This window comes from Ursus americanus, chromosome 25, assembly GCF_024610735.1.
Source record: "Ursus americanus isolate L20-20 chromosome 25, mUrsAme1.1.p, whole genome shotgun sequence".
NCBI classification, from domain to species: domain Eukaryota; kingdom Metazoa; phylum Chordata; class Mammalia; order Carnivora; family Ursidae; genus Ursus; species Ursus americanus.
In genome coordinates this window covers 12,173,243-12,244,122 of record NC_142151.1, presented here as the reverse complement: position 1 = coordinate 12,244,122, position 70,880 = coordinate 12,173,243, and the positions used below count along the sequence as shown (strand labels likewise).

General features: G+C 43.0%; 3 protein-coding genes and 3 pseudogenes across 5 annotated transcripts; all 6 read right to left on the bottom strand.

Annotated features, from left to right (window-relative positions):
• Positions 1-8,418: 8,418 nt before the first annotated feature.
• LOC123781619 (uncharacterized) lies at positions 8,419-13,067 on the bottom strand (annotated as a pseudogene).
• Positions 13,068-13,449: 382 nt separating this feature from the next.
• On the bottom strand, positions 13,450-18,954 carry LOC123778266 (uncharacterized). Its single transcript, XM_087855921.1, has 3 exons — positions 18,867-18,954; positions 14,349-15,714; positions 13,450-13,694 (listed from the first exon to the last, which is right to left on the bottom strand). Exons 1-3 carry the CDS (start codon positions 18,867-18,869, stop codon positions 13,450-13,452), a joined length of 1,614 nt encoding a protein of 537 aa, XP_087712047.1. The 5' UTR covers positions 18,870-18,954.
• A 9,864-nt stretch (positions 18,955-28,818) lies between these two features.
• Positions 28,819-33,467, bottom strand: LOC148107774 (uncharacterized; annotated as a pseudogene).
• Positions 33,468-33,849: 382 nt separating this feature from the next.
• On the bottom strand, positions 33,850-39,432 carry LOC148107773 (uncharacterized). The gene is made up of 3 exons (XM_087855920.1): positions 39,345-39,432; positions 34,720-36,193; positions 33,850-34,094 (listed from the first exon to the last, which is right to left on the bottom strand). Exons 1-3 carry the CDS (start codon positions 39,345-39,347, stop codon positions 33,850-33,852), a joined length of 1,722 nt encoding a protein of 573 aa, XP_087712046.1. The 5' UTR covers positions 39,348-39,432.
• Positions 39,433-50,044: 10,612 nt separating this feature from the next.
• Positions 50,045-51,176, bottom strand: LOC148107772 (ATP synthase F(0) complex subunit C2, mitochondrial pseudogene; annotated as a pseudogene).
• Positions 51,177-54,425: 3,249 nt separating this feature from the next.
• LOC123781669 (uncharacterized) lies at positions 54,426-60,355 on the bottom strand. 3 transcript variants are annotated; one of them, XM_087855630.1, is made up of 4 exons: positions 60,316-60,355; positions 59,777-59,904; positions 55,176-56,640; positions 54,446-54,515 (listed from the first exon to the last, which is right to left on the bottom strand). In XM_087855630.1, the coding sequence occupies exons 2-3, from the start codon at positions 59,853-59,855 to the stop codon at positions 55,217-55,219; spliced, it is 1,503 nt and encodes a 500-aa protein (XP_087711756.1). In that variant the 5' UTR covers positions 59,856-59,904; positions 60,316-60,355; the 3' UTR covers positions 54,446-54,515; positions 55,176-55,216. The 3 variants fall into 3 exon arrangements, with proteins under 3 accessions (XP_087711754.1, XP_087711756.1, XP_087711755.1); XM_087855629.1 differs by lacking the exon at positions 60,316-60,355 and adding an exon at positions 60,121-60,258; XM_087855628.1 differs by lacking the exon at positions 60,316-60,355 and having other exon boundaries at positions 54,426-54,515; positions 59,777-59,864.
• Between the last annotated feature and the right edge of the window lie 10,525 nt (positions 60,356-70,880).

The following is a 70,880-nucleotide window of genomic DNA, read 5'->3' as shown; positions in this document are numbered from 1 at the left end:
TGCTTCTCCCTCTCCCTCACCCCGACCCTACTCATGCTCCCTCCCTCTCTCTTTCTCTCTCTCAAATACATGAATACAATCTTAAAATAAAAAAGAATGACAGAGAGACAGTGTAGTTGCTAAAATATCTGCTCATTAGAACTTTACCATGCCTGTTATCCTACCAGACTTACCAATCTTGATCTTATGCCTTTTGCTGGGCTTTGCTCAAAGCCAGCAGGATAGCGTAAGGAAGAGGAGGAGGAAGAAGAAGAGGAGGAGGATGAAGAAGAGGAGGAGGATGAAGATGAGGAGGAGGAGGAGGAGGAGGAGAAGGTGGTAAAGGGGGAGCGGGAGAGTGAAGGGGAGGGGAAGAGGAGGAGTTGTTACTTACCTTTAAATTAGATTGAAGGTACTTACCTTTAAATTACAGTTACCCTCCTCTTTCTTCTGGAGAGATGTGGAGTTTCTCACTTATATAGTTCCTAAAGAACAATAAGAGTCTTGCTGCTACATAGGAAGAACCTCCAGGCTTCTGTTGCGTTGCTTCAAGCAGAACATTTCCTCTATAGGAGTTATCACTAGTCTCCTTGTATTCTATATTATTAAATTGTCAAATGATAACACGTCTTCCACTGTCTTCCTTAACTGGGATGTGAATGACAATTAATGAAAGGTTAAGAAAATGCAACTGTAATTGCTTGATGACACAGGAACTACTTTGGGCGGAGGATTTAGGAAGAACGTTTCGATTTGTCAGGAGAGCCAAAGGAATCACTAAGTAGTGCCAGGGCAAGAGTCGACAAGGGAGAGAACCACATAATGTAGTATACCTCATTTAGAATTAATTTAGCTCACAGAGAATTCATAAGTGAAGATAATGTATGACATCAAATTCCCTTTGCAAAAATGTTGGAAGTGGGGAGCTGGACCTTGTAAAGAGGGTCCAGTGAATCATTTGGTGGGGGATGGCACTATCCCCAGCACCTTGGAAGGCAGTTTAAGACAAACTCACTTCCATGGAAGGGAAGTAGGGAAGTAAGAAATAAACAAATAAAAGCTGGCTTTCTTGCACAAACGTGAAAGGTCAGCTCCAGTGATTTCTCTGAACTTAGGACTTGGCTCCTCCATTTATTGTCTCTTTGAACTTGACCATGACAACCTAAACAGTTGATGAGATGGAATGAGAAACAAATGTCAACATAACAATCCCAATTAAAAATGTTCTGAAAAATCTTTTTTTAAAAAAACCCAAAGAACCTAAAGAGCTGAAGAAAATGTTCTCTGAAGATATGCTTCTGGCACATGCTAGGAGTCTGCACAGAGGTTCGAGGATAGAAACTGCTATTTTATCAATTGTCAATGGAAAAATAAAACCAAAAAGTGAGAAACAAAAAGCAAAAACCGCGAAACCCAACCTGTTTTGTAGTACTAGGAAAATGCTTGACTGGAAGAATATACCTAAAAAAGGAAACTCCTAAAAAAAAAAAAAAAAAAAAAAGGAAACTCCTTTGGCTCTAAGGAGCAGAATACAGGGGCTAAATTTGTGCTCTGGTCAGATGTGCTTTCAAAATCTGTCTTCCTCACTTACTAGTTGTGCAATCTGGGCAAAATGGTTAACGTCTCAATTAACCATGTAAATCAGGTTAGCCTGATTCTTTCTGTCAAAAAAGAGAAACAGGAGAAATTCGCTTACAATGTTTTTGTGAGAATTGAGGGAGATGACACATAGAAAGTGCTCCTCCTGGCATACCAGAAATGTCCAATAAACATTAGTGATGAGGAAGATGCTGATAATGACATGGTATTTCTTAGAACGCACAAATTCTTTCCTTTGGTGTTAACAGCTGGATGAAAGAGAGGTTGACCTCCCATCTACTGAGCCTCTAGTACTATCGGAGGGATGTGTGCAGTGGGGATGGGTGGCAGGGAGTTGAGGTGGTAAGAGAGTCAAGGAGAAAGTGGAAACAAAGATGTGAGCCAAGGCAATAAAGACAGTGTGTTGAGGGTGGTAGTGGTATTGGCCGAGCAGAATCAGAGCTCTCTCCTCAAGGAGGGAACATTGCAGCTGCGGGGGAGGAACAGTTTCCTCTGCACTTCAACATCCTTCTAGCTGAACTAAGACTCGAACTGACATTGTCACCGAAGCCCAAGGGTGCAAGAGCACCCGCCTCCAGGAGTTCCAACGCATCAGGTTAGGACACTTGTCACTGATTAAATCCAAAGGCAGGGAATCGAGCAGTGACAAAGCAAGAAAGGAATCCATTTCAGTGACGCTGACACTGGGAAGACACATACTCAAATCTCAAAGACGGCCTCCAAAGTGCTCAAACGACTTCTTGGTTTATGAGGCCAATGTGGGACAAAGATCAGTGAATGTGCATGTGGGCAGCATGGTCAGGTCAACCATTGTCTTGGAGTCAATCCTGCAGGGTCTTGATGGCATCAAGCAGTCCTTATCACTTGAGGGTTAGTTTCTGTTCTCATCACAGGATGCTTTGCCTGAAGGGTCCTTTGCCTGAATTAAAAGATAAGCTGTAGAGAAGAATTTAACCAGAAAGTACAGATTAAGGTCAAAATTGAGGTAAAGTCTTCTATCGACATGCGACAGATTAACAGGAGAAAATAAAGTTTTATTTTCTACACATGGGGACCCTACACAGGCATGAGAATTGCGAAGACACACAAAATGACATATATATGTCATTCAGAGCTAAGAAGAAGGGAGTAGGCGTCTGAAACTTCAAAGGGAGAGAATTCAATTTACAGGAAGATGAGAAAGAGGAGCCGTTTGATAAACAAATCTTGGCTCATTCAGAAACAATGGGACAGGGAGGACTCGGATGCAACAGGACTTGTTAGCTTCTTCTGCGTCTTCCATACTTAGTTATGTCGTTATCTTTGATTCTCTTCCTGGAGAAATACAATTTCTCTTTACCGTTGAGGGAGAGGTGAAGAGCTATCCGTGAACCGGCTGGATTTTGGTTGCTTTCTAACTCAAAAATCATCTTCATGCTAAGGATTTTCACCTTGGGGTGGCCTGTCCTTGGTCCCTACACAGCTACCTGTCCTTTTATTTCTGTCTTTTATACAAGGTAAGGGCAGAAATTATTAAACAGGATAGTCAGTGTCAAGGCGTGTCAGTACTGGCTGAGGTGGGCTGCTGGTGGTAGGATAGTGGGGTAACTGCAGGGGTGACCCAAGTAGCTTTCGAGATCAGTGACCGTATGCACTTTACGGTATCTTTAAAGTCTCACAAAAGTAGGCCCAGCAGGTAGCTGAGCAACAGTGATGATCAACACGGACCAATTCCACATTGTGCTTTCACTACTGCCCTTTGTTAAATTCTGCATTTTTATATTGATGGGCCCTTTAGGTGAATTCCTATGGCTGTCTTACAGCTTAATACAAATATCTATTTCAACCTTTTCATTTTCTTTGCTGTTTCAAATAGCAACAGGTATTAAGCATTTACGTGGGGCGTACACGGTGCAAAGGACTGTATAAGCTTATCTCATTCAATCCCTACCAAAATGTCATATGTACTATTATTGTTCTCATTTTCAAATAAGAACAGTAAGACCTGTCCAAGGTCACACAGCAAAGGATTAGTGGGACTCAGGCGGTCCAATTTCAAAACCCTAAGCATCTAGCTCTTACTCTGGTTGTAAAGGGTACCTGAATTACTTAACAATGAATATAAGATAAGTTGGAAAATAGTAAAGAAAAGAAAACTAGCTTATATTAAGCAGCTACTATGTGCAAGGCCCTGCTCTCTCCTTAAGGCCTTGTAAAAACCACAAAAGCTCCGTGAAATGTTCCCCATTTAATGGGGTAAGGAGATTGAAGCTCAGAATTGTCCAACGACACATGGTGATCAACTATAGTAAAAAAAGAAAAAAGAAAAAAAGACAAGCGATTTGTGGTTTGTTAAACTTCCTACTCTTCCTATACAAATCCCCACAGCTTTCCGAACAGGTATTTCAGACTATCTACCTCCCCTTTTTTGTTTAAGTTCCGTCATTCATTTGTTTATTTATTCATTTATTTCTTCCTTTATTTAAGTAATCCCTGTACCCAATGTGGGGCTCAAACTCACACCCCAGATCAAGAGTCACACGCTCTTTGGACTGAGGCAGCCAGGCACCCTCCGCCTCATGTGTCTGAAGAAAAGTTTCAAAAACGGAGCTGTGGTTCTCTCCCTGAATCTGACACGATTTGGATAAAGAGATTTTTGGAGTTTTATTGTAGAAAGTTTTAAGGGCTGTTTAGTTCACAACCCAGCACTATAAACGGAATAGATAAAACCAGGAATAGAAGAAGGGGGAAATCAGTAGCCTGGCTTAACACCCTGTGTCTCTAAGACCGATCCTAAAGAACACATAAGAATAAGAAAAAACGTGTTGGGGCCTTAGGAATGGGAACCTTGGTGAGGATGGGACTCTTCCATTTCAAACCTGAATCCTCAAAGTTCCCTCTCCTGAAATGCACCTCCTCCAAGGGCACCATGTGGTGTGCATATTTGAGAAAGAACAGCACACTTTATCCACGTGGATAATCAAACGTATTTTCTAAACGGATTTCTACCGCTTGTGTGGTGTTCATAAAACAATATTGTTTCTGATATATGTCAATAAATGTACCTATGACAAAATAAACCTAGTTTTCTCCAACAAGATGTAATTCTTTTGTTTTCTCCTTTAAACCATAAATCTCTAAATCAACTTTGTCACTCTACATTTTATCATAAAACAATGAAGTTAAAACTAATGTTAGAGAACAATTTTTCTAGAATTTTTAATCTCAATATGAAGAACTAGAAGTAAAGCCCAGTGTGTTTTAATGATTCTTCCACGTTCAGATTACTCCCTAGGGAAGAACAATGAGAAGGAAAGTTGGGTCTTAACGCCCAAGAATGCTTTCTTTCTACGTGCCATATATATTTAGGACAATTTGCAGTAAGCAGCACTATCGATGATTTGGGGGTCTTTGGCCCTATCTGTGTGCTTCCTTGAATAGAAAGGCTGATTAACTGTGCTGTGTCTCTCATTTCAAAACGGCTAAGTGACCATTACAGCCTTTTGGGAATTGTATACACATTTTGGTTACTGTATACAGACAAAAATTGTGAAATGTTACCTAGAAGTCATAAAACATCAATTGACAGGGCCATAAGCCCTAACCATAAAACAAAAAGTAAAGATATTTGCTATGCAAGTCTTTTAGGAGCGCTTGTATCCAGAGGTTAGAGAAAACGCCTTCAAATCAGTAAGAAAAATGAAAATACCCATATAGTAACAGGTAAAGGATTTGAGCAGACGCTTCACAAAAAAGCAAATACAAATGCCCAGAACATAAGAAAGGATTCTCATCTTCATTAACCAACACGGAAATGGAATTAAAATAATTAAGTTAAATATCCTTGAGAAAAGAAAAATAGAGGCATATCTGGAAAAAAAAAAGAAAAGGAAAGGAAAGGAAAGGAATGGAAAGAAAAGAAAAGAAAAGAAAAGAAAAGAAAAGAAAAGAAAGAAGAAAAAAGAAAAGAAAAGAAAACAAAAACAAAAACACTAGAAACCTAGTCTACTTCTTAGGGATAGGAATTGAAACAGAAATAGTTTTTGCTGCTCCTGAGGTGGTACAATTTACTCAAGCCTGAGAAAGTGAGAAGCTAGAAGAAAACGTCGTAGGGGAAAGGAGAGAGCTTACAGAAAGGGATCTACTGTTTCTCACCTAGACCTGGGGACACTGGCTTTCCTCCAAACTACCAAGAGCTTAATTCAAGATTCAAGGGACAAGTCCTTTAGCTTCACTGGGGATGTAGTTAAACAACCATATTCGTATGTAAAATTTTATCAAACTTTACAATGAAGATCTATAGTCTATACTGTATACAAAATAGTCCTCAAAAAAAAAAAAGTTAAAAGCATAAGATAAGGGTAATTCTCCAGCTGTGGTAAACTTGGGGGCAAGAAAGAAGCCTCCTCTAGGGGACAGGATTCATGGGCCTAAAGAATTGCACTTCTAGGAAGTAACAGTGACAGACATGGTCATAGAGGGTTAACAGGTTTGGGGCTCCTGTTGGGGATGAAGACATACAACTTTCAAAGCAGAAGATTTGAATGAAGTCTAAGGTTGCTAAGACTTCCCTATTACAAATAAGAGAGTTCTGCTTGCAGAAAAATGCTGTGGGAGTGCCTGGGGGGCTCAGTGGTTAAGACTATGACTCTTGATTTCGGATCAGGTCGTGGTCTCAGGGTCATGGGATCAAGCCACCTTGTGGGGCTGTGGGCTCAGCTGGGAGCCTGCTTGAGATTCTCTCCCTCTTTCTCTCCCTCAGCAGCTCCCACTTGCTAACGTGCTCTCTCTCTCTCTGTCTCTGTCTAAAATAAAGAAATAAATCTTAAAGAAACATAGCGTGGAAGGACCCAGACCCCATTGAATATTGTGATGCTAGCAGCACAAGATTCATAAAGGAACTGGAAATTCAGTAGTTTCTCAGAAACTAATAGAAAGAGGAATTTCTTTAGCCAACTCTAGACAATGTTTGCAAAGTGTTAAAAGACAAGAGTTTTGCATTCCACTCTCTGAGAGAGAATACAGAGAAAGCACAAGATCCCTGCTAACTTCTTAAGGAAAAGATTTTTCTGATTGATTGATATATAGATTTAAGTTTACTTTGGTTATAAGAAGAATGGACACAGTATTTGTTGGAATGGGGAGGAGCTCAATGAAGTGTCCAGCTAATAAGTTATGGTGTAGTAAGCGGTCCTGAAGAGAAATCATAGTGGCTCACTTTAGGATGGTGGTAATAGAGTTAGGGCATCTTTCAATGGGTGAATTCCACATATTGTCTAGGTAAAGCTGATAGGTCCTATTACTCTATTAGATACCGGGAAGGAGTGGAAGGAGAAGCAGATTCAAAAACCTTTGGGAATCTTCGTACTGTAGCCAATGAGCGCACACTGCTACTTACGATTGAGTGGCAAATGTTGATGAGGGACGGGAGAACAAGAATCAAAACTCCTTTGGTTTTTATTAACATATTATGTTTAGGAGATCTATGAAACAACCAAGTGGAAATGCTTAATCGGTAGCTGAGTAGATGAATCTTTCGCTAAGGATGGAAATAACAAGTACACATTTGGAAGTCATCAACATATAAATGGGATGGTCTAAAAAAGTTCTAGAGAAGTGACAGCAGATCTGAAACCTAAGATATTCAAATCCTTAGAGGGTAAATACAAAGAAGTCCCAGGAGAAGAAAACAAGCAGGAGCTCTAAGGAAGGTAAAAAAAAAAAAAAAAAAGGCAAGGAAATGTCTAGCGGAATGGAAATAAGAGATGTCATTGTGTTAGGTGGACAGGGAGATCAGCTTTCCAATGCAGCTGAGGAAAAGAGTAAAACTGATATAACAACATAACCATTGAAACTGGAAACGTGGATGTAATAGATGACCCCACTAGAGCAATGTTAGTGAGGTGTAGGGGCAGAAGTCAGGTTCGGTGGGAGAGGTTAAGGAGGGAATGGATTAAGAGAAAGCAGAGACATGGGGAATGTACCATTTTTTCGTGAGTTTTGTTATTAAGGAGAGTAGAGAATGGAGCATGGGAGCAAGGCAGAATTTTAGTGCTATCGTTGGTTTTGTGTTTAAGTGGAATGATACAGTGGGTGCATGCAAACTGAAACAATTCAGTGGAGAGGAGCATAATAATATCGGAGAGGCGTAGTACCAGCTGGAGCAATGATGTCACAAACTTTATCTCTGACATTACAAGGTGGAACCCTCAAACCTGAGAGAGGCATATGTAGGTGGGTGAACATGAAACTATGAAACCTCCAGATTCCCTGGAACCTACAGGGCCACCAAGAGCAAACCCCTACAACCTACAAGGGCAGGCTCTGAGAGCCTCCCCACTCCTGAAATTGTTCAATTAATTTGAGGGAAGGTGACATTGCTTCTCCACAAGAAATGCCCTACCACTCCTCATTACTTCAGGACGAAGTTTCAACACAGCCCACTAAGGTAGATGAAAGGTCCATTCTAAAAAACAAAACAAAACAAAACAATACAGGCTAATACGGACACATATTGCTAACAGATGGTGGAAATGGGTCTTGAGGGTGATGGATCAAAAGGTTCTCTATATTCAGTCTGGGTGTGGAGAAGTTATCAAGCTGAGGGCCCTAAATAATGACTTAGGGCTCATATTCTGGCAAGGGCACATAAATCCTGCCTTAATATTCCACTGGGAGAGCTCCACGAAAGTTGGACACAATGCTGGCCTCATATATAAAGTAGACTTCCTGCAAGTCCCTTGACATAGCAATAGAAAGGATCAGAAAGTTCGGGGAGAGGGTAATGCCAGAAAGGATTACGACATAAGACCCAAGAGACCACCATCTATGTTCCACAGGAGATCCCTGAAGATATCTTGTTCACGGAGGCAACAAGGAATGCTCTGGTAGGGGGAACGCTCGCAACACTGAGAACTCCATGACGGGAAGTCCTCTGTTGGCCGCAACTGGCTGATGGGAGAGGCTGCCAGCAACCCGGGCTCCTTTTATTCGTGAGTACATTGGAATGCTCTGTTGTAGCACTGAACTCTCATCAGCATATGGAGCAGCAAAGCCAGCCAGAGTGCTATTCATCGTGTACTGATCTGCAGGAATCTGCAGTCAGCAATAAGAAAAATGGTAATCCTAGGATTCTGAGAGAGAGTGACACATAAGTTAGGTGCTTCTCGGAGTAGGTAAGAAAAAAAAATTCTAAGAAGCAATTCTAAGAGTAAAACACTATTACTTCTCAAGCTGCCAACACTTAGCCACATCCCTTCATTGACAGAAGAGGAGGCTGGGTCCCTTTGAAGATTGACTTTGTCAGGTTTCCATGGTACACGTTTCCCCAAATTCAGTCCTCCCCAAAGTGAATTCACTCAGTTGACAGATTAATGGTGAGCTGGGGAAAGAGAGAGCATTTGTTATTTTGAGTTTGTCAATAGTATGTAGGAAGGGACGGTAATACCAGAGCAACAACAATGCCACCGTGATCTTCCAGGGAGAGTGGACATGTAGGTGGGACAAACCCTTCAGTGACTCCAGAGGGCCCACACACACCCCTGTGGTTACCTACCTCCTTCTAAGGATAAAATTGCGATAGATGTGCTTAGCCTCTGTCAGAATGCAGTGCTGACATTTCTTAAGATTTGGGTCACTAGAAACTGTCATCTAATGGACATCGGCCAGGTTTGATTTTCTTAATACCGTATTTATTTGTCTGCCCTCTGTGAAATCCTGAGCCAACCACTTTCCTCAAGCTGCCGGGGGAGGTATAGGAAAAGTAATGTACGGGGCAGAGGAGACTCGGAAGAAAGGCCCACGGGAGGTAGAGACCAATCCTCCCCATGGCACAGAGGATGAGAGAAGCCATCAGAGAGAAGGCAAAAGAGCCCCTTGGCCTCTGAAAGCGTAAAGTCCATAACAGTGTAGGAGAAGAGGCTTTGCTTCAGAGGCAGGTTCCAGGCATAACCAGTGGTGAGGCTCCCAAACACAGCCCCAAGCGTAGACCGAGAGCCAGCCACCCCCACCATGGCACTGAACTAGGCCCACCAAACTCGGATGCTATGTCAATGTCCCTTGAAATGGCCATGGTTCAGCAGCTGGGATTGGGACTCAGTGAGGTCAGGGGACATGGGGCTGCCAAGCTGCTGAGGCTCTCATCTCTCGTGTCTCTGGAGGGGTTAGCACCACTGCAGAAATCAATTGCCCCAGAGCTGAGAGGTGCTCCTGACCAAGAGGGGCGTACAGACCAACTTTGCACAGGCCAACAGGTCCAGGGGATGCGGGGTAGGAGAGCAGCTCCGAGTGCAGAGAAGACGGAGCTGCAAACTTTTGTCTTCAGCCTCTCAAAGACAGGTACTAACTGGGTGCCAACGAGGTTGAAATACACATAGGTTTCGCTTCTGCTAAAAACAGTTCTTGCCTAGTGAGGTGTACATGGTCCAGTTTGGGGTCAGTCTTCTTCTTGGCTCCATGGGAAGACACTAGTGAACACCGTAGTCTCTCTGCCTCCTTTGGGACCAACCATCTAACTTTGTTTCAGAAGACAAACTATGTACAGGTAACCCATCGTGATTCTCATTCAGGCCCATCATCACTGTGTGTGAGGGACGTTCTCCTCCACATCGAATCAGGGTTTCTAAGTTTCTAAGGATCTAGGAAAGCATAAGATGATTTGGTATTTAACTTTGGTATGGTAAAATTTGGAACACGTGATTAAAAGTTGCGTGCAAATACCCACTTCTATCCTTCAAATCTGCCTGGGTAGCAGAATCCTCTCTGTGACTTGCATTGAAGTGGACTGGGAAAAAAAGGCTCTTCTCAAAATGCTAGAAAGGTGTTGCCTGGTATGGCAGAAGAATTTCATCTTTAGGGACCATTTCTCTGTTCAGGTAGAATCATATAATTAAGCCCCCAAAGTCAACAGTATGCAAAACAACAACGTTGCCGTTGTCTTTTCCACTGTCCTTAAATAGCACTATTCTTGGCACTGAGGACGGTGAAACCTTGTTCCTGTCCTTATGGAATGTAAGATCTAATGGAAGATTTAGTTTTGTCATAATGATGAGCACTACCAGAAAAGTGTCAAAAGAAGGAATTACGGAAGTGCAGAGCACGGGAGAGAAGGAGGGCGTCCTACAGGAGGTGCCATGGGATCTGGACTCTACAGAGCAGTGAGGAAGAAAGCAGAGTGGAAGGCATGGCTCATTCTATTCATGTAGCATTGTATTTTCAACAGTCTAGGAACAGGAATGATGCAGTGAGATTGAAGAGAAGATCGGAAGATAAAGCTGGAGTTGTGGGCTAGTTCCAGATTATGAAGAACATTGTGAATGTCAAAGTGAATCTGTGATCAATAATGTGGGCAACCAAGAAATTTTTGGAGAGTGGGAGTCCCATGATCCTTTCTTTGGAAATACCTCAGACCGGGGTATAACTTTTAACATAACGTTTGGTTTTAGGTGGGGGACTACCTCCTCGATTTATTGTCATGTGAGCAAACTGGAAGTTCCTTCTGCTGGGCTGGGAAACAGTTCTTCTGAAGGATATTAGGGGTGAAGAATTGGGGAGTAGTGCTCTCAACTGAAGATAATACTGCTAGGCATGCAACTTTTAACTAGGAAAGCCAAGTTTGGGGATCTCCTTCTGAAAACAAAGCATGACACTAAATGGGACACTTGTAAATGTCCCTGCCTATTCACTAGTCTTGTATTATGCAATAGGGTATTGATTTGCATACAACACTGTGAGCTTTGCAGCCCAGTATTTGGATTGAAATGAGAGCAACCCATCATCTAGTAAGTTATTGTCAATTATCTTTAGTACCTTGTGTTATTAGGAGGCCGGCTGGTGTTTGTCTTTTACATTTCTTTTTCCCCTGTGCTTTCAGTATAGGATGGAAAATGGGAAAAGATCACAGCTGGGCCTCCTCCCCTGCTTGATGGTAAACAGAAAGGTGCTACTTCTTTCCTGAGTCCTCACCCAAGTCACTTTCAAATATTTCCAGCCTCGGGTTTATACGTCTTAAAACATTTTGCATTGTGAAATGTACCCAACTCCATCTATAGGATAGTCACGCCCCTTCAGAAATTGTATACCAAGTCTAAGAGGGTCCTGAAATGCCAGCAACCAGAGGTGAATTTGGCTTCTGAAGAGAACGTCAGCTCTAGGTCGGATTTCAGAACTGAACCTGGCAGGGTGTGTGAGAATAAACAGAATTGTACATGTTTCCATGGTGTCTGTTCTCCTGACCTGTAAATTACTTATTCACGCTAATGCTAAGAGCAAACTTCTTATATTCTTGATACACATGTCCACTAGAACCTTCTTCTTTATCCTCACCTAGTGCTCTAGTCAGCCTCTTGGGGCCGCCTGCCTCTACATGCATGAGTGTCCACAGGTATTATCTACTTTGGACTCTCAGAGAAACAAGAACGTCGAGGTGAAGCACAGTGCCTAGGTCCATCGACTGAGGGCGCTCCCCTGTACAACCCCCGTCTGGTGTTCTCCACTCAGAAGCTTCCGAGGTGTTTGGAACAGGTGCGTTGTCATTAGTCCAAGTATCCCCCCTTCGCTGAAAAATTCTGGTAAGTAGATTTTCTCACTGGGTTACTTGGATAGGGTCGCTGTAACAAAGTACTACAAAGCAAGTGGCCTAAAGGACAGAAGTGTATGTCCTCCCAGCCCTGGAGACCAGAAGTCTAAGGACAAGGTGTTGGTGCTGTTTAGGGCTCTCGGGAAGAATCGCTTCCAGGTCTTTCACCCAGCTTCTCCTGGCTTGCTGGCAATCTTTGGTGTTCCTTAGCTTCTGCCACATCACCCCAGTCTCTGCCCCGATGGTCACTTGGCATTCTCCCTTTGTACCTTCGTGTGTCCTAATTTTCCCTATTCATTTTTATTTATTTTCTGGTTAATTTTCTCTTTTGAAAAATATTGAGGCTCAGTTGACATACAATATTTAGGAGCTTCAGGTATACAACGGAGTGATTCAATATTTATACACATTTTGAAGTATCACCTGGAAAAGCCAGCTACCATCTATCGATAGAACGTTGCTAGATATTACTACCTGCATTCCTGTGTTCCTTGAGTGTAGGTAGTATCCCCATACTTTATTGATTCTATAAAGGTATGTTTGTACCTTTTCACCTGCGTTTTCCTCTCATTTTGCACATCCTCCCACCCCCTGCCTTCCGACACCACTGGATAATTAGTTTTCTGTATCTATGACTCTGTGTCTGTTTTGCATTGTTGGCTCATTTCTTTTGGCTTTTAGCTCCCACAGGTGATTCAAATCACATGGTATTTGTCTTTCTCGGACTGACTTCTTTCCCTTAACACTATACTCTCTAGATCCATCTGTGTTGTCACACAGGGCAAGATTTCCTTCCTTTTCATCACCAAGTAATATTCCATTGTGTCTACACACCACATCTGAAGACCACGTTGGTCTTTAGCCATTCATGATTCCATTCATACTTAAGCTGCCTCCACATCTTGGCTATGGTAAAGAATGCTGCAGTGACCATGACGGGTGCATATAACTTTTCAAAATACCGTTTTCCTTTTCTTTGGGGAAATACCCAGAAGTAGACTTGTTGCACTGTATTGTCACTCTAGTGTTCAGTCTTTGAGGAACGTCCATACTCTTGCTTGCTTCCAGTGGCCACACCAGTTTGCATTCCCACCAACAGCACACAGTGTTCCCTTTTCCACACACCCTCACCTCACAATATAACACACATGCATTGAATGACTCCCAGAAATCAAAGGAGTTCACAAGGTAATGTTCTCTGTGTTTAAGCTAAGAAGAGGGTGTGCATGTTGGTGATCAGAACTTGGACAACTCCCTTACTGGTCTCAAGAATACAAATTTCTTTTGCTTGGGAATATTGGTGGCAGTTAAGTCCCTCACAAAATAATGAAAATCTGAGCTATGTAAAGCCGCACAATGCACAATATTTGGAGTCCACTCAGGGCTTTGGAACTCCCAACCTCTCCTTCCTGTCCCCCGACTAGGAACCATGGCCCTAGAAGGAAAACAAGAGCCAGGGCTTTAATGCTGATGACTTTATTGATGATTTGAAGTCGGAGAAAGAAAAGCCAAGTTTCCACCACTGAAAACTCCATGGTCACCACTTGATCTCTATGCATTTCTAAAAAAGAGAAGAATTTCAGACAGAAATATTAATTGGGCTTGGTCATGATCTATATCTGTATTTCTACTAGTAGATAGTAGAAGACATTATAAAACATCATGTTAAGAGAGAGAGAAGAAACAGCAGATGTGAGAAGGAGGCTAGGAGAGAATAGAGAGAAGGGAAGAGAGGAGAGGAGAGGAAAGGCATGGGGATGTACAAATTGGGAAGGCTGTAGGCTAATATAAGAATGAGGGAGTCATTCTTAAAAAATTATATAAGAAAGACAGAAAGGAAAAGAAAGGAAAGGAAAGGAAAGGAAAGGAAAGGACAGGAAAGGAAAGGAAAGAAAAGGAAAGGAAAGAAAAGAAAGGAAAGGAAAGGAAAGGAAAGGAAAGGAAAGGAAAGGAAAGGAAAGGAAAGGAAAGGAAAGGAAAGAAAAGAAAGGAAAGGAAAGGAAAAGATCAGGGTGGAAGGAACACTGGCTCTGATAATAGAGGAGACTTTTCTATGGGTATGGCTGATGCAAGGAGAATCACCACACGGACAAGAAGTTTAGGAGTGATTAAAGCCAAGGCTTAAATGAGACCAGAGAACAGAAACAAGAAGAGAGCATGAGGACACTGAAAAGGAGAAATTCACTAGATCAGGGAATAAGAATACACTTAATACCTAGAGAATCAGCGGAGGTCCTCTTTAGTTGGTTTTCCTTGTCACTGGCCACCAGGCTGACCACGCTGCTCATCTCTTCCCTGTTGGTCTCTCTGGGCACCGGGGCCACCAGGGCCACCAGGACGACCTTGGCCACCTGGTCCTTGTTGTCCAGCTGGTCCTTGTTGGCCAGCTGGTTCTTGTTGGCCAGCTGGTCCTTGTGGACCTCCTGGACCACCTTGGCCCCCGGGTCCTTGTTGTCCAGCCGGTCCTTGTGGGCCACCTGGTCCTTGTTGGCCAGCTGGTTCTTGTTGGCCAGCTGGTCCTTGTGGGCCACCTGGACCACCTTGGCCCCCGGGTCCTTGTTGGCCAGCTGGTCCTTGTGGGCCACCTGGTCCTTGTTGGCCAGCTGGTTCTTGTTGGCCAGCTGGTCCTTGTTGGCCTCCTGGACCACCTTGGCCCCCGGCTCCTTGTTGGCCAGCTGGTCCTTGTGGACCACCAGGACCACCTTGGCCACCGGGTCCTTGTTGGCTACTGGGTCCTTGTGGGCCACCTGGACGACCTTGGCCACCTGGTCCCTGTTGGCCAGCTGGTCCTTGTGGGCCACCTGGACGACCTTGGCCACCTGGTCCTCCTTGGCTACCGGGTCCTTGTTGGCCACCTGGACGACCTTGTCCACCTGGTCCTTGTTGCCTACCTGGTCCCTGTTGGCCAGCTGGTCCTTGTGGGCCACCTGGACGACCTTGACCACCTGGTCCTTGTTGGCTACCTGGTCCTTGTTGGCCAGCTGGGCCTTGGGGGCCACCTGGATGACGCTGGCCGCCTGGACGACCTTGGCCACCTGGTCCTTGTGGGCCACCTGGTCCTTTTTGGCTACCTGGTCCTTGAGGGCCACCTGGGCCACCTGGTCCTTGTTGGCCTCCTGGACCACCTTGGCCCCTGGGTCCTTGTTGGCCGGCTGGTCCTTGTGGGCCACCTGGACCACCTTGGCCACCGGGTCCTTGTTGGCCACCTCGACGACCTTGGCCACCTGGTCCCTGTTGGCCAGCTGGTCCTTGTGGGCCACCTGGACGACCTTGACCACCTGGTCCTTGTTGGCTACCTGGTCCTTGTTGGCCAGCTGGGCCTTGGGGGCCACCTGGATGACGCTGGCCGCCTGGACGACCTTGGCCACCTGGTCCTTGTGGGCCACCTGGTCCTTTTTGGCTACCTGGTCCTTGAGGGCCACCTGGGCCACCTGGGCCTTTGGGGCCTCCCTGGACACCCTGGTTATGAGGCTTCTTTGGTGGACCATGGCCTTTGTCCCCAGGTTTGCCTCTTGGATCTCCATTTTCTTCTTGAGGTTGGACTTGTAATTCCTCTGGGTTGTCTTCCAATAATTCATCATCTACTTAGGCAAGACAACACAGAATCAGAAAGGAACAGAAAAAAACATAGGTTAGCCACAAACTGAAAGGAGGCAAGCCTGGGATGTACGATAGCGTCAGTGTAGTTAGAGGAAATACACTGCTGGTTTCTGAGGTGTTAGGTAGTGACCAGGGCCTAGAATCAAATCCCAGAGGAGAAGGGGCACAGAGACCCTGGCCTCGTGACAGTGCATGTACTTAGCTTAGCGGGTCTTGTTTGCCCACTCTGCCTTTTGGGGTGCTTCTGCTGATTCTGTATTGACATATATTCCGAACGTGCTGTGATATACACCAATTCATCTATAATCACCAGATATCTCATGATATCTGGGAAAAACCACCAGACAGGTTCACTGTGTCTACTCTTCACAGTGGTACAGCAAATCATAGAACACCCACCTGCCCTTTCTTCCATCCCCTTCTACAAGTTGTGAGGTCTGTCGCAAACAGAAGCTGTAAAGAAAGCCTACCTTCTATTGTTTCCCTTTGCAAATTTCTGGTAGCTATACTTGAGTACCAGCCCTCACCAACTCTCTTTCTGGTTTGAAGATTTTGTTTTTAAGGAATTTCTACACCCGTCGTGGGGCTCAAACTCACAGCCTGAGATCAAGAGTCCCGTGCTCTACCAACTGATCAGCCAGCCCCTCCCCCCTTTGCAAAGATTTTAAGTAATCCCTCACCATGTCTTGCATCCACTCTCAATCATTTCTTCATCATCTCCTGGCTGTCTCTCTTAGAATCCTTCTCTTCCGGTTTTGTCGTATATTTTATGCAATGCCCATATACTAAATTGCACCTTTTGTCAGATGCGAAGATGCCGAGCTTAACAGACACAGTCTGTGCTCTCAGGCTCCTTACTCCTCATTGTTGTCAGACCGACAGCGAAATCGGTGTGTCACTTGCTTTTTCAAAACTCTCTCTGTTGCCCACGGAATAAATTACAAATTCACTTTGCCGTTTATAACATCCTGCACAATATGAAATGAACCCACATCTCCAGCTCTATGTTCCTAGATTCACTTCATCCTTACTGATTATTCAGCATTCCTAGATTAGTGAAAACTGTATATGGATAGATTTAGCTTTGCATTTCACTCTGCTGTTGCCCATGCCTCCACGCTGCGGGGTCCAGATCACATGGCATCTCCTGTATGAGGCTTCCTCTTTTCTCCCCTGTTTGGAGCTTCTGTAATCCCTTATTTTGCCAGCTTTTGGGCAGTGATCATTGTTATGTCCAAGTCAAATCTTCCATTAGATCCTGTGTTCCTTAAAGGTAGGAACAAAGTTTCATTTACTTTTGAAGCCTTGATACCAAGTACAGGATCCTGCCATGGTTTCTGTGAAGTATAGGATTTTATTGCATCAGTGATGGGGTTGAGCAGGTGGATAATCAAACCACCCTTTGAGGAATCCTCTGATATGCCTGCCCTTACAAAGACAACCAAGGCCAGGTAACTGAAGCAGGGAAAATTCAGAAGGAAAGCGGTGACCGCACTGTCTAGATCTGAGACAACTCTTAAATCCAAACAATGCATTCCCTCCTGCTCAACTTCTTTCCCCCCTTTTGGTCTTTGTGCTCCTCCTGTGATGGGGAACTAATAGGGATAAACTATACAGAGTATCATGGTTGAGAAAGGAAATTTTAAAGCTTACGCGTGATTTAAAAGTAAAAAAAAAAAAGCATCGAAATTCTGGGTTATTTCTGTGACCCACTGATTCCTTGAATCCATTTAGAAAAAGTCTAAATAAGTTGATTGAGTTAGAAATAACTCACCTAATAATTAGGGTGTCTGCTCTTCCTCTTAAGAGGCTTCAGCAAAGAAAGAGCCAAAAAAGTGACATACGAAATACTTCATAACCCAAATTGCAGGGTCCTTGACAAGCTAGGAGCTGGGGAAATTCATTAAACTTATAAAGGTGTTCCGTAAGCCACAAAATTTTCGGTTGACCTTTGCTCAATTTTGCCACTTCTTCGGTGGTGTGACTCACAATTCGTTAGCTCCCCCACGGACTCTGGTCTTTCTTCATCCTCCCTTCTATGCACATTCCCACCCACATCATTAAAACTGACTTCAGTGTTTCTCATTTGAAGATTGTCCAACTAATCCTGGCTTCACATTTCACCTGCTCTGAGAAAACTTGCCCTTTCCAAGGTATCAAGGCTTTACTACCAAGGGCGTTAAGCATTAATGCTGAAAATGAGTAAGGTGCAATGGTAAGCTTACCCATTGAACAACTATAGTAGTTGAGTTACATTACATAGTATCTTTATGCTTCCAATTAGTTGAATGTCAATAGAGATAACTCCCTTACAAATGCGAGGATTTGTGTCAGCCAAATCATTAGCCATTGGTTGTAGAAGGTATTAGAGAAAAACACTTACAAATGAGTGGGGTGTCTAAGAGAAGCCAGAATCCTAAGAGGTTTGGATACAATGGAGCAACATTGCCCAAACTACAACCCTAGTCCTGACCAGTGGTGCTGAAGCAGAGGTGACAGACTCATACAGTTTTACCACTTCTGCATCAGCTATACGGAAATGAAGAGCTGCAATGACTGTAGATAGAAGAGAGATTAAGTGACTTCTTGCAACAGAGAAAGTTGGAGACCTGAAACCACATAGCTTACTAGCTAGATTAACGTGACTTCACTATTCCACAAAGCTCTTGCCCAGAAAGACAAAAGTTTCAAATATTTACGATTTATTTCAGGAACTTGCCCCAAACTCCCTGAAACAAACATCAATCTGTTCATGTCTCTACTGGCATCAAGTGGTGACTCTCCAAGACTCTCCCCAGCACCTCAGTACACTTGCCTCCTAAACTCTTAAATCATCAACTCATTCCTAATAAAGCCCTCCTACAACCAGACCCTAAAAGCTTACTTTTAGAGGTCCCAACTTTCCCCTTTCCAGAGTCATGGTTCATGTGTAAACTCTGAGTAATAAGCACTACTGTAAGTTGTTGCCATGAATAATTAATGATATCAAACATAAAAAGTAATGTTTTCTCCTCTTTTGTTCACCTAGTTTCTGAAGAGAAAGTACTCAGTTTCTGAGAAAGCTCAATTCAACCTTCCCCTTTTCCATGAATCATAACCTCAGGCTTGTGTGATCCCCCATCTCCCAGCTTACCATCACTGATGCCCTGAGCAGAGCACAGGGCGACCAAAGCCATGGACAGCAAGAGCAGCAGCATCTTGGTAGAAGTCATGGTGTCTCTGTCTCCCTCTCCTGATGCTGCAGGAAACTCAGACACACTCCTGTATAAATACCCAAGAGAACGATATCACCTTTCAAACCCATGCATAGACACCTCTCACCGATATCTGATTTGCCACTTGGGCCTCCCTCGACCTGTTGGGTTCAAGGTCTGCTCAAGCTCTTCATTAGAAAACCATAAGTCAGTCGGGTTGATTAAAACAGTTGTTCATCCTCCTCAACTATTAGTTATAAGTATTCCGTTTTGTAATACTCACTTGAGAACTATGGTTCTGTTTCACTAGCCTATTCAACATTGGTTACGCTGCCCAAACCTCAAGTACTTCAGGCCTCTTTCCTACAGAATGAGCCAAGAGATTCATCATGACAGAAAAGGCAAAATTAACAGAAATACCATCCATGCAATGGAAGAACAACAAAGGGTCAAGACAGGCTAATAGAAGTTCTCTCGCTTGAAAAATGCTTGAAAAAGGAAAGCAGCCCTCAGGAAGAGGCTCAAAGCAGCTTCAGACTCAGGAAACTATGGTTACTCAGAATCCATGTGAGTTCCTGAGTTCACTGGAGTGTGACATTGAAACATGCCCAGAATAATGAGTGGGTTAGAAACAATACCAAGCAAGGGATCATTGAGTGAATTAAGGGTGTTCGGCTTGGAAAGACTGGAATGTGACTAAGGGTGATAACTGCATTTACCTATAGAGAACAAGAGGAGTCCTCTGTGTTTAGTTCTAGAAGATACAAAATGGAAAAGAGCTCTTCAGCTGCTTGCAAAAGCGTTGCACACTGTGCATTTTCTGTGCCATGATCCAGTGCAAGTTTATGCATGGCATTTAGTCGCCACTTCCTTGTCTCTCCTAACCTAAAATTACATTTAAAAGAACCTTGTCATGCTATTACTTATTTACAATTACAAAAATTTATGACTTTTGACCAAAGCCACAAGTGTATCAATAAGAAATCTTGTCTTGATTACTGCAATTATTTATTAGAAATCCTATCTGAAATACAACAAATTGCTCCCTAAAATCTCCATAGCATATGACCAAAATAATAGGACACAACTCTTGGGATGCAAAGAGACCAACTTCGGAAAACCTTAGAAAGCATTAGAGTACTTGACATTCCAAAACATTGATAGGAGGATCAAGAGACTGAAAGAACAAAGATGAAGTGAAATGATGGTTAAACAGATTATCTGCTGAGTAAATTATTCCTTGTCAGTGGCTGTTTTGGAATTGGCGCAGAGATAGTAATCTAATTCTGTCACTTCTTGTTCTCTGGTTTGCTCTGGGAAAAAGGAAAGCAAAAATAATGACTGAGAGGGCCACTCGACCTGAGTGGCTCCGTCGGTTAAGCGTCTGCTTTAGGCTTGGGTCATGATCTCAGGTTCCTGGGATCTTGCCTCAAGTCGGGCTCTGTGCTGGGCAGGGAGTCTGCTTCTCCCTCTCCCTCACCCCGACCCTACTCATGCTCCCTCCCTCTCTCTTTCTCTCTCTCAAATACATGAATACAATCTTAAAATAAAAAAGAATGACAGAGAGACAGTGTAGTTGCTAAAATATCTGCTCATTAGAACTTTACCATGCCTGTTATCCTACCAGACTTACCAATCTTGATCTTATGCCTTTTGCTGGGCTTTGCTCAAAGCCAGCAGGATAGCGTAAGGAAGAGGAGGAGGAAGAAGAAGAGGAGGAGGATGAAGAAGAGGAGGAGGATGAAGATGAGGAGGAGGAGGAGGAGGAGGAGAAGGTGGTAAAGGGGGAGCGGGAGAGTGAAGGGGAGGGGAAGAGGAGGAGTTGTTACTTACCTTTAAATTAGATTGAAGGTACTTACCTTTAAATTACAGTTACCCTCCTCTTTCTTCTGGAGAGATGTGGAGTTTCTCACTTATATAGTTCCTAAAGAACAATAAGAGTCTTGCTGCTACATAGGAAGAACCTCCAGGCTTCTGTTGCGTTGCTTCAAGCAGAACATTTCCTCTATAGGAGTTATCACTAGTCTCCTTGTATTCTATATTATTAAATTGTCAAATGATAACACGTCTTCCACTGTCTTCCTTAACTGGGATGTGAATGACAATTAATGAAAGGTTAAGAAAATGCAACTGTAATTGCTTGATGACACAGGAACTACTTTGGGCGGAGGATTTAGGAAGAACGTTTCGATTTGTCAGGAGAGCCAAAGGAATCACTAAGTAGTGCCAGGGCAAGAGTCGACAAGGGAGAGAACCACATAATGTAGTATACCTCATTTAGAATTAATTTAGCTCACAGAGAATTCATAAGTGAAGATAATGTATGACATCAAATTCCCTTTGCAAAAATGTTGGAAGTGGGGAGCTGGACCTTGTAAAGAGGGTCCAGTGAATCATTTGGTGGGGGATGGCACTATCCCCAGCACCTTGGAAGGGAGTTTAAGACAAACTCACTTCCATGGAAGGGAAGTAGGGAAGTAAGAAATAAACAAATAAAAGCTGGCTTTCTTGCACAAACGTGAAAGGTCAGCTCCAGTGATTTCTCTGAACTTAGGACTTGGCTCCTCCATTTATTGTCTCTTTGAACTTGACCATGACAACCTAAACAGTTGATGAGATGGAATGAGAAACAAATGTCAACATAACAATCCCAATTAAAAATGTTCCGAAAAATCTTTTTTTAAAAAAACCCAAAGAACCTAAAGAGCTGAAGAAAATGTTCTCTGAAGATATGCTTCTGGCACATGCTAGGAGTCTGCACAGAGGTTCGAGGATAGAAACTGCTATTTTATCAATTGTCATTGGAAAAATAAAACCAAAAAGTGAGAAACAAAAAGCAAAAACCGCGAAACCCAACCTGTTTTGTAGTACTAGGAAAATGCTTGACTGGAAGAATATACCTAAAAAAGGAAACTCCTAAAAAAAAAAAAAAAAAAAAAGGAAACTCCTTTGGCTCTAAGGAGCAGAATACAGGGGCTAAATTTGTGCTCTGGTCAGATGTGCTTTCAAAATCTGTCTTCCTCACTTACTAGTTGTGCAATCTGGGCAAAATGGTTAACGTCTCAATTAACCATGTAAATCAGGTTAGCCTGATTCTTTCTGTCAAAAAAGAGAAACAGGAGAAATTCGCTTACAATGTTTTTGTGAGAATTGAGGGAGATGACACATAGAAAGTGCTCCTCCTGGCATACCAGAAATGTCCAATAAACATTAGTGATGAGGAAGATGCTGATAATGACATGGTATTTCTTAGAACGCACAAATTCTTTCCTTTGGTGTTAACAGCTGGATGAAAGAGAGGTTGACCTCCCATCTACTGAGCCTCTAGTACTATCGGAGGGATGTGTGCAGTGGGGATGGGTGGCAGGGAGTTGAGGTGGTAAGAGAGTCAAGGAGAAAGTGGAAACAAAGATGTGAGCCAAGGCAATAAAGACAGTGTGTTGAGGGTGGTAGTGGTATTGGCCGAGCAGAATCAGAGCTCTCTCCTCAAGGAGGGAACATTGCAGCTGCGGGGGAGGAACAGTTTCCTCTGCACTTCAACATCCTTCTAGCTGAACTAAGACTCGAACTGACATTGTCACCGAAGCCCAAGGGTGCAAGAGCACCCGCCTCCAGGAGTTCCAACGCATCAGGTTAGGACACTTGTCACTGATTAAATCCAAAGGCAGGGAATCGAGCAGTGACAAAGCAAGAAAGGAATCCATTTCAGTGATGCTGACACTGGGAAGACACATACTCAAATCTCAAAGACGGCCTCCAAAGTGCTCAAACGACTTCTTGGTTTATGAGGCCAATGTGGGACAAAGATCAGTGAATGTGCATGTGGGCAGCATGGTCAGGTCAACCATTGTCTTGGAGTCAATCCTGCAGGGTCTTGATGGCATCAAGCAGTCCTTATCACTTGAGGGTTAGTTTCTGTTCTCATCACAGGATGCTTTGCCTGAAGGGTCCTTTGCCTGAATTAAAAGATAAGCTGTAGAGAAGAATTTAACCAGAAAGTACAGATTAAGGTCAAAATTGAGGTAAAGTCTTCTATCGACATGCGACAGATTAACAGGAGAAAATAAAGTTTTATTTTCTACACATGGGGACCCTACACAGGCATGAGAATTGCGAAGACACGCAAAATGACATATATATGTCATTCAGAGCTAAGAAGAAGGGAGTAGGCGTCTGAAACTTCAAAGGGAGAGAATTCAATTTACAGGAAGATGAGAAAGAGGAGCCGTTTGATAAACAAATCTTGGCTCATTCAGAAACAATGGGACAGGGAGGACTCGGATGCAACAGGACTTGTTAGCTTCTTCTGCGTCTTCCATACTTAGTTATGTCGTTATCTTTGATTCTCTTCCTGGAGAAATACAATTTCTCTTTACCGTTGAGGGAGAGGTGAAGAGCTATCCGTGAACCGGCTGAATTTTGGTTGCTTTCTAACTCAAAAATCATCTTCATGCTAAGGATTTTCACCTTGGGGTGGCCTGTCCTTGGTCCCTACACAGCTACCTGTCCTTTTATTTCTGTCTTTTATACAAGGTAAGGGCAGAAATTATTAAACAGGATAGTCAGTGTCAAGGCGTGTCAGTACTGGCTGAGGTGGGCTGCTGGTGGTAGGATAGTGGGGTAACTGCAGGGGTGACCCAAGTAGCTTTCGAGATCAGTGACCGTATGCACTTTACGGTATCTTTAAAGTCTCACAAAAGTAGGCCCAGCAGGTAGCTGAGCAACAGTGATGATCAACACGGACCAATTCCACATTGTGCTTTCACTACTGCCCTTTGTTAAATTCTGCATTTTTATATTGATGGGCCCTTTAGGTGAATTCCTATGGCTGTCTTACAGCTTAATACAAATATCTATTTCAACCTTTTCATTTTCTTTGCTGTTTCAAACAGCAACAGGTATTAAGCATTTACGTGGGGCGTACACGGTGCAAAGGACTGTATAAGCTTATCTCATTCAATCCCTACCAAAATGTCATATGTACTATTATTGTTCTCATTTTCAAATAAGAACAGTAAGACCTGTCCAAGGTCACACAGCGAAGGATTAGTGGGACTCAGGCGGTCCAATTTCAAAACCCTAAGCATCTAGCTCTTACTCTGGTTGTAAAGGGTACCTGAATTACTTAACAATGAATATAAGATAAGCTGGAAAATAGTAAAGAAAAGAAAACTAGCATATATTAAGCAGCTACTATGTGCAAGGCCCTGCTCTCTCCTTAAGGCCTTGTAAAAACCACAAAAGCTCCGTGAAATGTTCCCCATTTAATGGGGTAAGGAGATTGAAGCTCAGAATTGTCCAACGACACATGGTGATCAACTATAGTAAAAAAAGAAAAAAGAAAAAAAGACAAGCGATTTGTGGTTTGTTAAACTTCCTACTCTTCCTATACAAATCCCCACAGCTTTCCGAACAGGTATTTCAGACTATCTACCTCCCCTTTTTTGTTTAAGTTCCGTCATTCATTTGTTTATTTATTCATTTATTTCTTCCTTTATTTAAGTAATCCCTGTACCCAATGTGGGGCTCAAACTCACACCCCAGATCAAGAGTCACACGCTCTTTGGACTGAGGCAGCCAGGCACCCTCCACCTCATGTTTCTGAAGAAAAGTTTCAAAAACGGAGCTGTGGTTCTCTCCCTGAATCTGACACGATTTGGATAAAGAGATTTTTGGAGTTTTATTGTAGAAAAAGTTAAGGGCTGTTTAGTTCACAACCCAGCACTATAAACGGAATAGATAAAACCAGGAATAGAAGAAGGGGGAAATCAGTAGCCTGGCTTAACACCCTGTGTCTCTAAGACCGATCCTAAAGAACACATAAGAATAAGAAAAAACGTGTTGGGGCCTTAGGAATGGGAACCTTGGTGAGGATGGGACTCTTCCATTTCAAACCTGAATCCTCAAAGTTCCCTCTCCTGAAATGCACCTCCTCCAAGGGCACCATGTGGTGTGCATATTTGAGAAAAAACAGCACACTTTATCCACGTGGATAATCAAACGTATTTTCTAAACGGATTTCTACCGCTTGTGTGGTGTTCATAAAACAATATTGTTTCTGATATATGTCAATAAATGTACCTATGACAAAATAAACCTAGTTTTCTCCAACAAGATGTAATTCTTTTGTTTTCTCCTTTAAACCATAAATCTCTAAATCAACTTTGTCACTCTACATTTTATCATAAAACAATGAAGTTAAAACTAATGTTAGAGAACAATTTTTCTAGAATTTTTAATCTCAATATGAAGAACTAGAAGTAAAGCCCAGTGTGTTTTAATGATTCTTCCACGTTCAGATTACTCCCTAGGGAAGAACAATGAGAAGGAAAGTTGGGTCTTAACGCCCAAGAATGCTTTCTTTCTACGTGCCATATATATTTAGGACAATTTGCAGTAAGCAGCACTATCGATGATTTGGGGGTCTTTGGCCCTATCTGTGTGCTTCCTTGAATAGAAAGGCTGATTAACTGTGCTGTGTCTCTCATTTCAAAACGGCTAAGTGACCATTACAGCCTTTTGGGAATTGTATACACATTTTGGTTACTGTATACAGACAAAAATTGTGAAATGTTACCTAGAAGTCATAAAACATCAATTGACAGGGCCATAAGCCCTAACCATAAAACAAAAAGTAAAGATATTTGCTATGCAAGTCTTTTAGGAGCGCTTGTATCCAGAGGTTAGAGAAAACGCCTTCAAATCAGTAAGAAAAATGAAAATACCCATATAGTAACAGGTAAAGGATTTGAGCAGACGCTTCACAAAAAAGCAAATACAAATGCCCAGAACATAAGAAAGGATTCTCATCTTCATTAACCAACACGGAAATGGAATTAAAATAATTAAGTTAAATATCCTTGAGAAAAGAAAAATAGAGGCATATCTGGAAAAAAAAAAGAAAAGGAAAGGAAAGGAAAGGAATGGAAAGGAAAGGAAAGGAATGGAAAGAAAAGAAAGAAAAGAAAAGAAAAGAAAAGAAAGAAGAAAAAAAAAGAAAAGGAAAAAAAAAAACAAAAACACTAGAAACCTAGTCTACTTCTTAGGGATAGGAATTGAAACAGAAATAGTTTTTGCTGCTCCTGAGGTGGTACAATTTACTCAAGCCTGAGAAAGTGAGAAGCTAGAAGAAAACGTCGTAGGGGAAAGGAGAGAGCTTACAGAAAGGGATCTACTGTTTCTCACCTAGACCTGGGGACACTGGCTTTCCTCCAAACTACCAAGAGCTTAATTCAAGATTCAAGGGACAAGTCCTTTAGCTTCACTGGGGATGTAGTTAAACAACCATATTCGTATGTAAAATTTTATCAAACTTTACAATGAAGATCTATAGTCTATACTGTATACAAAATAGTCCTCAAAAAAAAAAAGTTAAAAGCATAAGATAAGGGTAATTCTCCAGCTGTGGTAAACTTGGGGGCAAGAAAGAAGCCTCCTCTAGGGGACAGGATTCATGGGCCTAAAGAATTGCACTTCTAGGAAGTAACAGTGACAGACATGGTCATAGAGGGTTAACAGGTTTGGGGCTCCTGTTGGGGATGAAGACATACAACTTTCAAAGCAGAAGATTTGAATGAAGTCTAAGGTTGCTAAGACTTCCCTATTACAAATAAGAGAGTTCTGCTTGCAGAAAAATGCTGTGGGAGTGCCTGGGGGGCTCAGTGGTTAAGACTATGACTCTTGATTTCGGATCAGGTCGTGGTCTCAGGGTCATGGGATCAAGCCACCTTGTGGGGCTGTGGGCTCAGCTGGGAGCCTGCTTGAGATTCTCTCCCTCTTTCTCTCCCTCAGCAGCTCCCACTTGCTAACGTGCTCTCTCTCTCTCTGTCTCTGTCTAAAATAAAGAAATAAATCTTAAAGAAACATAGCGTGGAAGGACCCAGACCCCATTGAATATTGTGATGCTAGCAGCACAAGATTCATAAAGGAACTGGAAATTCAGTAGTTTCTCAGAAACTAATAGAAAGAGGAATTTCTTTAGCCAACTCTAGACAATGTTTGCAAAGTGTTAAAAGACAAGAGTTTTGCATTCCACTCTCTGAGAGAGAATACAGAGAAAGCACAAGATCCCTGCTAACTTCTTAAGGAAAAGATTTTTCTGATTGATTGATATATAGATTTAAGTTTACTTTGGTTATAAGAAGAATGGACACAGTATTTGTTGGAATGGGGAGGAGCTCAATGAAGTGTCCAGCTAATAAGTTATGGTGTAGTAAGCGGTCCTGAAGAGAAATCATAGTGGCTCACTTTAGGATGGTGGTAATAGAGTTAGGGCATCTTTCAATGGGTGAATTCCACATATTGTCTAGGTAAAGCTGATAGGTCCTATTACTCTATTAGATACCGGGAAGGAGTGGAAGGAGAAGCAGATTCAAAAACCTTTGGGAATCTTCGTACTGTAGCCAATGAGCGCACACTGCTACTTACGATTGAGTGGCAAATGTTGATGAGGGACGGGAGAACAAGAATCAAAACTCCTTTGGTTTTTATTAACATATTATGTTTAGGAGATCTATGAAACAACCAAGTGGAAATGCTTAATCGGTAGCTGAGTAGATGAATCTTTCGCTAAGGATGGAAATAACAAGTACACATTTGGAAGTCATCAACATATAAATGGGATGATCTAAAAAAGTTCTAGAGAAGTGACAGCAGATCTGAAACCTAAGATATTCAAATCCTTAGAGGGTAAATACAAAGAAGTCCCAGGAGAAGAAAACAAGCAGGAGCTCTAAGGAAGGTAAAAAAAAAAAAAAAAAAAGGCAAGGAAATGTCTAGCGGAATGGAAATAAGAGATGTCATTGTGTTAGGTGGACAGGGAGATCAGCTTTCCAATGCAGCTGAGGAAAAGAGTAAAACTGATATAACAACATAACCATTGAAACTGGAAACGTGGATGTAATAGATGACCCCACTAGAGCAATGTTAGTGAGGTGTAGGGGCAGAAGTCAGGTTCGGTGGGAGAGGTTAAGGAGGGAATGGATTAAGAGAAAGCAGAGACATGGGGAATGTACCATTTTTTCGTGAGTTTTGTTATTAAGGAGAGTAGAGAATGGAGCATGGGAGCAAGGCAGAATTTTAGTGCTATCGTTGGTTTTGTGTTTAAGTGGAATGATACAGTGGGTGCATGCAAACTGAAACAATTCAGTGGAGAGGAGCATAATAATATCGGAGAGGCGTAGTACCAGCTGGAGCAATGATGTCACAAACTTTATCTCTGACATTACAAGGTGGAACCCTCAAACCTGAGAGAGACATATGTAGGTGGGTGAACATGAAACTATGAAACCTCCAGATTCCCTGGAACCTACAGGGCCACCAAGAGCAAACCCCTACAACCTACAAGGGCAGGCTCTGAGAGCCTCCCCACTCCTGAAATTGTTCAATTAATTTGAGGGAAGGTGACATTGCTTCTCCACAAGAAATGCCCTACCACTCCTCATTACTTCAGGACGAAGTTTCAACACAGCCCACTAAGGTAGATGAAAGGTCCATTCTAAAAAACAAAACAAAACAAAACAATACAGGCTAATACGGACACATATTGCTAACAGATGGTGGAAATGGGTCTTGAGGGTGATGGATCAAAAGGTTCTCTATATTCAGTCTGGGTGTGGAGAAGTTATCAAGCTGAGGGCCCTAAATAATGACTTAGGGCTCATATTCTGGCAAGGGCACATAAATCCTGCCTTAATATTCCACTGGGAGAGCTCCACGAAAGTTGGACACAATGCTGGCCTCATATATAAAGTAGACTTCCTGCAAGTCCCTTGACATAGCAATAGAAAGGATCAGAAAGTTCGGGGAGAGGGTAATGCCAGAAAGGATTACGACATAAGACCCAAGAGACCACCATCTATGTTCCACAGGAGATCCCTGAAGATATCTTGTTCACGGAGGCAACAAGGAATGCTCTGGTAGGGGGAACGCTCGCAACACTGAGAACTCCATGACGGGAAGTCCTCTGTTGGCCGCAACTGGCTGATGGGAGAGGCTGCCAGCAACCCGGGCTCCTTTTATTCGTGAGTACATTGGAATGGTCTGTTGTAGCACTGAACTCTCATCAGCATATGGAGCAGCAAAGCCAGCCAGAGTGCTATTCATCGTGTACTGATCTGCAGGAATCTGCAGTCAGCAATAAGAAAAATGGTAATCCTAGGATTCTGAGAGAGAGTGACACATAAGTTAGGTGCTTCTCGGAGTAGGTAAGAAAAAAAAATTCTAAGAAGCAATTCTAAGAGTAAAACACTATTACTTCTCAAGCTGCCAACACTTAGCCACATCCCTTCATTGACAGAAGAGGAGGCTGGGTCCCTTTGAAGATTGACTTTGTCAGGTTTCCATGGTACACGTTTCCCCAAATTCAGTCCTCCCCAAAGTGAATTCACTCAGTTGACAGATTAATGGTGAGCTGGGGAAAGAGAGAGCATTTGTTATTTTGAGTTTGTCAATAGTATGTAGGAAGGGACGGTAATACCAGAGCAACAACAATGCCACCGTGATCTTCCAGGGAGAGTGGACATGTAGGTGGGACAAACCCTTCAGTGACTCCAGAGGGCCCACACACACCCCTGTGGTTACCTACCTCCTTCTAAGGATAAAATTGCGATAGATGTGCTTAGCCTCTGTCAGAATGCAGTGCTGACATTTCTTAAGATTTGGGTCACTAGAAACTGTCATCTAATGGACATCGGCCAGGTTTGATTTTCTTAATACCGTATTTATTTGTCTGCCCTCTGTGAAATCCTGAGCCAACCACTTTCCTCAAGCTGCCGGGGGAGGTATAGGAAAAGTAATGTACGGGGCAGAGGAGACTCGGAAGAAAGGCCCACGGGAGGTAGAGACCAATCCTCCCCATGGCACAGAGGATGAGAGAAGCCATCAGAGAGAAGGCAAAAGAGCCCCTTGGCCTCTGAAAGCGTAAAGTCCATAACAGTGTAGGAGAAGAGGCTTTGCTTCAGAGGCAGGTTCCAGGCATAACCAGTGGTGAGGCTCCCAAACACAGCCCCAAGCGTAGACCGAGAGCCAGCCACCCCCACCATGGCACTGAACTAGGCCCACCAAACTCGGATGCTATGTCAATGTCCCTTGAAATGGCCATGGTTCAGCAGCTGGGATTGGGACTCAGTGAGGTCAGGGGACATGGGGCTGCCAAGCTGCTGAGGCTCTCATCTCTCGTGTCTCTGGAGGGGTTAGCACCACTGCAGAAATCAATTGCCCCAGAGCTGAGAGGTGCTCCTGACCAAGAGGGGCGTACAGACCAACTTTGCACAGGCCAACAGGTCCAGGGGATGCGGGGTAGGAGAGCAGCTCCGAGTGCAGAGAAGACGGAGCTGCAAACTTTTGTCTTCAGCCTCTCAAAGACAGGTACTAACTGGGTGCCAACGAGGTTGAAATACACATAGGTTTCGCTTCTGCTAAAAACAGTTCTTGCCTAGTGAGGTGTACATGGTCCAGTTTGGGGTCAGTCTTCTTCTTGGCTCCATGGGAAGACACTAGTGAACACCGTAGTCTCTCTGCCTCCTTTGGGACCAACCATCTAACTTTGTTTCAGAAGACAAACTATGTACAGGTAACCCATCGTGATTCTCATTCAGGCCCATCATCACTGTGTGTGAGGGACGTTCTCCTCCACATCGAATCAGGGTTTCTAAGTTTCTAAGGATCTAGGAAAGCATAAGATGATTTGGTATTTAACTTTGGTATGGTAAAATTTGGAACACGTGATTAAAAGTTGCGTGCAAATACCCACTTCTATCCTTCAAATCTGCCTGGGTAGCAGAATCCTCTCTGTGACTTGCATTGAAGTGGACTGGGAAAAAAAGGCTCTTCTCAAAATGCTAGAAAGGTGTTGCCTGGTATGGCAGAAGAATTTCATCTTTAGGGACCATTTCTCTGTTCAGGTAGAATCATATAATTAAGCCCCCAAAGTCAACAGTATGCAAAACAACAACGTTGCCGTTGTCTTTTCCACTGTCCTTAAATAGCACTATTCTTGGCACTGAGGACGGTGAAACCTTGTTCCTGTCCTTATGGAATGTAAGATCTAATGGAAGATTTAGTTTTGTCATAATGATGAGCACTACCAGAAAAGTGTCAAAAGAAGGAATTACGGAAGTGCAGAGCACGGGAGAGAAGGAGGGCGTCCTACAGGAGGTGCCATGGGATCTGGACTCTACAGAGCAGTGAGGAAGAAAGCAGAGTGGAAGGCATGGCTCATTCTATTCATGTAGCATTGTATTTTCAACAGTCTAGGAACAGGAATGATGCAGTGAGATTGAAGAGAAGATCGGAAGATAAAGCTGGAGTTGTGGGCTAGTTCCAGATTATGAAGAACATTGTGAATGTCAAAGTGAATCTGTGATCAATAATGTGGGCAACCAAGAAATTTTTGGAGAGTGGGAGTCCCATGATCCTTTCTTTGGAAATACCTCAGACCGGGGTATAACTTTTAACATAACGTTTGGTTTTAGGTGGGGGACTACCTCCTCGATTTATTGTCATGTGAGCAAACTGGAAGTTCCTTCTGCTGGGCTGGGAAACAGTTCTTCTGAAGGATATTAGGGGTGAAGAATTGGGGAGTAGTGCTCTCAACTGAAGATAATACTGCTAGGCATGCAACTTTTAACTAGGAAAGCCAAGTTTGGGGATCTCCTTCTGAAAACAAAGCATGACACTAAATGGGACACTTGTAAATGTCCCTGCCTATTCACTAGTCTTGTATTATGCAATAGGGTATTGATTTGCATACAACACTGTGAGCTTTGCAGCCCAGTATTTGGATTGAAATGAGAGCAACCCATCATCTAGTAAGTTATTGTCAATTATCTTTAGTACCTTGTGTTATTAGGAGGCCGGCTGGTGTTTGTCTTTTACATTTCTTTTTCCCCTGTGCTTTCAGTATAGGATGGAAAATGGGAAAAGATCACAGCTGGGCCTCCTCCCCTGCTTGATGGTAAACAGAAAGGTGCTACTTCTTTCCTGAGTCCTCACCCAAGTCACTTTCAAATATTTCCAGCCTCGGGTTTATACGTCTTAAAACATTTTGCATTGTGAAATGTACCCAACTCCATCTATAGGATAGTCACGCCCCTTCAGAAATTGTATACCAAGTCTAAGAGGGTCCTGAAATGCCAGCAACCAGAGGTGAATTTGGCTTCTGAAGAGAACGTCAGCTCTAGGTCGGATTTCAGAACTGAACCTGGCAGGGTGTGTGAGAATAAACAGAATTGTACATGTTTCCATGGTGTCTGTTCTCCTGACCTGTAAATTACTTATTCACGCTAATGCTAAGAGCAAACTTCTTATATTCTTGATACACATGTCCACTAGAACCTTCTTCTTTATCCTCACCTAGTGCTCTAGTCAGCCTCTTGGGGCCGCCTGCCTCTACATGCATGAGTGTCCACAGGTATTATCTACTTTGGACTCTCAGAGAAACAAGAACGTCGAGGTGAAGCACAGTGCCTAGGTCCATCGACTGAGGGCGCTCCCCTGTACAACCCCCGTCTGGTGTTCTCCACTCAGAAGCTTCCGAGGTGTTTGGAACAGGTGCGTTGTCATTAGTCCAAGTATCCCCCCTTCGCTGAAAAATTCTGGTAAGTAGATTTTCTCACTGGGTTACTTGGATAGGGTCGCTGTAACAAAGTACTACAAAGCAAGTGGCCTAAAGGACAGAAGTGTATGTCCTCCCAGCCCTGGAGACCAGAAGTCTAAGGACAAGGTGTTGGTGCTGTTTAGGGCTCTCGGGAAGAATCGCTTCCAGGTCTTTCACCCAGCTTCTCCTGGCTTGCTGGCAATCTTTGGTGTTCCTTAGCTTCTGCCACATCACCCCAGTCTCTGCCCCGATGGTCACTTGGCATTCTCCCTTTGTACCTTCGTGTGTCCTAATTTTCCCTATTCATTTTTATTTATTTTCTGGTTAATTTTCTCTTTTGAAAAATATTGAGGCTCAGTTGACATACAATATTTAGGAGCTTCAGGTATACAACGGAGTGATTCAATATTTATACACATTTTGAAGTATCACCTGGAAAAGCCAGCTACCATCTATCGATAGAACGTTGCTAGATATTACTACCTGCATTCCTGTGTTCCTTGAGTGTAGGTAGTATCCCCATACTTTATTGATTCTATAAAGGTATGTTTGTACCTTTTCACCTGCGTTTTCCTCTCATTTTGCACATCCTCCCACCCCCTGCCTTCCGACACCACTGGATAATTAGTTTTCTGTATCTATGACTCTGTGTCTGTTTTGCATTGTTGGCTCATTTCTTTTGGCTTTTAGCTCCCACAGGTGATTCAAATCACATGGTATTTGTCTTTCTCGGACTGACTTCTTTCCCTTAACACTATACTCTCTAGATCCATCTGTGTTGTCACACAGGGCAAGATTTCCTTCCTTTTCATCACCAAGTAATATTCCATTGTGTCTACACACCACATCTGAAGACCACGATGGTCTTTAGCCATTCATGATTCCATTCATACTTAAGCTGCCTCCACATCTTGGCTATGGTAAAGAATGCTGCAGTGACCATGACGGGTGCATATAACTTTTCAAAATACCGTTTTCCTTTTCTTTGGGGAAATACCCAGAAGTAGACTTGTTGCACTGTATTGTCACTCTAGTGTTCAGTCTTTGAGGAACGTCCATACTCTTGCTTGCTTCCAGTGGCCACACCAGTTTGCATTCCCACCAACAGCACACAGTGTTCCCTTTTCCACACACCCTCACCTCACAATATAACACACATGCATTGAATGACTCCCAGAAATCAAAGGAGTTCACAAGGTAATGTTCTCTGTGTTTAAGCTAAGAAGAGGGTGTGCATGTTGGTGATCAGAACTTGGACAACTCCCTTACTGGTCTCAAGAATACAAATTTCTTTTGCTTGGGAATATTGGTGGCAGTTAAGTCCCTCACAAAATAATGAAAATCTGAGCTATGTAAAGCCGCACAATGCACAATATTTGGAGTCCACTCAGGGCTTTGGAACTCCCAACCTCTCCTTCCTGTCCCCCGACTAGGAACCATGGCCCTAGAAGGAAAACAAGAGCCAGGGCTTTAATGCTGATGACTTTATTGATGATTTGAAGTCGGAGAAAGAAAAGCCAAGTTTCCACCACTGAAAACTCCATGGTCACCACTTGATCTCTATGCATTTCTAAAAAAGAGAAGAATTTCAGACAGAAATATTAATTGGGATTGGTCATGATCTATATCTGTATTTCTACTAGTAGATAGTAGAAGAAATTATAAAACATCATGTTAAGAGAGAGAGAAGAAACAGCAGATGTGAGAAGGAGGCTAGGAGAGAATAGAGAGAAGGGAAGAGAGGAGAGGAGAGGAAAGGCATGGGGATGTACAAATTGGGAAGGCTGTAGGCTAATATAAGAATGAGGGAGTTATTCTTAAAAAATTATATAAGAAAGACAGAAAGGAAAGGAAAGGAAAGGAAAGGAAAGGAAAGGAAAGGAAAGGAAAGGAAAGGAAAGAAAAGGAAAGGAAAGGAAAGGAAAGAGAAGGAAAGGAAAGGAAAGGAAAGGAAAGGAAAGGAAAGAAAGGAAAGGAAAGGAAAAGATCAGGGTGGAAGGAACACTGGCTCTGATAATAGAGGAGACTTTTCTATGGGTATGGCTGATGCAAGGAGAATCACCACACGGACAAGAAGTTTAGGAGTGATTAAAGCCAAGGCTTAAATGAGACCAGAGAACAGAAACAAGAAGAGAGCATGAGGACACTGAAAAGGAGAAATTCACTAGATCAGGGAATAAGTATGCACTTAATACCTAGAGAATCAGCGGAGGTCCTCTTTAGTTGGTTTTCCTTGTCACTGGCCACCAGGCTGACCACGCTGCTCATCTCTTCCCTGTTGGTCTCTCTGGGCACCGGGGCCACCAGGGCCACCAGGACGACCTTGGCCACCTGGTCCTTGTTGTCCAGCTGGTCCTTGTTGGCCAGCTGGTTCTTGTTGGCCAGCTGGTCCTTGTGGACCTCCTGGACCACCTTGGCCCCCGGGTCCTTGTTGTCCAGCCGGTCCTTGTGGGCCACCTGGTCCTTGTTGGCCAGCTGGTTCTTGTTGGCCAGCTGGTCCTTGTGGACCTCCTGGACCACCTTGGCCCCCGGGTCCTTGTTGTCCAGCCGGTCCTTGTGGGCCACCTGGTCCTTGTTGGCCAGCTGGTTCTTGTTGGCCAGCTGGTCCTTGTGGGCCACCTGGACCACCTTGGCCCCCGGGTCCTTGTTGGCCAGCTGGTCCTTGTGGGCCACCTGGTCCTTGTTGGCCAGCTGGTTCTTGTTGGCCAGCTGGTCCTTGTTGGCCTCCTGGACCACCTTGGCCCCCGGCTCCTTGTTGGCCAGCTGGTCCTTGTGGACCACCAGGACCACCTTGGCCACCGGGTCCTTGTTGGCTACTGGGTCCTTGTGGGCCACCTGGACGACCTTGGCCACCTGGTCCCTGTTGGCCAGCTGGTCCTTGTGGGCCACCTGGACGACCTTGGCCACCTGGTCCTCCTTGGCTACCGGGTCCTTGTTGGCCACCTGGACGACCTTGTCCACCTGGTCCTTGTTGCCTACCTGGTCCCTGTTGGCCAGCTGGTCCTTGTGGGCCACCTGGACGACCTTGACCACCTGGTCCTTGTTGGCTACCTGGTCCTTGTTGGCCAGCTGGGCCTTGGGGGCCACCTGGATGACGCTGGCCGCCTGGACGACCTTGGCCACCTGGTCCTTGTGGGCCACCTGGTCCTTTTTGGCTAACTGGTCCTTGAGGGCCACCTGGGCCACCTGGTCCTTGTTGGCCTCCTGGACCACCTTGGCCTCTGGGTCCTTGTTGGCCGGCTGGTCCTTGTGGGCCACCTGGACCACCTTGGCCACCGGGACCTTGTTGGCCACCTCGACGACCTTGGCCACCTGGTCCCTGTTGGCCAGCTGGTCCTTGTGGGCCACCTGGACGACCTTGACCACCTGGTCCTTGTTGGCTACCTGGTCCTTGTTGGCCAGCTGGGCCTTGGGGGCCACCTGGATGACGCTGGCCGCCTGGACGACCTTGGCCACCTGGTCCTTGTGGGCCACCTGGTCCTTTTTGGCTACCTGGTCCTTGAGGGCCACCTGGGCCACCTGGGCCTTTGGGGCCTCCCTGGACACCCTGGTTATGAGGCTTCTTTGGTGGACCATGGCCTTTGTCCCCAGGTTTGCCTCTTGGATCTCCATTTTCTTCTTGAGGTTGGACTTGTAATTCCTCTGGGTTGTCTTCCAATAATTCATCATCTACTTAGGCAAGACAACACAGATTCAGAAAGGAACAGAAAAAAACATAGGTTAGCCACAAACTGAAAGGAGGCAAGCCTGGGATGTACGATAGCGTCAGTGTAGTTAGAGGAAATACACTGCTGGTTTCTGAGGTGTTAGGTAGTGACCAGGGCCTAGAATCAAATCCCAGAGGAGAAGGGGCACAGAGACCCTGGCCTCGTGACAGTGCATGTACTTAGCTTAGCGGGTCTTGTTTGCCCACTCTGCCTTTTGGGGTGCTTCTGCTGATTCTGTATTGACATATATTCCGAACGTGCTGTGATATACACCAATTCATCTATAATCACCAGATATCTCATGATATCTGGGAAAAACCACCAGACAGGTTCACTGTGTCTACTCTTCACAGTGGTACAGCAAATCATAGAACACCCACCTGCCCTTTCTTCCATCCCCTTCTACAAGTTGTGAGGTCTGTCGCAAACAGAAGCTGTAAAGAAAGCCTACCTTCTATTGTTTCCCTTTGCAAATTTCTGGTAGCTATACTTGAGTACCAGCCCTCACCAACTCTCTTTCTGGTTTGAAGATTTTGTTTTTAAGGAATTTCTACACCCGTCGTGGGGCTCAAACTCACAGCCTGAGATCAAGAGTCCCGTGCTCTACCAACTGATCAGCCAGCCCCTCCCCCCTTTGCAAAGATTTTAAGTAATCCCTCACCATGTCTTGCATCCACTCTCAATCATTTCTTCATCATCTCCTGGCTGTCTCTCTTAGAATCCTTCTCTTCCGGTTTTGTCGTATATTTTATGCAATGCCCATATACTAAATTGCACCTTTTGTCAGATGCGAAGATGCCGAGCTTAACAGACACAGTCTGTGCTCTCAGGCTCCTTACTCCTCATTGTTGTCAGACCGACAGCGAAATCGGTGTGTCACTTGCTTTTTCAAAACTCTCTCTGTTGCCCACGGAATAAATTACAAATTCACTTTGCCGTTTATAACATACTGCACAATATGAAATGAACCCACATCTCCAGCTCTATGTTCCTAGATTCACTTCATCCTTACTGATTATTCAGCATTCCTAGATTAGTGAAAACTGTATATGGATAGATTTAGCTTTGCATTTCACTCTGCTGTTGCCCATGCCTCCACGCTGCGGGGTCCAGATCACATGGCATCTCCTGTATGAGGCTTCCTCTTTTCTCCCCTGTTTGGAGCTTCTGTAATCCCTTATTTTGCCAGCTTTTGGGCAGTGATCATTGTTATGTCCAAGTCAAATCTTCCATTAGATCCTGTGTTCCTTAAAGGTAGGAACAAAGTTTCATTTACTTTTGAAGCCTTGATACCAAGTACAGGATCCTGCCATGGTTTCTGTGAAGTATAGGATTTTATTGCATCAGTGATGGGGTTGAGCAGGTGGATAATCAAACCACCCTTTGAGGAATCCTCTGATATGCCTGCCCTTACAAAGACAACCAAGGCCAGGTAACTGAAGCAGGGAAAATTCAGAAGGAAAGCGGTGACCGCACTGTCTAGATCTGAGACAACTCTTAAATCCAAACAATGCATTCCCTCCTGCTCAACTTCTTTCCCCCCTTTTGGTCTTTGTGCTCCTCCTGTGATGGGGAACTAATAGGGATAAACTATACAGAGTATCATGGTTGAGAAAGGAAATTTTAAAGCTTACGCGTGATTTAAAAGTAAAAAAAAAAAGCATCGAAATTCTGGGTTATTTCTGTGACCCACTGATTCCTTGAATCCATTTAGAAAAAGTCTAAATAAGTTGATTGAGTTAGAAATAACTCACCTAATAATTAGGGTGTCTGCTCTTCCTCTTAAGAGGCTTCAGCAAAGAAAGAGCCAAAAAAGTGACATACGAAATACTTCATAACCCAAATTGCAGGGTCCTTGACAAGCTAGGAGCTGGGGAAATTCATTAAACTTATAAAGGTGTTCCGTAAGCCACAAAATTTTCGGTTGACCTTTGCTCAATTTTGCCACTTCTTCGGTGGTGTGACTTACAATTCGTTAGCTCCCCCACGGACTCTGGTCTTTCTTCATCCTCCCTTCTATGCACATTCCCACCCACATCATTAAAACTGACTTCAGTGTTTCTCATTTGAAGATTGTCCAACTAATCCTGGCTTCACATTTCACCTGCTCTGAGAAAACTTGCCCTTTCCAAGGTATCAAGGCTTTACTACCAAGGGCGTTAAGCATTAATGCTGAAAATGAGTAAGGTGCAATGGTAAGCTTACCCATTGAACAACTATAGTAGTTGAGTTACATTACATAGTATCTTTATGCTTCCAATTAGTTGAATGTCAATAGAGATAACTCCCTTACAAATGCGAGGATTTGTGTCAGCCAAATCATTAGCCATTGGTTGTAGAAGGTATTAGAGAAAAACACTTACAAATGAGTGGGGTGTCTAAGAGAAGCCAGAATCCTAAGAGGTTTGGATACAATGGAGCAACATTGCCCAAACTACAACCCTAGTCCTGACCAGTGGTGCTGAAGCAGAGGTGACAGACTCATACAGTTTTACCACTTCTGCATCAGCTATACGGAAATGAAGAGCTGCAATGACTGTAGATAGAAGAGAGATTAAGTGACTTCTTGCAACAGAGAAAGTTGGAGACCTGAAACCACATAGCTTACTAGCTAGATTAACGTGACTTCACTATCCCACAAAGCTCTTGCCCAGAAAGACAAAAGTTTCAAATATTTACGATTTATTTCAGGAACTTGCCCCAAACTCCCTGAAACAAACATCAATCTGTTCATGTCTCTACTGGCATCAAGTGGTGACTCTCCAAGACTCTCCCCAGCACCTCAGTACACTTGCCTCCTAAACTCTTAAATCATCAACTCATTCCTAATAAAGCCCTCCTACAACCAGACCCTAAAAGCTTACTTTTAGAGGTCCCAACTTTCCCCTTTCCAGAGTCATGGTTCATGTGTAAACTCTGAGTAATAAGCACTACTGTAAGTTGTTGCCATGAATAATTAATGATATCAAACATAAAAAGTAATGTTTTCTCCTCTTTTGTTCACCTAGTTTCTGAAGAGAAAGTACTCAGTTTCTGAGAAAGCTCAATTCAACCTTCCCCTTTTCCATGAATCATAACCTCAGGCTTGTGTGATCCCCCATCTCCCAGCTTACCATCACTGATGCCCTGAGCAGAGCACAGGGCGACCAAAGCCATGGACAGCAAGAGCAGCAGCATCTTGGTAGAAGTCATGGTGTCTCTGTCTCCCTCTCCTGATGCTGCAGGAAACTCAGACACACTCCTGTATAAATACCCAAGAGAACGATATCACCTTTCAAACCCATGCATAGACACCTCTCACCGATATCTGATTTGCCACTTGGGCCTCCCTCGACCTGTTGGGTTCAAGGTCTGCTCAAGCTCTTCATTAGAAAACCATAAGTCAGTCGGGTTGATTAAAACAGTTGTTCATCCTCCTCAACTATTAGTTATAAGTATTCCGTTTTGTAATACTCACTTGAGAACTATGGTTCTGTTTCACTAGCCTATTCAACATTGGTTACGCTGCCCAAACCTCAAGTACTTCAGGCCTCTTTCCTACAGAATGAGCCAAGAGATTCATCATGACAGAAAAGGCAAAATTAACAGAAATACCATCCATGCAATGGAAGAACAACAAAGGGTCAAGACAGGCTAATAGAAGTTCTCTCGCTTGAAAAATGCTTGAAAAAGGAAAGCAGCCCTCAGGAAGAGGCTCAAAGCAGCTTCAGACTCAGGAAACTATGGTTACTCAGAATCCATGTGAGTTCCTGAGTTCACTGGAGTGTGACATTGAAACATGCCCAGAATAATGAGTGGGTTAGAAACAATACCAAGCAAGGGATCATTGAGTGAATTAAGGGTGTTCGGCTTGGAAAGACTGGAATGTGACTAAGGGTGATAACTGCATTTACCTATAGAGAACAAGAGGAGTCCTCTGTGTTTAGTTCTAGAAGATACAAAATGGAAAAGAGCTCTTCAGCTGCTTGCAAAAGCGTTGCACACTGTGCATTTTCTGTGCCATGATCCAGTGCAAGTTTATGCATGGCATTTAGTCGCCACTTCCTTGTCTCTCCTAACCTAAAATTACATTTAAAAGAACCTTGTCATGCTATTACTTATTTACAATTACAAAAATTTATGACTTTTGACCAAAGCCACAAGTGTATCAATAAGAAATCTTGTCTTGATTACTGCAATTATTTATTAGAAATCCTATCTGAAATACAACAAATTGCTCCCTAAAATCTCCATAGCATATGACCAAAATAATAGGACACAACTCTTGGGATGCAAAGAGACCAACTTCGGAAAACCTTAGAAAGCATTAGAGTACTTGACATTCCAAAACATTGATAGGAGGATCAAGAGACTGAAAGAACAAAGATGAAGTGAAATGATGGTTAAACAGATTATCTGCTGAGTAAATTATTCCTTGTCAGTGGCTGTTTTGGAATTGGCGCAGAGATAGTAATCTAATTCTGTCACTTCTTGTTCTCTGGTTTGCTCTGGGAAAAAGGAAAGCAAAAATAATGACTGAGAGGGCCACTCGACCTGAGTGGCTCCGTCGGTTAAGCGTCTGCTTTAGGCTTGGGTCATGATCTCAGGTTCCTGGGATCTTGCCTCAAGTCGGGCTCTGTGCTGGGCAGGGAGTCTGCTTCTCCCTCTCCCTCACCCCTGACCCTACTCATCCTCCCTCCCTCTCTCTTTCTCTCTCTCAAATACATGAATACAATCTTAAAATAAAAAAGAATGACAGAGAGACAGTGCAGTTGCTAAAATATCTGCTCATTAGAACTTTACCATGCCTGTTATCCTACCAGACTTACCAATCTTGATCTTATGCCTTTTGCTGGGCTTTGCTCAAAGCCAGCAGGATAGCGTAAGGAAGAGGAGGAGGAAGAAGAAGAGGAGGAGGATGAAGAAGAGGAGGAGGATGAAGATGAGGAGGAGGAGGAGGAGGAGGAGAAGGTGGTAAAGGGGGAGCGGGAGAGTGAAGGGGAGGGGAAGAGGAGGAGTTGTTACTTACCTTTAAATTAGATTGAAGGTACTTACCTTTAAATTACAGTTACCCTCCTCTTTCTTCTGGAGAGATGTGGAGTTTCTCACTTATATAGTTCCTAAAGAACAATAAGAGTCTTGCTGCTACATAGGAAGAACCTCCAGGCTTCTGTTGCGTTGCTTCAAGCAGAACATTTCCTCTATAGGAGTTATCACTAGTCTTCTTGTATTCTATATTATTAAATTGTCAAATGATAACACGTCTTCCACTGTCTTCCTTAACTGGGATGTGAATGACAATTAATGAAAGGTTAAGAAAATGCAACTGTAATTGCTTGATGACACAGGAACTACTTTGGGCGGAGGATTTAGGAAGAACGTTTCGATTTGTCAGGAGAGCCAAAGGAATCACTAAGTAGTGCCAGGGCAAGAGTCGACAAGGGAGAGAACCACATAATGTAGTATACCTCATTTAGAATTAATTTAGCTCACAGAGAATTCATAAGTGAAGATAATGTATGACATCAAATTCCCTTTGCAAAAATGTTGGAAGTGGGGAGCTGGACCTTGTAAAGAGGGTCCAGTGAATCATTTGGTGGGGGATGGCACTATTCCCAGCACCTTGGAAGGGAGTTTAAGACAAACTCACTTCCATGGAAGGGAAGTTGGGAAGTAAGAAATAAACAAATAAAAGCTGGCTTTCTTGCACAAACGTGAAAGGTCAGCTCCAGTGATTTCTGTGAACTTAGGACTTGGCTCCTCCATTTATTGTCTCTTTGAACTTGACCATGACAACCTAAACAGTTGATGAGATGGAATGAGAAACAAATGTCAACATAACAATCCCAATTAAAAATGTTCCGAAAAATCTTTTTTTAAAAAAACCCAAAGAACCTAAAGAGCTGAAGAAAATGTTCTCTGAAGATATGCTTCTGGCACATGCTAGGAGTCTGCACAGAGGTTCGAGGATAGAAACTGCTATTTTATCAATTGTCAATGGAAAAATAAAACCAAAAAGTGAGAAACAAAAAGCAAAAACCGTGAAACCCAACCTGTTTTGTAGTACTAGGAAAATGCTTGACTGGAAGAATATACCTAAAAAAGGAAACTCCTAAAAAAAAAAAAAAAAAAAAAAAGGAAACTCCTTTGGCTCTAAGGAGCAGAATACAGGGGCTAAATTTGTGCTCTGGTCAGATGTGCTTTCAAAATCTGTCTTCCTCACTTACTAGTTGTGCAATCTGGGCAAAATGGTTAACGTCTCAATTAACCATGTAAATCAGGTTAGCCTGATTCTTTCTGTCAAAAAAGAGAAACAGGAGAAATTCGCTTACAATGTTTTTGTGAGAATTGAGGGAGATGACACATAGAAAGTGCTCCTCCTGGCATACCAGAAATGTCCAATAAACATTAGTGATGAGGAAGATGCTGATAATGACATGGTATTTCTTAGAACGCACAAATTCTTTCCTTTGGTGTTAACAGCTGGATGAAAGAGAGGTTGACCTCCCATCTACTGAGCCTCTAGTACTATCGGAGGGATGTGTGCGGTGGGGATGGGTGGCAGGGAGTTGAGGTGGTAAGAGAGTCAAGGAGAAAGTGGAAACAAAGATGTGAGCCAAGGCAATAAAGACAGTGTGTTGAGGGTGGTAGTGGTATTGGCCGAGCAGAATCAGAGCTCTCTCCTCAAGGAGGGAACATTGCAGCTGCGGGGGAGGAACAGTTTCCTCTGCACTTCAACATCCTTCTACCTGAACTAAGACTCAAACTGACATTGTCACCGAAGCCCAAGGGTGCAAGAGCACCCGCCTCCAGGGGTTCCAACGCATCAGGTTAGGACACTTGTCACTGATTAAATCCAAAGGCAGGGAATCGAGCAGTGACAAAGCAAGAAAGGAATCCATTTCAGTGATGCTGACACTGGGAAGACACATACTCAAATCTCAAAGACGGCCTCCAAAGTGCTCAAACGACTTCTTGGTTTATGAGGCCAATGTGGGACAAAGATCAGTGGATGTGCATGTGGGCAGCATGGTCAAGTCAACCATTGTCTTGGAGTCAATCCTGCAGGGTCTTGATGGCATCAAGCAGTCCTTATCACTTGAGGGTTAGTTTCTGTTCTCATCACAGGATGCTTTGCCTGAAGGGTCCTTTGCCTGAATTAAAAGATAAGCTGTAGAGAAGAATTTAACCAGAAAGTACAGATTAAGGTCAAAATTGAGGTAAAGTCTTCTATCGACATGCGACAGATTAACAGGAGAAAATAAAGTTTTATTTTCTACACATGGGGACCCTACACAGGCATGAGAATTGCGAAGACACGCAAAATGACATATATATGTCATTCAGAGCTAAGAAGAAGGGAGTAGGCATCTGAAACTTCAAAGGGAGAGAATTCAATTTACAGGAAGATGAGAAAGAGGAGCCGTTTGATAAACAAATCTTGGCTCATTCAGAAACAATGGGACAGGGAGGACTCGGATGCAACAGGACTTGTTAGCTTCTTCTGCGTCTTCCATACTTAGTTATGTCGTTATCTTTGATTCTCTTCCTGGAGAAATACAATTTCTCTTTACCGTTGAGGGAGAGGTGAAGAGCTATCCGTGAACCGGCTGGATTTTGGTTGCTTTCTAACTCAAAAATCATCTTCATGCTAAGGATTTTCACCTTGGGGTGGCCTGTCCTTGGTCCCTACACAGCTACCTGTCCTTTTATTTCTGTCTTTTATACAAGGTAAGGGCAGAAATTATTAAACAGGATAGTCAGTGTCAAGGCGTGTCAGTACTGGCTGAGGTGGGCTGCTGGTGGTAGGATAGTGGGGTAACTGCAGGGGTGACCCAAGTAGCTTTCGAGATCAGTGACCATATGCACTTTACGGTATCTTTAAAGTCTCACAAAAGTAGGCCCAGCAGGTAGCTGAGCAACAGTGATGATCAACACGGACCAATTCCACATTGTGCTTTCACTACTGCCCTTTGTTAAATTCTGCATTTTTATATTGATGGGCCCTTTAGGTGAATTCCTATGGCTGTCTTACAGCTTAATACAAATATCTATTTCAACCTTTTCATTTTCTTTGCTGTTTCAAACAGCAACAGGTATTAAGCATTTACGTGGGGCGTATACGGTGCAAAGGACTGTATAAGCTTATCTCATTCAATCCCTACCAAAATGTCATATGTACTATTATTGTTCTCATTTTCAAATAAGAACAGTAAGACCTGTCCAAGGTCACACAGCGAAGGATTAGTGGGACTCAGGCGGTCCAATTTCAAAACCCTAAGCATCTAGCTCTTACTCTGGTTGTAAAGGGTACCTGAATTACTTAACAATGAATATAAGATAAGCTGGAAAATAGTAAAGAAAAGAAAACTAGCATATATTAAGCAGCTACTATGTGCAAGGCCCTGCTCTCTCCTTAAGGCCTTGTAAAAACCACAAAAGCTCCGTGAAATGTTCCCCATTTAATGGGGTAAAGAGACTGAAGCTCAGAATTGTCCAACGACACATGGTGATCAACTATAGTAAAAAAAGAAAAAAGAAAAAAAGACAAGCGATTTGTGGTTTGTTAAACTTCCTACTCTTCCTATACAAATCCCCACAGCTTTCCTAACAGGTATTTCAGACTATCTACCTCCCCTTTTTTTTTAAGTTCCGTCGTTCATTTGTTTATTTATTTATTTATTTCTTCCTTTATTTAAGTAATCCCTGTACCCAATGTGGGGCTCAAACTCACACCCCAGATCAAGAGTCACACGCTCTTTGGACTGAGGCAGCCAGGCACCCTCCGCCTCATGTGTCTGAAGAAAAGTTTCAAAAACGGAGCTGTGGTTCTCTCCCTGAATCTGACACGATTTGGATAAAGAGATTTTTGGAGTTTTATTGTAGAAAGTTTTAAGGGCTGTTTAGTTCACAACCCAGCACTATAAACGGAATAGATAAAACCAGGAATAGAAGAAGGGGGAAATCAGTAGCCTGGCTTAACACCCTGTGTCTCTAAGACCGATCCTAAAGAACACATAAGAATAAGAAAAAACGTGTTGGGGCCTTAGGAATGGGAACCTTGGTGAGGATGGGACTCTTCCATTTCAAACCTGAATCCTCAAAGTTCCCTCTCCTGAAATGCACCTCCTCCAAGGGCACCATGTGGTGTGCATATTTGAGAAAGAACAGCACACTTTATCCACGTGGATAATCAAACGTATTTTCTAAACGGATTTCTACCGCTTGTGTGGTGTTCATAAAACAATATTGTTTCTGATATATGTCAATAAATGTACCTATGACAAAATAAACCTAGTTTTCTCCAACAAGATGTAATTCTTTTGTTTTCTCCTTTAAACCATAAATCTCTAAATCAACTTTGTCACTCTACATTTTATCATAAAACAATGAAGTTAAAACTAATGTTAGAGAACAATTTTTCTAGAATTTTTAATCTCAATATGAAGAACTAGAAGTAAAGCCCAGTGTGTTTTAATGATTCTTCCACGTTCAGATTACTCCCTAGGGAAGAACAATGAGAAGGAAAGTTGGGTCTTAACGCCCAAGAATGCTTTCTTTCTACGTGCCATATATATTTAGGACAATTTGCAGTAAGCAGCACTATCGATGATTTGGGGGTCTTTGGCCCTATCTGTGTGCTTCCTTGAATAGAAAGGCTGATTAACTGTGCTGTGTCTCTCATTTCAAAACGGCTAAGTGACCATTACAGCCTTTTGGGAATTGTATACACATTTTGGTTACTGTATACAGACAAAAATTGTGAAATGTTACCTAGAAGTCATAAAACATCAATTGACAGGGCCATAAGCCCTAACCATAAAACAAAAAGTAAAGATATTTGCTATGCAAGTCTTTTAGGAGCGCTTGTATCCAGAGGTTAGAGAAAACGCCTTCAAATCAGTAAGAAAAATGAAAATACCCATATAGTAACAGGTAAAGGATTTGAGCAGACGCTTCACAAAAAAGCAAATACAAATGCCCAGAACATAAGAAAGGATTCTCATCTTCATTAACCAACACGGAAATGGAATTAAAATAATTAAGTTAAATATCCTTGAGAAAAGAAAAATAGAGGCATATCTGGAAAAAAAAAAGAAAAGGAAAGGAAAGGAAAGGAATGGAAAGAAAAGAAAAGAAAAGAAAAGAAAAGAAAGAAGAAAAAAGAAAAGAAAAGAAAACAAAAACAAAAACATTAGAAACCTAGTCTACTTCTTAGGGATAGGAATTGAAACAGAAATAGTTTTTGCTGCTCCTGAGGTGGTACAATTTACTCAAGCCTGAGAAAGTGAGAAGCTAGAAGAAAACGTCGTAGGGGAAAGGAGAGAGCTTACAGAAAGGGATCTACTGTTTCTCACCTAGACCTGGGGACACTGGCTTTCCTCCAAACTACCAAGAGCTTAATTCAAGATTCAAGGGACAAGTCCTTTAGCTTCACTGGGGATGTAGTTAAACAACCATATTCGTATGTAAAATTTTATCAAACTTTACAATGAAGATCTATAGTCTATACTGTATACAAAATAGTCCTCAAAAAAAAAAGTTAAAAGCATAAGATAAGGGTAATTCTCCAGCTGTGGTAAACTTGGGGGCAAGAAAGAAGCCTCCTCTAGGGGATAGGATTCATGGGCCTAAAGAATTGCACTTCTAGGAAGTAACAGTGACAGACATGGTCATTGAGGGTTAACAGGTTTGGGGCTCCTGTTGGGGATGAAGACATACAACTTTCAAAGCAGAAGATTTGAATGAAGTCTAAGGTTGCTTAGACTTCCCTATTACAAATAAGAGAGTCCTGCTTGAAGAAAAATGTTGTGGGAGTGCCTGGGGGGCTCAGTGGTTAAGACTATGACTCTTGATTTCGGATCAGGTCGTGGTCTCAAAGTCATGGGATCAAGCCACCTTGTGGGGCTGTGGGCTCAGCTGGGAGCCTGCTTGAGATTCTCTCCCTCTTTCTCTCCCTCAGCAGCTCCCACTTGCTAATGTGCTCTCTCTCTGTCTCTGTCTAAAATAAAGAAATAAATCTTAAAGAAACATAGCGTGGAAGGACCCAGACCCCATTGAATATTGTGATGCTAGCAGCACGAGATTCATAAAGGAACTGGAAATTCAGAGGTTTCTCAGAAACTAATAGAAAGAGGAATTTTTAAGCCAACTCTAGACGATGTTTACAAAGTGTTAAAAAGACAAGAAGTTTGCATTCCACACTCTGAGTGAGAATACACAGGGATAGCACAAGATCCCTGCTAACTTCTTAAGGGAAAGATTTTTCTGATTGATTGATATATAGATTTAAGTTTACTTTGGTTATAAGAAGAATGGATACAGTATTTGTTGGAATGGGGAGGAGCTCAATGAAGTGTCCAGCTAATAAGTTATGGTGTAGTAAGCGGACCTGAAGAGAAATAATAGTGGCTCACTTTTGGATGGTGGTTGTAGAGTTAGGGCATCGTTCAATGGGTGAATTCCACATATTGTCTAGGTAAAGCTGATAGGTCCTTTTACTCCATTAGATACCGGGAAGGAGTGGAAGAAGGAGCAGATTCAAAAACCTTTGGGAACCTTCGTACTGTAGCCATTGAGACTACAGTGCTATGTACGGTTGAGTGGCAAATGTTGATGAGGGACGGGAGAACAAGAATCAAAACTCCTTATGGTTTTTATTAACATATTATGTTTCGGAGATCTATGAAACAACCAAGTGGAAATGCTTAATCGACAACTGAGTAGATGAATCTTTTGCTAAGGATGGAAATAACAGGTACACACTTGGAAGTCATCAACATATAAATGGGATGATGTAAAAAAGTTCTAGAGAAGTGACAGCAGTTCTGAAACCTGAGATATTCAAATAGTTAGAGGGTAAATACAAAGAAATCCCAGTAGAAGAAAAAAAGCAAGAGCTCTTAGGAAGGTAAAAAAAAAAAAAAAAAGCAAAGAAATGTGTAGCGGAATGGAAATAAGAGATGTCATTGTGTTAGGTGGACAGGGAGATCAGGTTTCCAATGCAGTGAGGAAAAGAGGAAAACTGATATAACAACATAACCATTGGAAGTGGGAACGTGGATGTAATAGATGACCCCACTAGAGCAATGTTAGTGAGGTGTAGGGGCAGAAGTCAGATTCGGTGGGAGAGGTTAAGGAGGGAATGGATTAAGAAAAAGCAGAGACATGGGGAGTGTATCATTTTTTCGTGAACATTTTTATTAAGGAGAGTAGAGAATGGAGCATGGGAGCAAGGCAGAATTTTAGTGCTATCGTTGGTTTTGTTTTTAAGTGGAATGATACAGTGGGTGCATGCAAACTGAAACAATTCAGTGGAGAGGAGCATAATAATATAGGAGAGGTGTAGTACCAGCTGGAGCAATGATGTCACAAACTTTATCTCTGACATTACAAGGTGGAACCCTCAAACCTGAGAGAGGCATATGTAGGTGGGTGAACATGAAACTATGAAACCTCCAGATTCCCTGGAACCTACAGGGCCACCAAGAGCAAACCCCTACAACCTACAAGGGCAGGCTCTGAGAGCCTCCTCACTCCTGAAATTGTTCAATTAATTTGAGGGAAGGTGACATTGCTTCTCCACAAGAAATGCCCTACCACTCCTCATTACTTCAGGACGAAGTTTCAACACAGCCCACTAAGGTAGATGAAAGGTCCATTCTAAAAAACAAAACAAAACAAAACAATACAGGCTAATACGGACACATATTGCTAACAGATGGTGGAAATGGGTCTTGAGGGTGATGGATCAAAAGGTTCTCTATATTCAGTCTGGGTATGGAGAAGTTATCGAGCTGAGGGCCCTAAATAATGATGTATGGCTCATATTCTGGCAAAGGCACATAAATCCTGCCCTAATATTCCACTGGGAGAGCTCCACGAAAGTTGGACACAATGCTCGCCCCATATATAAGGTAGACTTCCTGCAAGTCCCTTGACATAGCATTAAAACGGATGAGAAAGTTTGGGGAGATGATAAGGCCAGAAGGATTACGACATAAGACCCAAGAGACAACCATCTATTTTCTGCAGCGGATCCCTGAAGATATCTTGTTCACGGAGGCAACAAGGAATGCTCTGGTAAGGGGAACACTCGCAACACTGAGAACTCCGTGACGGGAAGTCCTCTGTAGGCCACAATTGGCTGATGGGAGAGGCTGCCAGCAACCCGGGCTCCTTTTATTCGTGAGTACATTGGAATGGTCTGTTGTAGCACTGAACTCTCATCAGCATATGGAGCAGCAAAGCCAGCCAGAGTGCTATTCATCGTGTACTGATCTGCAGGAATCTGCAGTCAGCAATAGAGTAATGGTAATCCTAGGATTCTGAGAGAGAGAGACTCATAAGTTAGGTGCTTCTTGGAGTAGGTAAGAAAAAAAAATTCTAAGAAGCTATTCTAATAGTAAAACACTATTACTTCTCAAGCTGCCAACACTTAGCCACATCCCTTCATTGACAGAAGAGGAGGCTGGGTCCCTTTGAAGATCGACCTTGTCAGGTTTCCATGGTACACGTTTCCCCAAATTCAGTCCTCCCCAAAGTGAATTCACTCAGTTGACAGATTAATGGTGAGCTGGGGAAAGAGAGAGAATTTGCTATTTTGAGAGTTTGTCAATAGCACGTAGGACGGGACGGTAATACCAGAGTAACAACAATGCCACCGTGATCTTCCAGGGAGAGTGGACATGTAGGTGGGACAAACCCTTCAGTGACTCCAGAGGGCCCCCATACACTGCTGTGGTTACCTACCTCCTTCTAAGGAAAAAAATTGCGATAGATGTGCTTAGCCTCTGTCGGAATGCAGTGCTGACATTTCTTAAGATTTGGGTCACTAGAAACTGTCATCTAATAGACATCGGCCAGGTTTGATTTTCTTAATACCGTATTTATTTGTCTGCCCTCTGTGAAATCCTGAGCCAACCACTTTCCTCAAGCTACCGGGGAGGTATAGGAAAAGGAATATACGGGCCAGAGGAGACCTGGAAGAAAGACCCACGGGAGGTGGAGACCACTCCTTCCCAAGGCACAGAGGATGAGAGAAGCCACCAGAGACAAGGCAAAAGAGCCCCTTGGCCTCTGAAAGCGTAAAGTCCAGAATGACGTAGGAGAAGAGCCTTTGCTTCAGAGGCAGGTTCCTGGCATAACCAGTGGTGAGGCTCCCAAACACAGCCCCAAGCGTAGCCCGAGAGGCAACCACCCCCACCATGGCACTGAACTAGGCCCACCGAACTTGGCTGCTATGTCAATGACCCTTGAAATGGCCATAGTTCAGCAGCTGGGGTTGGGACTCAGTGAGGTCAGGGGACATGGGGCTGCCAAGCTGCTGAGGCTCTCATCTCTCAGTGTCTCTGGTGGGATTAGCACCACTGCAGAAAGGGATCGTCCCAAGAGCTGAGAGGTACTACTGACCTAGAAGGCCGTACAGACCAACTTTGCACAGGCCAACACATCCAGGGGATGCGGGGTAGGAGAACAACTCCGAGTGCAGAGAAGACAGAGCTGCAAACTTTTGTCTTCAGCCTCTCAAAGACAGGTACTAACTGGGTGCCAACGAGTTGAAATACACATAGGTTTGACTTCTGCTAAAAGCAGTTCTTGCCTAGTGAGGTATACATGGTCCAGTTTGGGATCAGTCTTCTTCTTGGCTCCCTGGGAAGACACTAGTGAACACCGTAGTCTCTCTGTCTCCTTTGGGACCAACCATCTAACTTTGTTTCAGAAGACAAACTATGTACAGGTAACCCCTCGTGAGTCTCATTCAGGCCCATCATCACTGTGTGTGAGGGATGTTCTTCTCCACATCGAATCAGGATTTCTAAGTTTCTAAGGATCTAAGAAAGCATAAGATGATTCGGTATTTAACTTTGGTATGGTAAAGATTGATACACGTGATTAAAAGTTGCGTGCAAATACCCACCTCTATGCTTCAAAACTGCCTGGGTAGTAGAATCCTCCTGTGACATGCCTTGAAGAGGGACTGGAAAAAAAGGCTCTTCTCAACCTGCTAGAAAGGTGTTGCCTGGTATGGCAGAAGAATTTCATCTTTAGGGACCATTTCTCTGTTCAGGTAGAATCATATAATTAAGCCCCCAAAGTCAACAGTATGCAAAACAACAACATTGGCGGTGTCTTTTCCACTATTTAAATAGCATTATTCTTGGCACTGAGGATGGTGAAACCTTGTTCCTGTCCTTAAGGAATGTAAGATCTAATGGAAGATTTAGCTTTCTCATAATGATGAGCACTACCAGAAAAGTGTCAAAAGAAGGAATTACGGAAGTGCAAAGCATGGGAGAGAAAGAGGGCGTCCTACAGGAGGTGCCATGGGATCTGGACTCTGCAGAGCAGTGAGGAAGAAAGCAGAGTAGAAGGCATGGCTCAATCTATGCATGTAGCATTATATTTTCAACGGTCTAGGAACACGGAATGATCCAGTGAGATTGCGGAGAAGATAGGAAGATAAAGCTGGAGTTGTGGGCTAGTTCCAGATTATGAAGAACATTGTGAATGTCAAAGTGAATCTGTGATCAATAATGTGGGCAACCAAGAAATTTTTGGAGAGTGGGAGTCACATGATCGTTTCTTTGCAAATACCTCAGACTGGGGTATAACTTTTAACATAACGTTTTGTTTTAGGTGGGCGACTACCTCCTCGATTCATTGTCACGCGAGCAAACTGGAAGTTGCTTCTGCTGGGGTGGGAAACCATTCTTTTGAAGGATATTAGGGGTGAAGAATTGGGGAGTAGAGCTCTCAACTGAAGATAATACTGCTAGGCATGCAGCTTTTAACTAGGAAAGCCAAGTTTGGGGATCTCTTTCTGAAAACAAAGCATGACACTAAATGGGACACTTGTAAATGTCCCTGCCTATTCATTAGTCTTGTATTATGCAATAGGGTATTGATTTGCATATAACACTGTGAGCTTTGCAGCCTAGTATGTGGATTGAAATGAGAGCAACCATCATCTAGTAAGTTATTGTCAATTATCTTTAGTACCTTGTGTTATTAGGAGGCCGGCTGGTGTTTGTCTTTTACACTTCTTTTTCCCCAGTGCTTTCAGTAAAGGATGGAAAATGGGAAAAGATCACCGCGGGGCCTCCTTCCCTGCTCGATGGTAAACTGAAAGCTGCTCCTTTTTTCTTGAGTCTTCACCCAAGTCACTTTCAAATATTTCCAGCCTTGGGTTTATACGTCTTAAAACATTTTGCATTGTGAAATGTACCCAACTCCATCTATAAGATAGTCACACCCCTTCCGAAATTGTATGCCAAGTCTAAGAGGGTCCTGAGAATGCGAACTACCAGAGATGAATTTGGCTTCTGAAGAGGTCAGCTCTAGGTCTGATTTCAGACCTGAAGGGTGTGTGAGAATAAACAGAATTGTACATGTTTCCATGGTGTCTGTTCTCCTGACCTGTAAATTATTCATTCATGCTACTGCTAAGAGCAAACTTCTTATATTCTTGATACACATGTCCACTAGAACCTTCTTTATCCTCACCTAATGCTCTAGTCAGCCTCTTGGGGACACCTTCAATACATGCGTGAGTGTCCACAGGTATTATCCAGTTTGGACTCTCAGAGAAACAAGAACGTCGAGGTGAAGCACAGTTCCTAGGGCCATCGACTGAGGGCGCTCCCCTGTACAACCTCCTTCTGGTGTTCTCCACTCAGAAGCTTCCAAGGTGTTTGGAACAGGTGTCTTGTCATTAGTCCAAGTATCCCCCCTTCACTGAAAAATTCTGGTAAGTAGATTTTCTCACTGGGTTAGTTGGAAAGGGTCGCTGTAACAAAGTACTACAAAGCAAGTGGCTTAAAGAACAGAAGTGCATGTCCTCCCAGCCCTGGAGACCAGAAGTCTAAGGACAAGGTGTTGGTGCTGTCTGACGGCTCTCGGGAAGAATCTCTTCCAGGTCTTTCACCCAGCAACACCTGGCTTGCTGGCAATCTTTGGTGTTCCTTAGCTTCTACCACATCACCCCAGTCTCTGCTCCGATGGTCACTTCATTCTCCCCGTGAACATTCGTGTGTCCTACTTTTCCCGATTCATGTTTATTTCTTTTCTGGTTAATTTTCTCTTTTGAAAAATATTGAAGCTCTGTTGACATATAATATTATAGGAGCTTCAGGTATACAACGGAGTGATTCAACATTTATACACATTTTGAAGGATCACCTGGAAAAGCCAGCTACCATCTATCGATAGAACTTTGCTAGGTATTACTACCTGCATTCCTGTGTTCCTTGAGTGTAGGTAGTATCCCCGTATTTTATTGATTCTATAAATGTATGTTTGTACCTTTTCACCTGCGTTTTCGTCTCATTTGCACATCCCCCCCCCCCCCCGCCTTCCAACACCACTGGATAATTAGTTCTCTGTATCTATGACTCTGTGTCTGTTTTGTGTTGTTGGCTCTTTTGTTTTGGTTTTAGCTCCCACAGGTGTATCAAATCACATGGTATTTGTCTTTCTCAGACTGACTTCTTTCCCTTAGCACTGTACTCTCTAGATCCATCTGTGTTGTTGCACAGGGCAAGATTTCCTTCATTTCCATCACCGAGAAATGTTCCACTATGTCTACACACCACATCGTCTTTAGCCATTCATGTATCCATGCATACTTAGGCTGCCTCCATATCTTGGCTATGGTAAAGAATGCTGCAGTGAACTTGACGGATGCATATGCCTTATCAAAATACCATTTTCCTTTTCTTTGGGGGAATACCAAGAAGTAGACTTGTTGCACTGTATTGTCGCTCTAGTGTTCAGTCTTTGAGGAACGTCCATACTCTTGCTTGCTTCTAGTGGCCGCACCAGTTTGCATTCCCAGCAACAGCGCTCAGTGTTCCCTTTTCCACACACCCTCACCTCATAATATAACACACATTCATTGAATGACTACCAGAAATCAAAGGAGTTCACAAGGTAATGTTCTCTGTGTTTAAGCTAAGAAGAGGGTGTGCATGTTGGTGATCAGAACTTGGACAACTCCCTTACTGGTCTCAAGAATACAAATTTCTTTTGCTTGGGAATATTGGTGGCAGTTAAGTCCCTCACAAAATAATGAAAATCTGAGCTATGTAAAGCCGCACAATGAACAATATTTGGAGTCCACTCAGGGCTTTGGAACTCCCAACCTCTCCTTCCTGTCCCCCGACTAGGAACCATGGCCCTAGAAGGAAAACAAGAGCCAGGGCTTTAATGCTGATGACTTTATTGATGATTTGAAGTCGGAGAAAGGAAAGGCCAAGTTCCCACCACTGAAAACTCCATGGTCACCACTTGATCTCTATGCATTTCTAAAAAAGAGAATTTCAGACAGAAATATTAATTGGGCTTGGACATGATCTGTGTGTATTTCTACTAGTAGATAGTAGAAGACATTATAAAACATCATGTTAAGAGAGAGAGAAGAAACAGCAGATGTGAGAGGAGGAGGCCAGGAGAGAATAGAGAGAAGGGAAGAGAGGAGAGGAGAGGAAAGGCATGGGAACGTACAAATTGTGAAGGCTGTAGGCTAATAAAAGAATGAGGGAGTCATTCTTAAAAAATATATAAGAGGAAAGAAAGGAAAGGAAAGGAAAGGAAAGGAAAGGAAAGGAAAGGAAAGGAAAGGAAAGGAAAGGAAAGGAAAGGGAAGGGAAGGGAAGGGAAGGGAAAGAAAGGAAGGAAAGAAAGGAAAAAGGAAAGGAAAGGAAAGGAAAAGAAAAGAAAAGGAAAGAAAAGAAAAGAAAAGAAAAGAAAGGAAAAGATCAGGGTGGAAGGAACACTGGCTCTGATAATGGAGGAGACTTTTCTATAGGTAAGGCTGATGCAAGGAGAATCACCACAAGGACAAGAAGTTTAGGAGTGATTAAAGCCAAGACTTAAATGAGACCAGAGAACAGAAACAAGAGAGAGCATGAGGACACTGAAAAGGAGAAATTCACTAGATCAGGGAATAAGTATGCACTTAATACCTAGAGCATAAGCGGAGGTCCTCTTTAGTTGGTATTCCTTGTCACTGGCCACCAGGCTGACCATGCTGCTCATCTCTTCCCTGTTGGTCTCTCTGGGCACCCGGGCCACCAGGGCCACCAGGACGACCTTGGCCACCTGGTCCTTGTTGTCCAGCTGGTCCTTGTTGGCCTCCTGGACCTCCTTGGCCACCGGGTCCTTGTTGACCAGCTGGTCCTTGTGGACCACCGGGACCACCTTGGCCACTGGGGCCTTGTTGGCCAGCTGGTCCTTGTGGGTCACCTGTACCATTTTGGCCACCGGGTCCTTGTGGACGACCGGGACCAACTTGTCCACTGGGTCCTTGTTGGCTACCGGGTCCTTGTGGGCCACCTGGATGACCTGGGCCACCTGGTCCTTGTTGGCTACCTGGTCCTTGTGGGCCACCTGGTCCTTGTTGTGCTCCTGGACCACCTTGGCCCCCGGGTCCTTGTTGGCCACCTGGTCCTTGTGGGTCACCTGTACCATTTTGGCCACCGGGTCCTTGTGGACGACCGGGACCACCTTGGCCCCCGGGTCCTTGTTGGCCACCTGGTCCTTGTGGGTCACCTGTACCATTTTGGCCACCGGGTCCTTGTGGACGACCTGGACCACCTTGGCCACCGGGTCCTTGTTGGCCAGCTGGTCCTTGTGGGTCACCGGTACCATTTTGGCCACCGGGTCCTTGTGGACGACCTGGACCACCTTGGCCACCGGGTCCTTGTTGGCCTGCTGGTCCTTGTGGGTCACCTGTACCATTTTGGCCACCGGGTCCTTGTGGACGACCTGGACCACCTTGGCCACCGGGTCCTTGTTGGCCTGCTGGTCCTTGTGGGTCACCTGAACCATTTTGGCCACCGGGTCCTTGTGGACGACCAGGACCACCTTGGCCCCCGGGTCCTTGTTGGCCACCTGGTCCTTGTGGGTCACCTGTACCATTTTGGCCACCGGGTCCTTGTGGACGACCAGGACCACCTTGGCCCCCGGGTCCTTGTTGGCCACCTGGTCCTTGTGGGTCACCTGTACCATTTTGGCCACCGGGTCCTTGTGGACGACCTGGACCACCTTGGCCACCGGGTCCTTGTTGGCCAGCTGGTCCTTGTGGGTCACCTGAACCATTTTGGCCACTAGGTCCTTGTTGGTGACCAGGTCCTTGTGGGCCACCTGGATGACCTTGTCCACCTGGTCCTTGTTGGCTACCTGGTCCCTGTTGGCCAGCTGGTCCTTGTGGGCCAACTGGACGACCCAGGCCACCTGGACGACCTTGGCCACCTGGTCCTTGAGGGCCACCTGGGCCATGTGGGCCTTTGGGGCCTCCCTGGACACCCAGGTTATGAGGCTTCTTTGGTGGACCATGGCCTTTGTCTCCAGGTTTGCCTCTCGGATCTCCATTTTCTTCTTGAGGTTGGACTTGTAATTCCTCTGGGCTCTCTTCCAATAATTCATCATCTACTTAGGCAAGACAACACAGATTCAGAAAGGATCAGAAAAAAACATAGGTTAGCCACAAACTGAAAGGAGGCAAGTCTGGGATGTACGATAGCGTCAGTGTAGTTAGAGGAAATACACTGCTGGTTTCTGTGGTGTTAGGTAGTGACCAGGGCCTAGAATCAAATCCCAGAGGAGAAGGGGCACAGAGACCCTGGCCTTGTGACAGTGCATGTACTTAGCTTAGCAGGTCTTGTTTGCCCACTCTGTATTTGGGGTGCTTCTGCTGATTCTGTATTCACATCTATTCTGAACGTGCTGTGATATACACCAATTCATCTATAATCACCAGATATCTCGTGATATCTGGGAAAAACCACCAGGCAGGTTCACTGTGTCTACTCTTCACAGTGGTACAGCAAATCATAGAACACCCACCTGCCCTTTCTTCCATCCCCTTCTACAAGTTGTGAGGTCTGTCGCAAACAGAAGCTGTAAAGAAAGCCTACCTTCTATTGTTTCCCTTTGCAAATTTCTGGTAGCTATACTTGAGAACAAGCCCTCACCAACTCTCTTTCTGGTTTGAAGATTTTGTTTTTAAGGAATTTCTACACCCCTCGTGGGTCTCAACCTCACAACCCTGAGATCAAGAGTCCCATGCTCTACCGACTGATCAGCCAGCCCCTCCCCCCTTTGCAAAGATTTTAAGTAATCCCTCACCATGTCTTGCATCCACTCTCAATCATTTCTTCATCGTCTCCTGGGGTCTCTCTTATAATCCTTCTCTTCTGGTTTTGTCATATATTTTATGCAATGCCCATATACTAAATTGCACCTTTTGTCAGATGCAAAGATTCCGAGCTTAACGGACACAGTCTGTGCTCTCAGGCTCCTTACTCCTCATTGTTGTCAGACCGACAGCGAAATCGGTGTGTCACTTGCTTTTTCAAAACTCTCTCTGTTGCCCACGGAATAAATTACAAATTCACTTTGCCATTTATAACATCCTGCACAATATGAAATGAACCCACATCTCCTGCTCTATGTTCCTAGATTCACTTCATCCTGACTGATTATTCAGCGTTCCTAGATTAGTGAAAACAGTATATGCATAGATTTAGCTTTGCATTTCACTCTGCTGTTGCCCATGTCTCCACTCTGCAGGGTCCAGATCACATGGCATCTCCTGTATGAGGTTTCCTCTTTTCTCTCCTGTTTGGAGCTTCTATAATCCCTTATTTTGCCAGCTTTTGGGCAGTGATCATTGTTATGTCCAAGTCAAATCTTCCATTAGATCCTGTGTTCCTTAAAGGTAGGAACCATGTTTCATTCACTTTTGAAGCCTTGATACCAAGTACAGGATCCTGCCATGGTTTCTATGAAGGGTTGGATTTTATTGCATCAGTGATGGGGTCAAGCAGGTGGATAATCAAACCACTCTTTGAGGTATCCTCTGATATGCCTGCCCTTACAAAGACAACCAAGGCCAGGTAACTGAAGCAAGGAAAATTCAGAAGGAAAGGGGTGACCACAATGTCTAGATCTGAGACAACTCCTAAACCCAAAGCAACGCATTCCCTCCTGCTCAACTTCTTTCCCCCCTTTGGTCTTTGTGCTCCTCCTGCGATGCGGAACTAATAGGGATAAACTATATAGAATATCATGGTTGAAAAAGGAAATTTTGAAGCTTACGTGTGATTTAAAAATAAAAAAAATCGAAATTCTGCGTTATTTCTGTGACCCTCTGATTCCTTGAATCCATTAAGAAAAAGTCTAAATAAGTTGATTGACTTAGAAATCACTCACCTAATAATTGGGGTGTCTGCTCTTCCTCTTAAGAAGCTTCAACAAAGAAAGAGCCAAAAAAAAAAAAATGACATACGAAATACTTCATAACCCAAATACAGGGTCCTTGACAAGCTAGGAGCTGGGGAAATTCATTAAACTTATAAAGGTGTTCCACAAGGCACAAAATTTTTGGTTGACCATTGCTCAATTTTGCCACTTCGTTGGTGGTGTGACTTACAATTCGTTAGCTCCCCCATGGACTCTGGTCTTTCTTCATCCTCCCTTCTATGCACATTCCCACCCACATCATTAAAACTGACTTCAGTGTTTCTCATTTGAAGATTGTCCAACTAATCCTGGCTTCACATTTCATCTGCTCTGAGAAAATTGGCCCTTTCCAAGGTATCAAGGTTTAATACCAAAGGCGTTAAGCATTAGTGCTGAAAATGAGTAAGCTGCAATGGGAAACTTACCCTATGAGCAACTATAGTACTTGAGTTAAATTACATAGTATCTTTATGCTTCCAATTAGTTGAATGTCAATAGAGATAACTCCCTTACAAATGCGAGGATTTGTGTCAGCCAAATCATTAGCCATTGGTTGTAGAAGGATTTAGAGAAAAACCTTTACAAATGAGTAGGGAGTCTAAGAGAAGCCAGAATACTAAGAGGTTTGGATACAATAGAGCAATATTGCCCAAACTACAACCCTAGTCCTGACCACTGGTGTTGAAGCAGAGGTGACAGACTCATACAATTTTACCAATTCTGCATCAGTTACAGAAATGAATGACTGTAGATAGAAGAGAGATTAAGTGACTTCTTGCAACAGAGAAAGTTGGAGACCTGAAACCACATAGCTTACTGGCTAGATTAACGTGACTTCACTATTCCACAAAGCTCTTGCCCAGAGAGAGAAATGTTTTAATATTTAGCATTTGTTACAGGAAATTGCCCCAATTTCCCTGAAACAAACATAAATCTGTTCATGTCTCTAATGGCATCAAGTGGTGACTCTCCAAGACTCTCCCCAGCACTTCAGTACACTTGCCTCCTAAACTCTTAAATCATCAACTCATTCCTAATAAAGCCCTCCTACAACCAGACCCTAAAAGCTTACTTTTAGAGGTCCCAACTTTCCCCTTTCCAGAGTCATGGTTCATGTGTAAACTCTGAGTAATAAGCACTACTGTAAGTTGTTGCCATGAATAATTAATGATATCAAACATAAAAAGTAATGTTTTCTCCTCTTTTATTCACCTAGTCTCTGAAGAGAAAGTACTCAGTTTCTGAGAAAGCTCAATTCAACCTTCCCCTTTTCCATGAATCATAACCTCAGGCTTGTGTGATCCCCCATCTCCCAGCTTACCATCACTGATGCCCTGAGCAGAGCACAGGGCGACCAAAGCCATGGACAGCAAGAGCAGCAGCATCTTGGTAGAAGTCATGGTGTCTCTGTCTCCCTCTCCTGATGCTGCAGGAAACTCAGACACACTCCTGTATAAATACCCAAGAGAACGATATCACCTTTCAAACCCATGCATAGACACCTCTCACCGATATCTGATTTGCCACTTGGGCCTCCCTCGACCTGTTGGGTTCAAGGTCTGCTCAAGCTCTTCATTAGAAAATCATAAGTCAGTCGGGTTGTTTAAAACAGTTGTTCATCCTCTTCAACTATTAGTTATAAGTATTCCGTTTTGTAATACTCACTTGAGAACTATGGTTCTGTTTCACTAGCCTATTCAACATTGGTTATGCTGCCCAAACCTCAAATACTTCAGGCCTTTTTCCTACAGAATGAGCCAAGAGATTCATCATGACAGAAAAGGCAAAATTAACAGAAATACCATCCATGGAATGGAAGAACAACAAAGGGTCAAGACAGGCTAATAGAAGTTCTCTCACTTGAAAAATGCTTGAAAAAGGAAAGCAGCCCTCAGGAAGAGGCTCAAAGCAGCTTCAGACTCAGAAATCTATGGTTACTCAGAATCCATGTGAGTTCCTGAGTTCACTGGAGTGTGACATTGAAACATGCCCAGAATAATGAGTGGGTTAGAAACAATACCAAGCAAGGGATCATGGACTGAATTAGGGTGTTCGGCTTCGAAAGACTAGAATGTGACTAAGGGTGATAACTGCATTTACCTATAGAGAACAAGAGGAGTCCTGTGTGTTTAGTTCTAGAAGATACAAAAAGGAAAAGAGCTCTTCAGCTGCTTGCAAAAGCGTTGCACACTGTGCCTTTTCTGTGCCATGATCCAGTGCAAGTTTATGCATGGCATTTAGTCGCCACTTCCTTGTCTCTCCTAACCTAAAATTACATTTAAAAGAACCTTGTCATGCTATTACTTATTTGCAATTACAAAAATTTATGACTTTTGACCAAAGCCACAAGTGTATCAATAAGAAATCTTGTCTTGATTACTGCAATTACTTATTAGAAATCCTATCTGAAATACAACAAATTGCTCCCTAAAATCTCCATAGCATATGACCAAAATAATAGGACACAACTCTTGGGATGCAAAGAGACCAACTTCGGAAAACTTTAGAAAGCATTAGAGTACTTGACAATCCACAAAATTGATAGGAGGATCAAGAGACTGAAAGAACAAAGATAAAGTGAAATGATGGTTAAACAGATTATCTGCTGAGTAAATTATTCCTTGTCAGTGGCTGTTTTGGAATTGGCGCAGAGATAGTAATCTAATTCTGTCACTTCTTGTTCTCTGGTTTGCTCTGGGAAAAAGGAAAGCAAAAATAATGACTGAGAGGGCCACTCGACCTGAGTGGCTCGTCGGTTAAGCGTCTGCTTTAGGCTTGGGTCATGATCTCAGGTTCCTGGGATCTTGCCTCAAGTCGGGCTCTGTGCTGGGCAGGGAGTCTGCTTCTCCCTCTCCTTCACCCCTGACGCTACTCATGCTCCTTCTCTCTCTCTTTCTCTCTCTCAAATACATGAATACAATCTTAAAATAAAAAAGAATGACAGAGAGACAGTGTAGTTGCTAAAATATCTGCTCGTTAGAACTTTACCATGCCTGTTATCCTACCAGACTTACCAATCTTGATCTTATGCCTTTTGCTGGGCTTTGCTCAAAGCCAGCAGGATAGCGTAAGGAAGAGGAGGAGGAAGAAGAAGAGGAGGAGGAGGAAATAGTGGAGGAGGATGAAGATGAGGAGGAGGAGGAGGAAGAGAAGGTAGTAAAGGGGGAGCGGGAGAGTGAAGGGGAGGGGAAGAGGAGGAGTTGTTACTTACCTTTAAATTAGATTGAAGGTACTTACCTTTAAATTACAGTTACCCTCCTCTTTCTTCTGGAGAGATGTGGAGTTTCTCACTTATATAGTTCCTAAAGAACAATAAGAGTCTTGCTGTTACATAGGATGAACCTCCAGGCTTCTGTTGGGTTGCTTCAAGCAGAACATTTCCTCTATAGGAGTTATCACTAGTCTCCTTGTATTCTATATTATTAAATTGTCAAATGATAACACATCTTACCCTGTCTTCCTTAACTGGGATGTGAATGACAATTAACGAAAGGTTAAGAAAATGCAACTGTAATTGCTTGATGACACAGGAACTACTTTGGGCGGAGGATTTAGGAAGAACGTTTCGATTTGTCAGGAGAGCCAAAGGAATTACTAAGTAGTGCCAGGGCGAGAGTCGACAAGGGAGAGATCCACATAATGTAGTATACCTAATTTAGAATTAATTTAGCTCATAGAGAATTCATAAGTGAAGATAATGTATGACATCAAATTCCCTTTGCAAAAATGTTGGAAGTGGGGAGCTGGACCTTGTAAAGAGGGTCCAGTGAATCATTTGGTGGGGGATGGCACTATCCCCAGCACCTTGGAAGGCAGTTTAAGACAAACTCACTTCCATGGAAGGGAAGTAGGGAAGTAAGAAATAAACAAATAAAAGCTGGCTTTCTTGCACAAACGTGAAAGGTCAGCTCCAGTGATTTCTGTGAACTTAGGACTTGGCTCCTCCATTTATTGTCTCTTTGAACTTGACCATGACAACCTAAACAGTTGATGAGATGGAATGAGAAACAAATGTCAACATAACAATCCCAATTAAAAATGTTCTGAAAAATCTTTAAAAAATAAAACCCCAAAGAATCTAAAGGGCTGAAGGAAATGTTCTCTGAAGATATGCTTCTGGCACATGCTAGGAGTCTACACAGAGGTTCTGAGGATAGAAACTGCTATTTTATCAATTGTCAATGGAAAAATAAAACCAAAAAGTGAGAAACAAAAAGCAAAAACCGCGAAACCCAACCTGTTTTGTAGCATTAGGAAAATGCTTGACTGGAAGAATATACCTAAAAAAGGGAACTCCTATGGCTCTAAGGAGCAGAATACAGGGGCTAAATTTGTGCTCTGGTCAGATGTGCTTTCAAAATCTGTCTTCATCACTTATTAGTTGTGTAATCTGGGCAAAATGGTTAACGTCTCAATTAACCATGTAAATCAGGTTAGCCTGATTCTTTCTGTCAAAAAGTGGAACAGGAGAAATTCACTTACAATGTTTTTGTGAGAATTGAGGGAGATGACACATAGAAAGTGCTCCTCCTGGCATACCAGAAATGTCCAATAAACTTTAGTGATGAGGAAGATGATGATAATGACATGGTATTTCTTAGAACACACAAAATCTTTCCTTTGGTGTTAACAGCTGGATGAAAGAGAGGTTGACCTCCCACCTACTGAGCCTCTCGTAGTATAGAAGTGTGTGTGTGGTGCGGATGGGTGGCAGGGAGTTGAGGTGGTAAGAGAGTCAAGGAGAAAGTGGAAACAAAGATGTGAGCCAAGGCAATAAAGACAGTGTGTTGAGGGTGGGGGTGGTGTTGGCCGAGCAGAATCAGAGCTCTCTCCTCAAGGAGGGAACATTGCAGCTGCAGGGGAGGAACAGTTTCCTCTGCACTTCAACATCCTTCTACCTGAACTAAGACTCAAACTGACATTGTCACTGAAGCCCAAGTGTGCAAGAGCACCCGCCTCCAGGGGTTCCAACGCATCAGGTTAGGACACTTGTCACTGATTAAATCCAAAGGCAGGGAATCGAGCAGTGACAAAGCAAGAAAGGAATCCATTTCAGTGATGCTGACACTGGGAAGACACATACTCAAATCTCAAAGACTGCCTTCAAAGTGCTCAAACGACTTCTTGGTTTATGAGGCCAATGTGGGACAAAGATCAGTGGATGTGCATGTGGGCAGAATGGTCAAGTCAACCATTGTCTTGGAGTCAATCCTGCAGGGTCTTCATGGCATCAAGCAGTCTTTATCGCTTGAGGGGTTAGTTTTTGTTCTCATCACAGGATGCTTTGCCTGAAGGGTCCCTTGCCTGAATTAAAAGATAAGCTGTAGAGAAGAATTTAACCAGAAAGTACAGATTAAGGTCAAAATTGAGGTAAAGTCTTCTATCGACATGCGACAGATTAACAGGAGAAAATAAAGTTTTATTTTCTACACATGGGGACCCTACAGAGGCATGAGAATTGCGAAGACACGCAAAATGACATATATATGTCATTCAGAGCTAAGAAGAGGGAGTAGGCATCTGAAACTTCAAAGGGACAGAATTCAATTTACAGGAAGATGAAAAAGAGGAGGCGTTTGATAAACAAATGTTGACTCATTCAGAAACAATGGGACAGGGAGGACTCGGATGCAACAGGACTTGTTAGCTTCTTCTGCGTCTTCCATACTTAGTTATGTCGTTATCTTTGATTCTCTTCCTTGAGAAGTACAATTTCTCTTTACCGTTGAGGGAGAGGTGGAGATCTATCCCTGAATTGGCTGAGATTTGGTTGCTTTCTAACACAAAAATCATCTTCATGCTAAGGATTTTCACCTTGGGGTGGCCTGTCCTTGGTCCCTACACAGCTACCTGTCCTTTTATTTCTGTCTTTTATACAAGGTAAGGGCAGAAATTATTAAACAGGATAGTCAGTGTCAAGGCGTGTGTTGAGAGCAGTGTAGTACTGGCTGAGGTGGGCTGCTGGTGGTAGGATAGTGGGGTAACTGCAGGGGTGACCCAAGTAGCTTTCGAGATCAGTGACCATATGCACTTTACAGTATCATTAAAGTCTCACAAAAGTAGGCCCAGCAGGTAGCTGAGCAACAGTGATGATCAACACGGACCAATTCCGCATTGTGCTTTCACTACTGCCCTTTGTTAAATTCTGCATTTTTATATTGATGGACCCTTTAGGTGAATTCCTATGGCTGTCTTACAGCTTAATACAAATATCTATTTCAACCTTTTCATTTTCTTTGCTGTTTCAAACAGCAACAGGTATTAAGCATTTACGTGGGGCGTACACGGTGCAAAGGACTGTATAAGCTTATCTCATTCAATCCCTACCAAAATGTCATATGTACTATTATTGTTCTCATTTTCAAATAAGAACAGTAAGACCTGTCCAAGGTCACACAGCGAAGGATTAGTGGGACTCAGGCGGTCCAATTTCAAAACCCTAAGCATCTAGCTCTTACTCTGGTTGTAAAGGGTACCTGAATTACTTAACAATGAATATAAGATAAGCTGGAAAATAGTAAAGAAAAGAAAACTAGCATATATTAAGCAGCTACTATGTGCAAGGCCCTGCTCTCTCCTTAAGGCCTTGTAAAAACCACAAAAGCTCCGTGAAATGTTCCCCATTTAATGGGGTAAGGAGATTGAAGCTCAGAATTGTCCAACGACACATGGTGATCAACTATAGTAAAAAAAGAAAAAAGAAAAAAAGACAAGCGATTTGTGGTTTGTTAAACTTCCTACTCTTCCTATACAAATCCCCACAGCTTTCCGAACAGGTATTTCAGACTATCTACCTCCCCTTTTTTGTTTAAGTTCCGTCATTCATTTGTTTATTTATTCATTTCTTCATTTATTTAAGTAATCCCTGTACCCAATGTGGGGCTCAAACTCACACCCCAGATCAAGAGTCACACGCTCTTTGGACTGAGGCAGCCAGGCACCCTCCACCTCATGTTTCTGAAGAAAAGTTTCAATAACAGAGCTGTGGTTCTCTCCCTGCATCTGACACGATTTGGATAAAGAGATTTTTGGAGTTTTATTGTAGAAAAAGTTAAGGGCTGTTTAGTTCACAACCAAGCACTATAAACGGAATAAATAAAACCAGGAATAGAAGAAGGGGGAAATCAGTAGCCTGGCTTAACACCCTGTGTCTCTAAGACCGAGCCTAAAGAACACATAAGAATAAGAAAAAACGTGTTGGGGCCTTAGGAATGGGAACCTTGGTGAGGATGGGACTCTTCCATTTCAAACCTGAATCCTCAAAGTTCCCTCTCCTGAAATGCACCTCCTCCAAGGGCACCATGTGGTGTGCATATTTGAGAAAAAACAGCACACTTTATCCACGTGGATAATCAAACGTATTTTCTAAACGGATTTCTACCGCTTGTGTGGTGTTCATAAAACAATATTGTTTCTGATATATGTCAATAAATGTACCTATGACATAATAAACCTAGTTTTCTCCAACAAGATGTAATTCTTTTGTTTTCTCCTTTAAACCATAAATCTCTAAATCAACTTTGTCACTCTACATTTTATCATAAAACAATGAAGTTAAAACTAATATTAGAGAACAATTTTTCTAGAATTCTTAATCTCAATATGAAGAACTAGAAGTAAAGCCCAGTGTGTTTTACTGATTCTTCCACATTCAGATTACGCCCTAGGGAAGAACAATGAGAAGGAAAGTTGGGTCTTAATGCCCAAGAATGTTTTCTTTCTACGTGCCATATATATTTAGGACAATTTTCAGTAAGCAGCACTATTGATGATTTGGGGGTCTTTGGCCCTATCTGTGTGCTTCCTTGAATAGAAAGGCTGATTAACTGTGCTGTGTCTCTCATTTCAAAACGGCTAAGTGACCATTACAGCCTTTTGGGAATTGTATACACATTTTGGTTACTGTATACAGACAAAAATTGTGAAATGTTACCTAGAAGTCATAAAATATCACTTGACAGGGCCACCAGCCCTACCCATAAAACAAAAAGTAAAGATAATTGCTATGCAATTCTTTTAGGAGCACCTCTATCCAGAGGTTAGAGAAAACTCCTTCAAATCAGCAAGAAAAGTGATTTTGAACATTTTTTTTCATGTGTGTGTTAGCCATTTGTATGTCTTCATTGGAAAAGTTTCTGTTCATATCTTCTGCCCATTTTATTAGCCATCAGGGAAATTCAAATCAAAACCACACTAAGATACCACCTTACGCCAGTTAGAATGGCAGAAATAGACAAGGCAAGAAACAACAATTGTTGGAGAGGATGTGGAGAAAGGGGATCCCTCCTACATTGTTGGTGGGAATGCAAGTTGGTACAGCCACTCTGGAAAACAGTGTGGAGGTCCCTTAAAAAGTTAAAAATTGAGCTACCCTATGACCCAACCATTGCACTCCTGGGTATTAACCCCAAAGATACAAATGTAGTGAAAAGAAGGGCCGTATGCACCCCAATGTTCATAGCAGCATTGTCCACAATAGCCAAAGCATGGAAGGAACCGAGACGCCCTTTAACAGCTGACTGGATTAAGAAGTTGTGGTCCATATATACAATGGAATATTACTCAGCTATCAGAAAGAATGAATTCTCAACATTTGATGCAACATGGACGGCACTAGAGGAAATAATGCTAAGTGAAATAAGCCAAGCAGAGAAAGACAATTATCATATGATTTCTCTCATCTATGGAATATAAGAACTAGGAAGATCGGTAGGGGAAGAAAGGGATAAAGAAAGGGGGGTTAATCAGAAGGGGGAATGAAGCATGAGAGACTATGGACTATGAGAAACAAACTGAGGGCCTCAGAGGGGAGGGAGGTGGGGGAATGGGGTAGACCGGTGATGGGTAGTAAGGAGGGCACGTATTGCATTGTTCACCGGGTGTTATACACAACTAATGGATCATCGAACTTTACATCAGAAACCAGGGATGTACTGTATGGTGACTAACATAATATAATAAAAAAATTTTTTTAAATCAGTAAGAAAAGTGAAAACCCCCATATAGTAACAGGTAAAGGATTTGAACAGATGCTTCACAAAAAAACAAATCCAAATGCCCAGAACATAAGAAAGGATGTTCATCTTCATTAACCATCATGGAAATGGAATTAAAATAATTAAGTTAAATATCCTTGGGAAAAGAAAAATAGAGGCTTATCTGGAAAAAAAAAGAAAAGGAAAGGAACAAAAAGAAAAGAAAAGAAAAGAAAAGAAAAGAAAAGAAAAGAAAAGAAAAGAAAAGAAAGGAAAAGAAAAGAAAAGAAAGAAAAGAAAAGGAAAGAAAAGAAAAAAAACAACACTAGAAACCTAGTCTACTTCTTAGGGATAGGAATTGAAACAGAAATAGTTTTGGCTGCTCCTGAGGTGGTACAATTTACTCAAAGCCTGAAAAAGTCAGAAGCTAGAAGAAAACATGGTAGGGGAAAGGCGAGAGCTTACAGAAAGGGATCTACTGTTTCTCACCTAGACCTGGGGACACTGGCTTTCCTGCAAACCACCAAGAGCTTAATTCAAGATTCAACAGACAAGTCCTTTAGCTTCACTGGGGAGGTAGTTAAACAAGCATATTCGTATGTAAAATTTTATCAAACTTTACAATTAAGATCTATAGTCTATACTGTATACAAAATATTTCTCAAAAAAAAAGTTAAAAGCATAAGATAAGAGTAATTCTCCAGCTGTGGTAAACTTGGGGGCAAGAAAGAAGCCTCCTCTAGGGGATAGGATTCATGGGCCTAAAGAATTGCACTTCTAGGAAGTAACAGTGACAGACATGGTCATAGAGGGTTAAGAGATTTGGGGTTCCTGTTGGGGATGAAGACATACAACTTTCAAAGCAGAAGATCTGAATGAAGTCTAAGGTTGCTTAGACTTCCCTATTACAAATAAGAGAGTCCTGCTTGAAGAAAAATGCTGTGGGAGTGCCTGGGGGGCTCAGTGGTTAAGACTATGACTCTTGATTTCGGATCAGGCTGTGGTCTCAGGGTCATGGGATCAAGCCACCTTGTGGGGCTGTGGGCTCAGCTGGGGGCCTGCTTGAGATTCTCTCCCTCTTTCTCTCCCTCGGCAGCTCGCACTTGCTAACGTGCTCTCTCTCTGTCTCTGTCTAAAATAAAGAAATAAATCTTAAAGAAACATAGCGTGGAATGACCCATACCCCATTGAATATTGTGATGCTAGCAGCACGAGATTCATAAAGGAACTGGAAATTCAGAGGTTTCTCAGAAACTAATAGAAAGAGGAATTTTAAAGCCAACTCTAGACAATGTTTACAAAGAGTTAAAAAGACAAGAGTTTTGCATTCCACTGTCTGAGAGAGAATACACAGAGAAAGCACAAGATCCCTGCTAACTTCTCAAGGGAAAGATTTTTCTGATTGATTGATATATAGATTTAAGTTTACTTTGGTTATAAGAATGGATACAGTATTCGTTGCAATGGGGAGGAGCACAATGAAGTGTCCAGCCAATAAGTTATGGTGTAGTAAGCGGTCCTGAAGAGAAATCATAGTGGCTCACATTTGGATGGTGGTAATAGAGTTAGGACATCTTTCAATGGGTGAATTCCACATATCGTCTAGGTAAAGCTGGCAGGTCCTATTACTCCATTAGATACCGGAAAGGAGTGGAAGAAGAAGCAGATTCAAAAACCTTTGGGAACCTTCGTACTGTAGCCATTGAGACTACACTGCTACTTATGATTGAGTGGCAAATGTTGATGAGGGAAGGGAGAATAAGAATCAAAACTCCTTGGTTTTTATTAACATATTATGTTTAGGACATCTATGAAACAACCAAGTGGAAATGTTTAATCAATAATTGAGTTGATGAATCTTTCGTTAAGGATGGAAATAACAAGTACACATTTGGAAGTCAGCAACATATAAATGGGATGATCTAAAAAAGTTCTAGAGAAGTGACAGCAGATCTGAAACCTGAGATATTCAAATCGTTAGAGGGTAAATACAAAGAAGTCCCAGGAGAAGAAAACAAGCAGGAGCTCTTAGGAAGGTAAAAAAAAAAAAAGGCAAGGAAATGTCTAGCGGAATGGAAATAAGAGATGTCATTGTGTTAGGTGGACAGGGAGATCAGCTTTCCAATGCAGCTGAGGAAAAGAGTAAAATTGATATAACGACATAACCATTGGAACTGGCAACGTGGATGTAATAGATGACCCCACTAGAGCAATGTTAGTGAGGTGTAGGGGCAGAAGTCAGATTCGGTGGGAGAGGTTAAGGAGGGAATGGATTAAGAGAAAGCAGAGACATGGGGAATGTACCATTTTTTCGTGAGTTTTGTTATTAAGAAGAGTAGAAAATGGAGCATGGGAGCAAGGCAGAATTTTAGTGCTATTGTTGGTTTTGTGTTTAAGTGGAATGATACAGTGGGTGCATGCAAACTGAAACAATTCAGTGGAGAGGAGCATAATAATATAGGAGAGGTGTAGTACCAGCTGGAGCAATGATGTCACAATCTTTATCTCTGACATTACAGGGTGGAACCCTCAAAGCTGAGAGAGGCATATGTAGGTGGATGGACATGAAACTATGAAACCTCCAGATTCCCTGGAACCTACAGGGCCACCAAGAGCAAACCCCTACAACCTACAAGGGCAGGCTCTGAGACCCTCACCACTCCTGAAATCATTCAATTAATTTGAAGGAAGGTGATATTGCTTCTCCACAAGAAATGCCCTACCACTCCTCATTACTTCAGGACAAAGTTTCAACACAGCCCACTAAGGTAGATAAAAGTTCCATTCTAAAAAAAAAAACAAAAAAACGAAACAAAACAAAACAATACAGGCTAATACGTACACATATTGCTAAGAGATGCTGGAAATGGGTCTTGAGGGTGATGGATCAAAAGGTTCTCTATATTCAGTCTGGGTATGGAGAAGTTATCGAGCTGAAGGCCCTAAATAATGACTTAGGGCTCATATTCTGGCAAGGGCACATAAATCCTGCCGTATATTCCATTGGGTGAGCTCCACGAAAGTTGGACACAATGCTGGCCTCATATATAAAGTAGACTTCCTGCAAGTCCCTTGACATAGCAATAAAAAGGATCAGAAAGTTCTGGGAGAGGGTAATGCCAGAAAGGATTACGACATAAGACCCAAGAGACCACCATCTATGTTCCTCAGGAGATCCCTGAAGATATCTTCTTCATGGAGGCAACAAGGAATGCTCTGGTAAGGGGAACGCTCGCAACACTGAGAACTCCATGACGGGAAGTCCTCTGTAGGCCACAATTGGCTGATGGGAGAGGCTGCCAGCAACCCGGGCTCCTTTTATTCGTGAGTACATTGGAATGGTCTGTTGTAGCACTGAACTCTCATCAGCATATGGAGCAGCAAAGCCAGCCAGAGTGCTATTCATCGTGTACTGATCTGCAGGAATCTGCAGTCAGCAATAGAATAATG

Bases quoted from the DNA above. Each gene is read 5' to 3' on its own strand.
- LOC123778266 (XM_087855921.1), bottom strand. The intron at 13,695-14,348 runs GTATTAAGTGTA...TCTCTTTTTTAG, and splicing joins GACCTCCGCTGATTCTCTAG to AAATGCATAGAGATCAAGTG.
- LOC148107773 (XM_087855920.1), bottom strand. The intron at 34,095-34,719 runs GTATTAAGTGCA...TCTCTTTTTTAG, and splicing joins GACCTCCGCTGATTCTCTAG to AAATGCATAGAGATCAAGTG.
- LOC123781669 (XM_087855628.1), bottom strand. The intron at 54,516-55,175 runs GTATTAAGTGCA...TCTCTTTTTTAG, and splicing joins GACCTCCGCTTATGCTCTAG to AAATGCATAGAGATCAAGTG.